Raw genomic sequence first — 72089 nt, 5'->3', positions numbered from 1 at the left:
GTATTTTGTTGGAATGCCTGTTCTGTTCCCCGCTCTGGTGAATCCTGTCACCCTCCTGCAAATCTGACTATACCCCAGTTCTTGTATAAATAAATAAATAAATCTTAAAAAAAAAAAAAAAAAAAAGAATGGAGAGTAACTATTCTTTCTCAAATTAGAGTAGTCCTTTCCTGGAATGATAAATGGTTAGAACTCTAGTCTGTGTTTATGCAGAATCTCCTATCCCACAATAGGTCAAGAAGAGGTAAGGATTTTGGAGCCAGACATATTTTATACTGTTCTATTACAAACAAGCACTAAGGCATTAAGTCATTAGCCTATTATGCTACAGTTCTGCTCATATTTGAAAATGATTGTTTCATGACAACTTATACATATTTGAACTAAAACTAACCAAATTTATTGTTTTCCAAAAATACAATTATTCTAAATCATTGGAACTATTGCATATGTGGGATCTGAATTTCCTGAATATAATACAGGGTCCCTGACTTAGGATGTTTTGACTTGTGACTTCTTGTTTTTATGATGGTGTTAAATGGTAACATCAGTAGAAACTGTACCTCACATTTTGAATATCTTGTTTTTTCCTGGTCAGCATATGCAGTATGATACACTCCGTGGTCCCTGGCAGTGGCCATAAGCCACAGCTCTGAGTCAGTTGTAGGATCTCAGGGGTAAACAGCCAATATGTTACTGCGTACAACATAATGAAGACAAAACAAACTTACCAAACTTTGTCATATTCCTGAAGAACACTATGCTTGCTGAATCATCAACAGGTATGTACTACAGTGTCCTCTACCAACTATTCTCAAGTCTCACCAGAAGACAGAGAAATGGATGACTTGCCACTGTAGTATCCCCATTACCCCACAATTAATTTCAGTCCAATGCTTCAAACATTCTTCAGATTCAATGTGCTTTCAGCTCTGTGTGTTAATGGTGAGATCACATACAACCATTCCATTTTTTCACTTTCAGTACAATATTGCTAAATTACATGAGCAATTCAATAGTTAACTACAATTTTTAGATGATTTTGCCCAAAAACTATAGATTATTATGTGTTCTAACCATGTTTAAGATAGGCCAGACTAAGTAAACTATGCATTTGAGTAGGTTAAGTGCATTAAATGCGTTTTGGATTTACATGCAATATTTTCAACTAATGATGGGATTATCTAGCCATAACCCCATCATAAGCTGAGGACTGCCTGTACTAACAATTTCCATTTCACTTGCGGACACTTGCTCCAATTTATTCTCTAATACCTCTCTCTAAAGTCTTAACTCTAAGTATAAATGCTATGATATAGTTCTGACACTTGGAAGGTGTCAATGAAAGTTTACTAATAGGTTCATGCCAGTTCTTTCTTATCTTGAGACATCTATATCTTTAAATCAAAAGATATGCTCTTTTCATAGAATCACATGACTTGAAGGCTTTCCTGATGGCACAGAGGTTAAAGCCTTGCCCTATCAAGCTATTGCCAGCCACTGCAGCCTGAGTTCTATCCCCAGCCAGGGAGCTGATGCTCCTGTCTTATTCACTGCTCCCCTCAGCAGTGTATTTGAGCAGATCCACCTCTTCTGCTCCCCACTCTGTCTCTGATGAAGCCTCTCACCCCACCCCACCCTGCACCTCTGGCCTACACCCCAGTTCTAGTATGCATAAATAAAAATTAATCTTCAAAAAAAGAATCACATGACTTGGGAGACAGAAATGGTTCCTCATATACATGTGTGTGCGCCGGTTCGATCCCCAGCCACCAGGCGAGGGTCCCACATGGCGAACAGAACTCTCATGCTGCGCCCACTGCTCCCCTCAGCACTGTATTTCAGTAGATCTGCCTATTCAACTCCCCACTCTTGCTCTGGTGAATTCTCTTACCCTCTCGAGCTTCTGACTATATCCAGTGCTTGTATAAATAAATAAATAAATAAATAAATAAATAAATAAATAAATAAATAAATAATAAATCTTTAAACAAAAAGAAAATGATTTTATAATATTAACTGCTCTTAAACTTACCAATTTAGATTAAGATTTTGTACACAAATCCATACATACAATGTATTATTCATGCTGTAGCATTTTAAAATAATGAAATTTTATAACTAGGAAAATAACTATTTTCAGCATTGATTTTTTACATTATATGTGTAAATATTGTGTTAATTATTATCGGTCTTAATTTTTGCTAAATTTTATATCTCTTAATGAAAAGGCAGAATGCAGAAATATTATGAGTAACAATAGCTATTTGAAAGGAATCACTAAAGTGAAAATTACTTTTAATAGCATAGAAGTATATTCTGAAAGATGCATTCTACCTAAAATAGTTTCTTTAATATTTTAGGCATGCTGAAAAAGTAATTAAAAGTTAAAAGTAATAAAAGAAAACACCTTGATGTACGGAGTCATATAAATATGGTTGGAAACAGCCTGCTAGAGATGTGAGGTCAGGGTAAAAATTTTGGGATCAGATTAGCAATGATTTTGATGTTGTATTTTTTTAGCATTTAACCCAATTCTGTATGATTGATTCCTTCATATTACCGGTGTAGTTGAATAGTTATTTGTTTGGTTTTACAGACACGACCAGTGGTAGAATCATTAAGAAAAATGGGACATTAAAACAGCAGCCATAAAGTGAAACAGAGGTACATACACATATCCTAGTAATCTCATGAGTGAGGAATTTGGGGCCATTTTTTATTTCCCAATATTTTTTTTTTCACATTGAGATGTTTTCAAGATTATATAAATTGAAATCACTGATTAGAGATACAGTGAATGATAGGTTTTAGTTCAGCACAAATCGCATGCAGTTTAACAATGCTGTAACTATTGACCTCCAAAACCAAGGGATGATTTATTCCTCCACCTAAAACACTTTTTCTCCTTCTTGACTTGCTTTCTTGTTAATTTTTCCACCATAAATCTGACTAGTAACAAGATTTATTTTTACATTCTTTAATAGATCATTATGTTGTATACTAGTAAACACTTGTACTGTCAAAGTTTGGTGGTGATTATTTTAGGAAGTAATCCACTTGGTTTTAGTATGTTCAGAATATACAGAACAGATGGAAGAAAACTAATGTTACTATTTATAAAACTTCCATTAAGGAGAAATCAAATGAAACAACACAGAGAAATAAACTGCTACTGAATTCATATGGTTACCTATTAACAAGCTGTGACATGTTTATATATATATATATATATATATATATATACACACACATATGCAAAACTAAGCAAAGCAATGTTAATTATAAATGGTCATGTAACAGAAAACATTCAAATACTAATATTTTATATATTCCTAAAATAGAAAACATACAAAAGCATATGAATATGCTGAGAATATGCAATTTATTATTTTGCTAAACTATCTTGGATATAGTTTTTTTCATTTTGTTTAAATATCACAGAGTAGAGTGAGTCTTCTACTCTCCTACTTTTATCTATTCTTTCAACTTTATAATTGAACACATGCTACCCATAATTAAATCTTTCTAATATTAGAATCTAAGTGTTAAGTTACTAACAGAAAGTTCATATAAACAGTTTCTCAAGCTGTGTCTTGAAAATGTGAAGTATCACTTTTAAACATTTTAAGGAGAAAGACAAGGTATATTTTATATATCCTATTACATTCATATTTGACTGTTTTTAAATTGCGGTAACAGTGGTTTACAATATTGTATATGATTTATAATTAGAGGGTCGTCCCCGTTAGGTGAATACATTCTCATTATCACTCATCATCAGAGAAATGCAAATACAATCCTCAATGAGATATCATCTCATATTTGCAAGTATGACCCATATTGAAACAACTAGAAACAACATGTTGGGGAGGAAGTGAAGAAAAGGAAATGCTTGGACAATGTTAATGCAAATGTAGACTAGTCGTACACTATAGAAAACACTAAGGACATTTCTCAAAATATTTAAAAAATGGATCTACCATACAATCCAGAAATTTTACTCCTAGGTACCCCTCCAGACAATGCAAAAACACTAATTTGAAGGAGTATATGTACTCTGATCTTCACTGCAACCCTAGTTTCAATAGCAAAGTCATGGAAACAATATAAGTGCGCAAGGGCAGAATTGTGGATCACAAAAATTTGATATATATAAATATATACAAGCTGGATTACTACACAGCTACAAAAAAAAAAAAAGATGAACTCTTGCCATTTGCTACAATACGGATGGGACTGTAGAGGATAATGCTAAGTGGAGTAAGTTTGAAGGAGCAAGACAAATTCCAGGTGGTTTCACTTATATATGGAATATAGAAAAACAAAGAATAAGGTAAAACCAACCCAATCACAAATTCTATGGTATCTCACTGAAAAACTGAGGTAACAAAAGGGGAGGCTGCTAGGGTAAGTTCAGGGGAGGAGAGAAGCTCAATGGAAGACAGGTAAGGATTACTGGGGCTATAGAGCAGGCATGATGTGAAATAAATACATTTTTATAGTCTTTAACATATAACCCCTAAAACAAATATAATGATTTAAACAAAATTTACCTCATTAACATAACTGGAGGGAGAAAATCCATTAGTTAGCTATTTTGGAGAAAAAGTATAAAAGATACATACCTAATCGAGATTTTTAAAAAATCATATAGAAATAAATATGGAAAGCTACCCAATTTTTAAAGAAATAAGACAAACCCAATACCAAATCCCACTCCCCCAGAAGATACACACAAAGAAAGAAAAACATATCAAACTTTAGATCAGTTTCATTTATGTAGTTGGAATCACAAACCTACTAAATTGAATTCACAGTACATTACTGACTCAAATTGCAACCAAGAAACTTCATTCCAAAAATATAAAGAATAACTTAGAGTTTATATAAATACTATACAATAGTATATTAAAAATACATGTTAAATACATAATAGAACACACTATATCATTTATTTTTAAGGTAATGGAAGAATCACAATGGAGGAATAAATCCCTGACAGTCTCTGTCTTAATTAATCATTTCTTTTTAACGAAGGCAACTTTAGATTACAACACTGTGGAGGTCGCAGGAGTACATATTTTCACTATGCTCACCACCAAATGTCCAGTTACCATCCACCACCAAGCAGTGGGCCCACTTCTACTCATTCCCCTGCTCCTTCCTGTCTGATAAGCCTTCCCCTGCTCCATCCTGTCTGACAGCCACCACTCTGTAATATCTTCTGTCATGCAGCAATGCAAGCCGATCCATTCAACATTCACTGATTATGCCTTAAGCTTTGACTATATCCCTGGCATTCTTCCTGGCATTGGAGAAACAACAGTGAAGAAAATCATTCTATCTTTATGAAAGTAACAAGCTGGGGGAAGAGATACAGATAATAAATATAAACAAACTACATGAGTGATATATAGTATAAAAAATAAAGCAGACACGGAATGATCTGGAATAGGGAAGGCATGTTTTCTTAGAAACTTCTATTCCTCATACAATAACTATATAAATTGACAGCTGAGTTGTGAAGGCACAAGGGAAGAGCATTGAGACTCAAAAGGAATATTTCAGTTGGAATGAATAGTTTTCTTAAAATGGTTCTGAGGTGAGAAAAAGTAAAGTCCAATATGGTTAAAATGAAGTGAGGAGGTGAACAACAAGAGTTACCGATCATGGCTTCAGAAATTTACCTTTATTTCCTAGTTATTGAAACCCTACTTATAGGGTTCAGAGCAGCCTGCCCCAAATATGCCCCCTTGGCATATAGATTATTTTGAACTAATGTTACTTAACAGGAAAGGGAGGGAGGAAGGGAGGGAAGCAAGTGAGGAAGGGACACCATTCACTTGTTTCTCCTTGAATGCAGAAGGTGAATTCTCCATGTGACAAAGTACCATCTTTGTTAGCTCTTCACTAATCTACAAACTTCCTTTTCCTCTTACTTTTTCTTTAATTAAAAAGATATAAAGCTGAATGTTCTGGTCATTTATCTAGGTCCAATATCTATAAGCCCGTCCATGAACGTGAATTTTTTTTTTCTGTTAATCTGTATTGTGTCAATATAAGAAGAGCTAAAGAAGCTAGGAGGGGTAAAAGAAAAAAAGTTATTCTCCCTTACACTACTTTATATACCAAAGCAGTATTTTTAGCTCCAATTTCATATTTTAAATAGCATGGGTAAGATAAACATAACTTTTCTCTAAGCCATTATTGCTAGTCTTTACTATTATTTACTAACATATTCCCATTCATATTATCTAGAACTCTTCACTAATGTTGATTCACTGTCTGAAGAAATACATTAGCATTCCTATCTTGATGGATACTTTTTCAGCATAAGTTCATATGTCAATGCCATCAGAGTAGGGGAAAGAAGTACAGAATGAGAGGAAGAATAAGAAAGGTATTTTATAATTTAGTAAGATATGAATACTGACACATCATTCATTTAAAAAAACAATAGGGCTGATTAAAATCCCACAATGTAGAAACTATTTCCTTTAATAAATCAGAAAACTCTTTATCCTCCCCACATTATGAAAATCAAATATTTATTCATTGTTAATGAGGTAACCTGATGAAATTAGTAATACATTATATCCTATTTCCTGTATAACTGGATTATGTCTTTTGGTAATGAATGGTTTAAATTATAGAATATTTAAAAATAATTTGGCTCTCTTAATGAAAAATACTTGTACTTCTGTTAGCATATAGAGCACACATTTATGTCTGCACTTTAATCACTCCAAATAGTTTAAAGTTCTTCTGAATTTGTTTTATTATTAGTTTGTCATATTTATGAAAATCCAAAGTACCTTTATATCCTAAAAGATAAACCTGAATATTCTTTGTGCAGAAATTTTATTAAAGAATATTACATTCTGATAAGACCATCACTTACAATTGAGTGATTTCTCAGTTCATTTACCCTTATGATCACTTACTGGCTAAGGAGCTGTTAAGAAATAGCAAAGTGATATTAACCTCAAAACATAATGATATGTCAATTCACCAGTCCACATTACAACTTCACTGTGAAACATCTCACATGATACACTACACTTTTCACTAGATTATTATTGTATATATGCATATCTGGTTCACTAAAGCAAATATTTCTGCATTGGGAGATATCTGCCTGCGTATCATTTTAAGGGACAATAACTGAAAATAACTAATTGCAAATAGAGCACTTTACCCAAACTAAATATCATTGTCAACAATTTTCATTGGAGTTTAGAAATAAAATAGATCTGCATATACTAGTCATTAGAGAGGTATAGAATAGGTAATAAGTTCCTGTCACTCAGAAAAGCCTATAAGCAATTTTATAATTTGGTTTTCATCATTCCTATCACTATATTAAAAATAAAGTGTTAGCATGATTTCTGAAAAAGAGCAAAAATTAGTAGAAAGCTACAGTTATTATGGAAATGTGATAGGAAGAGATAAATGGGCCAAATGAACATAATACAAATCAATCATACATATAAATACTTGATGTATAAGAGACATGAAATGGAAGATCAGTGACAGATATTGCATTTTAAGAAAAATGTAATCAGATCCCCTAATTCACACCATGTGAAACAGGATTAATGATTTAAATGTAAAAAGCAGAAAAATTATAATGTTCATCTCAAAAATAATACAGGATATTATCTCCATACATAGGGAGGTGATTAATTTAAAAAACTAAAAATTAAGTAATCAAAATTAAACTCCATTAGGATTACAAACTTTACTCATAAAAGCACACAAAGGAGAACGAAATGATGAACCTTAGAGGGAAGAAACACTAACTCATATACGCAATAAAAAAAAACAAAACAGTTTATAACAAATAAGGAAATCCTAAAAAGCAGTAGCATATTTCTTCTAAATTTTCCTCGAAATTCTGCCTTTTGCAATGACATGAATAAATCTAGAGGACATTACACTTAATAAAATAAGTCAGACAAAGAAAAATACTATTAAGTTTTCCTTTCTATGTAGCATAAAAAGTAACAAATCAAATGAATGAACAAGACAAAACAAAATTAAACTTTTAGACTATAAAACAAAATTGTTACCAGAAGGGAAAGGTTAATATCAAGTAAAAGGCATCAAATGTATATTGTAGGATAGTATTAGACTTGTAATGGTGAACTTTAGGTAGTATACACAGATGCTGATTTATGATGCATATCTGAAACATTTCAGGTTATGGTGCAATGTTACTTTAGTAAAAAATTATTTATTTTTTTAATTAAAAAGAAATTCCCTTTAAACTGCTTCTTTGATCCAGGTGTTATTTGCCAATGAATTCTTTTAATTTCCCAATATTTGGGGATTTTAAAGACATTTACTATTGCTATTATTCTGGGCCTATTAAAAGGGAACAGAATTAGGAATGTGACTATATAACAAACATTACGTTTTGCAAACAATAAAGATTCATGAGGATCTTTACAATTCTCTATATTTCAGAAATTTGCAATTATTCTGTGGCAATAATTTGATGTATACTGTAAGATCATGGTACAAGAATGCTTTAGCTAGCAAGAGTTGTCAAACTCTACATCTCGTCTCAATTTTTGTGTTTGGAAGAAATTATTTTCCACTGGTATTTAACTGTCAATGGTCTGTTGTAATGAGCTAAGAATTCATCCCAACTCTGTAAATTGTGTAATAAACATCCGCAGAAAAAAAGGGAAGGAAATAAAGAAGAAATATAGCACAACTGACTTGGAAAATACATCAGAAAATTTCCATTTCATTTTTGAAAGAATAATTAATTATATGAAAAGGACTGATAACAAAAAAAGTAGATTCTTAAATTTGTCTGATTTCAATAGGAAATGTTATAAAGGAAAAAATAAGAAAAATATCATAAGTAAATATCTAAGCAAAAAAAAAAGGAAGAGACTTACTGTATTTACATTCTCAGAACCAACCCCTTCCCAACTTGCTCTTAAATTCTGTATCCAAGAACACGAAATGCCGGCAGAAAAGTCAACTCCAGATGGAAGGACTACTAATTTTGAGATCATGTGAATATAGGGTTTCCTCAAGTCAAAGATAAAATTAAAATACCTTATTATCTACACACAATATACAATAAAAATAGTGAAAATTGCTAAATAACAGTATCAACTATTTCATGAATCTGTTTAGGCCATTATTCTGAGACAACCCAGGTAGAAGAAATTATGAGCCAGTAGGATAAGCTGTCCCAAGTCCTGCTTAACAGGTGGACCAAATCATGGACTGATTGGTCCAGTCCAAACTATTTGGCCCAACACCCTGAGGATGAGGCACCATGATAGATAAAAGGCATCAGATGCTAACTAATGATCATCTCACAATTTCCCAGAGAGAACGGCTGAGAGCTTGCAGGCATAGTTGGAATGTAACCTGCCTGCACATTCTGGGGCAGAGCCTTACACAGAAAAGCTATGATGCTGCTCTCCTCCTAACTTCCCTCATTAAGTCAGGTTATATCTCCTTTCCTACACTGGACCCCTCACACATGATTCGTTCTAATAAAACCTTGCCAAATACAACTACCCCTAGTGTTCTCTGGTGAATTTTTTCTCCTTAGGGCAAAGATCCCACTCTTTTGGGTAGGGGCCCTGTAACAATTTAAGCCTTGTAAGGAGGTGGTTGCAAATTTAAGGAAGATAAATGCTGCAGGTGTTGAATCAACAGCACAGTCCCATTTGTAATCTGTGGGTTGGCGCTTCTTCTCATCATGTATCATCGTAAAAGGTAGATTTAGCTGGAAACTTGCCTTGACAATCTCAGATCATTACTTGAAAAGAACAGCATAACCAAAGCTTTCTCAGTTCTAGTTGTCTTGTCCCCTTCCAGCTCATCAGCTCTGTCCATTTCTTGACCTTTAAGGCACAACGCCAGCTCCATCTGTTTACTCAGGCATTTCTGAGACTGAGTAAATTTGTTTAAGGATGAGTTTAAGTTGTTGATGATAATTATTACTGCATAGGATTCACTTCTGTCTGTATTCTGAATATGTGAGTTAATAAATTTAAAGGATGGAAAATAGATATGTGTTTTTTTAAAGGCAACATACTTTACATTAATTAATTTGACATATGGTATCAGAGTCCAGCCAAAGTACCAGGGTTTCACTGAATAGTACGTTTTCTCTCTAGTGCCAGGGAAGGAAATGAGAAAATCTGTCATTGAGTATCTTACCAACTTTAAAAAAAAAGTGTTATTGTATTTTTGAAAAAAAGTATAATTTGTGTTCTATAATTTTGTAGTTTTAAAAATATAGCAAAATGCTTTCACATAATTCAGTCATTTTGCCTATAAAATAAGTATATATTATAAAATAATATACCCATTAATTAGTACTAACACTAAATCAATGATGACCAACTCTAATTTCAGAGTTAATTTTAAAGTGCATGAATGTGCATACACGCACACACGTACATACTCTAGTCTCATTTACAAAATTAAAATAGTTTTAAAATTATATTAAATGTTTTAGTAAAGATAAAATAGTAAGATTAGATGAGAAAATGCTAAGTGAAAGGACATATTGACATTGCTCTTAAAGAAGAACTGACAGGGGCCTCCCCGGTGGCGCAGCAGTTGAGCGTTGGGTTGTGAAGCTGCCTGCGGCCTCTGCGGCGCCGGTTCGATCCCCGGCTGCTCCCCGGCCACCAGAGGAGGGTCCCACATGGCGCGCAGACCTCTCCTGCCGCCCGCTGCTTCCCTCAGCAGTGTACTTCGGTCCTTCTGCCTGCTCTGCTCCCCGCTCTGGCTCTGGTGAATTCTCTCACCCTCCCGCGCTTCTGACTGTACCCAGTGCATGTATAAACAAAACACACAAATAAATAAATAAATAAAACATGCCTCTATTAAAAAAAAAAAAATTAAAAAAAAAAATTTAAAAAAAAAAAAAGAAGAACTGACAGTTAGATGTCAAATTGCTAGTGTCTGTGTTAGTGTTAGCTGCAGCCAGGAACAGTTTCCCTCTACAGAAATAAATGTTAATGCCCTGTAACAGTATAAAAGAAGTAAACATAATACTGAAGACATTCAGAATAGGAGATGATTAGCTAAGGGGTACAATCATTTTCTACAGTTTTGAGAATATTTTTAGGTTAAAAAAAGGAGAGAAAGCCAATCAGGTTGGTTCAGAGAAAGTTCTTGCAATTATATGTTCCGATATGATCTCATTGTTTTATAACATTTTCTGTTCTATCACAGTTCTAACTAACAGTGAGCTATGTTTTGTTTCCTTTCATTTTTTACAATTGTAAAATGCCAAGTAAATGAAATTCTGTCCTAAAATATTAAAAATATTTCTACTATTTGGAATAGAGAGAAACAACAAGAATCAGACAAAACCAAACCAAGAACAAACCCTAGAAATCTGACTAAAACTGAGGTTACCAGAGAGGTGAGGGGAATTGAGAGTATGGGGGGATGAGAGGACTTTAGGGTAAGTAAATTATCAGATTTTTCCGCCCTCCTGCATTAGGATTGATGATGGATCCTTGTGATCCTAAATGCATGCCTGATGGCGGCACCTGGAGTAGGGTGTGGGCATGTGTAGCTGGATTCACCCAGGCTAAGACTGGGCTTATAAGGGCGGCTTCACCAGGATGCCAAGAGAGCAAAAGGAGTGAAAGAGAGCAGAACAGCAGAGCGAAAGGAGCAGAGACGAAAAGGCCACAAGACAACGTCAGAGCGCCCAGATAGAGTGAAGACTCGCCTCCGCACCCCGCCCCCTGCCTGTTGTATAACTGATAAATTCCAATAAAAGCCTGCAAAAGCCACTGAGGGCTCCTAGGACTCACTCCACCTTTACCCCGTGGGCTCTGATCATAGAGAACCTGCTCTGTCCCTGCCGCTACAGGGACCCAAGGGACTATGGTGAAGGGCTAGGGGTGACTTGGTGGTGAGTGTGGTGTTGTAACATACGTCAAAACAGATATGATCCTATACCTCTGAATCAAGTACAGTGTTGTCAAACAATGTTATCTCAATTAAGAAGAAAAAGAAGGAAACTGAAGTATACTTAGCAGGTTCTCTAGAGTGCACGTGCTAGTGCTGAAAGTGCTTTGCAGCTTTCAGTAGTTTCCTGATTGGGTTTCTTACTCACTAACCTAGACTCACACTCAGAGTCACCTTTGGCTTTCCTCTCGAGATTTTTACAATGAAACATTCCTGCTGAATTTTTGGCATAAAATCAAATAAAACCAAAAATCCCTCTCTACCTCATGGTTCACTATCTTCTAAGAGCTCTGTCAGCTTACTCTGCCTTGAACTCAAGGTTGACGCTGCCCATTTCTCATCTAGCCTATAAACTTTAAACTTTTGCAAATTCAGTCCAAGGTAGAGTATTGTCAAAAGAGAAAAAAAAAATCATATGAATTAATCCTTATGCTAAATTGGAATTTTCCATAGAATTATCTCCACGGCCCTCACAAAACAATCATAGCAACAATCAATGATTTTAGGTTAAACTACTTTTAAAATAACTGAACTAGAACTAATGTTTGCTTAGGAGCGTTATCCTGTGTTTTCTTATGGAATAAAATGATTAAAATCAATGAACTTTTGTAAATGTTTAGCTGGCTCTGGTTCAGTTCTGTTAGACTTTTTAGTAAAAAAAAAAAAAGTACGCTGATTTAAAAACACATAAAAAAAGAGTGAACAAAAACATCAATAAACAATTTACTCACTCACGTATGTCTCCACTTGTTAGGAGAAACAAAAATCGAATTCCCGCCCACAGCTGTCCCAGTTAGCACCAAGGCCTCTCACCTGAATGGCGTCGCAGGTGAGCTTCCAGAAGAGCCTTCTGTTGCAGGTTTTGCTGCAGCCACATAATCACCACTGCGAATGGTTGCTCTTTTCCCGGATCACGACCTTCTCCCCCTCTTTGACTGGGCTCCTCTGGCCTGCAGGAACAGGGTGGCACTGGGTAGTGCGGCCTGTGAGTACACCTGGTCACTCAGGAACGATGTGGAGTTGGGCCCCTGGTGGGGACTTCAGCGTTAAGGAAGCGCAGGGCTGAGACAGTCCCTGCTACTCAGCAGTTGCCAGCACCCAGGTCGGAGTAGTCCAGGTGATGTGCTGCCGCGGCTGGGAAAGTCATGTGCTGGGGGCCTGTAGAATCAGGACTGGACCACTGAGCAGGTTTTCTGATCCCATGTAGACCGGGTAAAGGAGGAGTCAGAGTCCTCAGTGGTTTTTTGCAGGTCTTTTATTGGGGTTCACCAGGCATATGGCAGGCAGGGGTGCTGCAGGCCTCCCAGCCCCCAGCAAGTCTTCCCTCTATCTGGGCTCTCTGGCATTCGTTCCGCTTCTGCTTCTCGGCTTTTCCTAGGCTGCTGCTGCTGCTGCTGCTGCTGCTGGCGTCCCCGTGACGCCGCCCTTAAAAGCCCAGTCTTAGCCCAGGTGTATCCCATCTACCTAGGCCCACACCCTATTCCAGGTGCCCACCATCAAGCATGCATTCAGGACCTTACCCTCCTTACCCTACAGGGCCTGTGGCCAATGCTGAGAGGGGTGCAGTGCCCAAGTGGGCCTCTATAGTGTCAAACTCCGCTGCCTTAGGAGAACGCCTTCTGCCTGGTCTGGCTGCACATGCGCAGCGGCCCGCCCCTGTAGGGCGCCACCACCACCGGGTGGTCACCGCTGGTATTGCAGCTGCTAACTCAGGCGGCGGTACCCATTGCCAGGCAGCTCAGCTACTTCCTTACTAACTTGCCCAGGAGCCCGCCACCTGGCGGCTGCGGCTGCTGTGGCACCATGTGCCCTGGGTCCAAATAGGGTTCGGGGCTCTCAACTATGAAGCTGCATGGAGGGACTCACACTGTGGAGGCCAGCCCGGTTGAAGGGCGCTGTGGGAGGGGCACGCAATTCCAGGGTTAGAGGAGACCACCGCCTGGCTGCCCTGGTAGCCCCCGGCTGTGATCAGAGGACTGAAGCTGCAAGTGAATGGCACACTGGTAGGACCCCTGCTCCAAGGGGAAGATGAGGCTCAGATTGATGCCAACAAAAGACACAGTGGCGGCCACAGACTCTTGATGGGGCAGTGAGTTAAAGAGCGTAATGCTCAGGTCCACGAGATCATTGAACTCTGTCTCCCAGCAGAGCACCAGGTTGCCGCAAACTGCACCAATGTTATCACCCTCCAAGTCTGTCAGTCATCACCACCAGGTCGTGGAGACAGAGGAGAAGCACTCCGGGTATTGCGTCTTCTGGCCCCAGAAGTAGGACCTGTCCAGATGGGGCCACCTCTCCTTACACTTGAAGAGCACTTTTAAATCCCAAGCCCACACTGCCAAAGATAATTAAATATTGTTTTATTTTTCACAGTTTTCCTGGAGACTGGAGGAACTCGACAAGAAAGTGCTACAACGGGGCCTCCCTGGTGACGCAAGGGGTTAAGCACCACAATATGAGGCAATCCACAGCCTCTGCAGCATGAGTTCTATCCCCTACGGCCAGGGAGAAACCCACATGGTGCAGCAGACCTCTCCTGACCCACCCGCTGCTCCCCTCAGCAGTGTACTTCGGTCAATCTGCCTGTTCTGTTCCCCACTCTGTCTCTGGTGAATCCTCTCACATCCCCGCATATCTGGCTTGTACCCCAGCTATTGTATGCATAAATAAATAAATCTTTAATAAAAAAAAAGAAAGTGCTACAATGGTCAATTTCCCAACTTGTCGACTTCTGAACAGATCATCAGGAGCCATGAAGAAATTAAAAACACAAATCAAAGAATAGATGTCTGTGACTGTCTATCTTTCCGGTTCCAAATTCAACGTGAATATTCCTGTACTTATAAAACGCTAAGGGGTTGACTGGAAGTTGTGTCTATCAGGTTATAAATTATCCATGATTTGAGTGGGAGGGAAGACTAGAACACCCTTGAATTGGATTTTGATGCAATATCAGTATAAGGATTACCTTATATTCTTGTTGTTTTCTGAAAGCCATTATCATATTAGAGGGAAAAGAAGAAATTCAAATATGGAAAATATGTTTTAATGCCTAAACAATGGTGCTCAGTGAGTGTTAATTATAAAGGTACCAAGGAGCAACAAAGAGTTCTCAAACTACTGCATACTTTTAAGGAAAATTTATTTTGTGTTCCAATCTACATTTATGACCTAAGTCAGGTAAAATTACCTGGCTAACTTCTTTAACAACAGTTTATTCCTAAGAATGCGTTGAGCAGAACAAGTGGATTTTTGCTCTAAGTATTTTTACTTGAATAAATATGTAAAATAAATTTAAGCAAACTTCAATTTTGTATAGTTGCACAATACAAAGTAGAAAAAAGAACATTTTATTTATATTTTGCATACTCAAGGTTAGAATTTGATTTTAAATAAACCTGTAGTTTTTTATCTGAAAAAAGCAATCTAAAAAATGCTTTATCTTTTTTTACATTTGTTTTTGTATTTTTTTCTTGTGATAACCATACCATACTCACCACCAATGCACCCATATAGTCTTGTCTAAATATCTGTGGTCCAAATGATTATACAATGACAGCAAATTCTAAAGTAGGTTATTTCTCCGGTTCAATTTCCGGCCGGCCAGGGAGATACCCATGTGGCACAGCAGACCTCTCCTGTCTTGCCCACTGCTCCCCTCAGCAATGTTTTCGGTCCGTGTGCCTGTTCTGCTCCCTGCTCTGTCTCTGGTGAATTCCCTCACCCTCCTGCACCTCTGGCCTGTACCTTTTCTTATAAAAATAAATAAAAAATCTTTTTAAAAAATTAGGAAAAAAAGTAAATATTGGGTGGTTTCACTTATATGTGGATTACAGAGAAACTGAACAAAAGGTCAGGAAAAAGACAGAACTTGTAAACTGACTATCTGTCTGAGGCATAAAACATTTTTTGGGAGGGAGAGGGATCAAAATAGGGGAGGAAAGAGCACAAAGGTTATGGTTCGCAGGGACTATGGTGGTAGAAGAACTACACCTGAGAGGAGAATTCAAATACTATACAAAAATGAACAACAATGGAAGAAAATAAATAAATTTAATTACATAAGAAAAAAAAAAAAAGGATTGTCTGCTTTTCCCTTCTACCCCACTACAGTTAAACATGGCTGGAGGAAACAGAACACTCTCAACAAATATGATTTAGTCTTTAAGAAATATATTTCACACATTCTTAAACACTTCTGCCAACTTAGCACTCAAAAATATTCACATCCTCCACTGAGAAAACTAAGCAATAAGTCTTTTTCAAATGTCCTCCTTATATTTACCTGCCTACTGACATCATATCCTACCTTCCTTTCTGTTACCATAAATATCCATGATTATATCCATGCTCCTATCTCCATTTGTTTACAGAAGAGAATCTTAGAAATATTTTAATTTCTCTTCTACATTAGTATGTTCAATCTCTATTACTTCATAACTGTCAAAATAATAGGGTAACCGTACTTAAGTAAGTTTTTGATTGAACTAAGAAGGTTCTCTGTGATTATTCCTTGCTGAGAAATAAACAAACAAAAACATTCAAATGAGAGTGAGATAATAAGACACTTAGAAATGTTCCATTAGGAAAAAAAATCTCAAAGAAGTGAGCAGGGTCAGTGGAAGTGACTACCTATAATTCCCATAGTTCTACTATATTTTCAGTGCTAATCCATTTTTTTTTTATTACTCATGTCACTAAAGCAAATGAACATCTACAACTAGGGCCCTGACCGTCTAGGTATTCTAATCGCTGTACTATTCTATATGCATCTATGACTCAATATAAAATACCTTTTACCTTCATTTTACTATTTCATTAAATTCTCTCAACTTAGCCACAAAAGAAATACATTTGCCTGAAAACAGAAAGGATTAAGTAAAACAATAGACAATGCACATTTTTCAAGGATTTACTGCAATATTTTTCCTTCTCCTTTACAATTCATTGTGATTTCACTGCATATTTTAATATTTTCTTCCATAATATAGTTTCCATGCAGAGTTACTCTGCCCACAAAGGAATACTCTGCAACCACTCTCCTTTCTGTGAGCTAACAATTAATTTTGCTGAAACTTGGGTTAAATATGCAATAGTCATCTAGGTAACATTTAGCTACCAGGTGTAAATTCTCCAAGTGGAAATTAATCCTGAGGAACCTGGCAAATGCTGGTGCACTTGGCAAGGACAATAAGCACAGGATTATCATTTTGCCCATACATATTTTATTGTTCCTTTTGTGAGTTAAAAGATAGACATGGTCTTACGGTTTAATATTTACTAGTGTCCTCCAGCTAACTCTGGCACTGAGAGACAAAAACTGCATGCCAAATTATGACTCTTCTCAGGCTGGCCCTAAGCAATATAATAAAAGAAAAATGATTCAGCTTTTGGTTCCCTTCCTCAACTCCTACCCTCTCTTCTTGTACCTAAAGCCTCCACAGTTATCAAAATCTGGCCTCAAGAAATTATCAATTGTCACTCATTTTTATTCTAGCTTAAATTTGTTATTGTGTTTCAGCTCCTAAGAATACTGGTGTTTTAAGTTTTATTTCCAATTGTGAAATGAAATAATTTTCTTAAAATTATATTAAACAATAGCTACTTATTTTAAAAATAGCATAGAGATTGCTTTTTGTGGCTTACTTATTTCTTTATGTGGAGACCTTAAGGAAATTATTCTCATCTTGAAACAGATTCAACTAGATTTCATCTCAATAAATTCTTAACTTGTGTCAAAGTATTCATCCTTTTAAGAAGTTTATGTTTTCCTTTATAGTATATACATTATCTTATTTTGAGCTCTTTTGTGTGAAAACATCTTAACTGGTCAACTAGCATGTATCTGCTGGGGAATAAGGGACTTGTTTTTACATTTTTGGTGCTAAATTTCTAGAGCAGAAATTAGATAGTTAATGAGTTGAATAGCCATTGCCACATCCTAAGTTTCCTCCTACTCTTTTTATTGGAGGAGGAAGAAAAGGAGGAGAAAGGGAAGGGGAGGAGAGAGTGGAAGGAAGAGGAAGAGCAAATATATCTTCTTCAAATACATTTTTTCTGGCCTTTTCTCAGCTCTCTGGGCACAAATATCGCAGCTATGTTAAGCCAGTTGATATAATCACACAGATTTTTATTTCTGATAATCAAACTGAATAATTCCTTTTGAAGTCTTTCATGTCACTCACATTGAGTTTTGATTTGTAGTACCTGATATTTACTAAATTTATCTAGTAATATTTTCATTGGGATATTCAGTTCAAAAATCTCTACTTGCATACATACATGCATACATATATATACATACACATGCTCCCATTTTTGCTAAAATTTCACATCTCTTCATTTATAACATGCTACTTTCAAATATCTGGATAAGCTGTTGTTGATTTATGATTTTGAATTCTTTAACTGGATTTAAAAAACACTGTTATTCCTATAAATAAATAAATAGTTGTATATATTATTTCTTTATCATTTTTAAGTTCTCTTCTAATTCTAACATGGGGATCTTCAAATGCCCTATTTATATTATTTTATTTTTACTGTAGGTTACTTTCTCTGATTCTTTGCTTGTATCTATTTTTGTTCATTGTATGCTGATAATAGTGGAGTGTACTTCGGAGGGAAGCTGGATTATTTTGTATTCTTTTAAAGAGTATTTCATTTTTGTCTGGAACTCAGTTAAACTATTGGAGGACTCTACTGATCATGTCAGGTTTGGTTTTATGTTTTCTTAGGGAGATCTATTTAGGATCTGTCCTCAGTCTTAGGACTGAGCACATACACTGAGGCAGAAGTTGGCATCTACAACCTACAGGCCAAATTCTGTTTAATACCTGATTTGTTATATTTTTAAAATAGCTCTTAAGTGTCCTTACTTATTTACTTAATGTACTGTCTGTAACTTTTTTTTTTTTTTACACAAAAAATTGCAAAGTTGAGTATTTGCTATAGCGATATGTGGCCTAAAATGGAATCCTGAAATGTTTACTACCTAGTAGTTTACACAAAAGTTTTGTCAACCAAGCTTTAGTACATAGTCGCTACTCCTAAAGCACATACTTTCTACTTTCTCATATAAACACCAATATTTCAGTGTAGTCTCTTATCTGAATGGGTTGGAAGTCCAGAAATCCAGAGCTATGCAACTCTTGTATGTTTATTCAGCACTCAGCCCTGTAACAAGTTATAAATTAAGCTTGATAGTATTTCATTCAGTTTATAAACAGCCAAGCCTTCAGCCAAAAATGTAAGAGGAACATCATACAGACATTAGGCACTGATTTCTTTGCAGTACTCTCATTTCTGGTATAATCTTTGATAAATTCCAATGAGTTCAACACCCTCAAATTTCCATTTCTGTGTGCTCAAGTCAGCAAGATAGCTGGTCTTCTATCCCTTCTATCTAGTCAGAAAATGTGTCCAGGTGAAAGTCCAAGCTCACATATTTCCTTTCTCTTAAGAATCTATGACCTGTACTACCTATTTCACAGTACCAGAAAATGTCATATTTTATATTTTTTCCAGCTTTATAGTTGTTCACAATGAGAGGGTAAGGGTATCTTGAAGTGGAGCCAGTGATAATAATTCAATATTGCTTTATAAAGTGAAAGTAAAATAAAATTCTTTTTCAGTTAATTTGTGAGATTTTGGGTATGTTGTAAAAAACTACTGTCCAGTTATCATGTTTGAACTTGTTAAGACTATCAATGAAAAGAGTCAAATTTTCAAAATAATCTATAATACTGAAATTCAAAAGCAAAAGTAATTGAAGAAGTAATGAAAATATAGAGATATAACAAAATATTCCTTTGCCTTAATTATGTCCAAATTTACTCAGTTGTATTTTAAAATAAATATACAACAAAACATGGTAGTTCAGTCATAGCTCTTCTAAAACTTGTGATTTGATTGGTATATGTAGATAGTATGCATGCATAAATTAATTTAATATGTTGAATTTGATATTTCTAATAAGAAATGTTAATGGCCACTTTATGATAAATGTCAATTTTAACAACTAACAATTACAAAAAAAAAGCTTTGTTAATTTGCTGAAGAATTGGTAACACGGCAAATTATTGTTAATGGAAACAGCTGCACAAATTAACTCCACATTAAAATTTCAAAATGGTTGTGCTTTTTTATTAGGAAGACCACATTTTCAACAACTGAATGAACTTACTCTTCATTTTGAGATTGCTATATTAAACCAACATTTTACAATATCCATGCATCTTAATTAGACATATATCTATAATTATCTTATTGACCTATCTTACTGTTGTGCATTATAATGTACAACATGGTAAAGTACTAAATATTAATGATATCTATATCTTAAGAATTACTCAGAGTCCTTCAATCTCCCAGAATTATTATTTTATAAGAGGTTCCAATGTGTCTATAAAACTGAGACTACCAGAATGGGAGGGGGAGAGTAGTGAGGGAAGATGGGAGGGATTGGATTGATGGATCCATAATTGATGGATTATGGTGGAGGACTATGAGCACCTTGGTGGTGGGTGAACTGGGTCCTATATTTCTGAAACATATAGACTGTTGTACAGCAATGTTACCTTAATAAAAACTTTCATTTGAAGAAAGTAGAGTCTCTCTCTCTCTCTCTCTCACGCTCTCTCTCTCTTCCCTCCCTCCATCCTTTCTGGGTGACTTTGCAAATAAACCTTTTGGTTTTCCCCTTCAACAAATAAAATAAAATAAAAAATAAACAAAGTAAGAGAGGTTTTTTTTTTTAAAAGAGATTCCAGGCATACAAGTACCAATCTAATACTTGAATAATTTATATATTTACTTTTAAACATAAATTTGACAGAAATTACAGTTCCTATCGTAGATCGTTAGTATTACATAAACAATTCGGGTAAGAGCTGAGGAAAGTTATATTTTATTTTTTAATTTAATTTTTGTTGTTGTTGACATAATTCTTTGGTTAGGAATAATGGAGTTAAACTCTAGACAAAAATCAATTATTAATTATTTTGGTAATGAAGGTACATAAGTATCAATAGCATATATAACTGCCTGCTTACCATGTCACAGTCTACATTTTACTGGTTATATTTTAAAGTATTACATTAATATCTACTTTCTCCTCTCTGATGCCTTCCAACATAGAAATAAGTTGTAAGTATTTTGTGTTGACACACCAAGAAGAATCTTTCTATTTAATTCCATTTAAGTAATTTGGAGGTAATTTTTAGTACTCATTACAGACAAATTTACAAAGGTGAGTCAGGCTTGAGTCAAATTTTTGTTTTTTGGCTTTCTACACAAACATATAGATAAAGCAGTTACCAAAGTTCAATAGATAAACACTAGCTTGCAAAATACCCTGGTCAAATTTTGTATTCTAGTGCAATATACAAAAAATAATGCTTACATAAGCAAAAACAACAAGTCAGACACTTAAGAATGACATTGCTGGCTTCAGAATCTCAATCATGGGATGTTAATGCTTTCTAACAAAGCAAAAATATTCAAATATAGCATCAAAGATATTTTTTTATCCCTCAAATTTAGTCCCTTTATCCCTCAAATTTAGTGAATCATATATTCAATATAATGTTCTGTCTGTGGTCATATAAAATATTATGCCATATAAAATGTTATAATTTCATTATATAAAAATAGAGTTAGTTGGGCAAAAATTTTCTAATCATTATCTCTTACTGAAAAATTTCAAATGCAATTGTAAATGTAAGTTATACATTTGATAATTACATTTAGAACTGATAAAGTAAAAGCTACTGTAGGTCTGTGTTTTGTTTTGTTTTGCTTTAATTCTAGTTGAGTATAGTTTTTTTTTTTTTTTAAGATTTATTTATTTATTTATACAAGCACTGGGTACAGTAAGAAGCACAGGAGGGTGAAAGAATTCACCAGAGCCAGAGCAGAGAACAGAACAGGCAGACTGACGAAGTACACTGCTGAGGGGAGCAGCGGGTGGCAGGAGAGGTCTGCGCACCATGTGGGACCCTTGCAGGGGCCGGGGATGGAGCTGGTGCTGCAGAGGCTGCTGGCAGTTTTGCATCCCGGCACTCAACCGCTGCGGGGAGGCCCATAGATCTGTGTTTTGAAAGAGAGAAAATTGTCTAGGTTTCAATTACTTGATATGTGTAAATGATACTCATGTCTGAACTATACAGGTCACTCAGAGAGGAAAAAAAACTGTACTTCCAAAATACTAGCAATGATATAAACCAATGAGATTTCAATAGAATTTTTGAAAGTGAAAATAAAACCCCATAGGGATTGCTACTCACTAAAATTCTAATTATAATAAAACTTGGCAGAGCACAGTATAAATAGCATAATTGAGCTCTCTACATATCATGCTTTTTACAAAATAAATCTTTCAAAGTATGCTGGAGTGTTCCACTTATAGGGAAAATTGTTTATATATAATTTTAAGTATTTGAAATATATAAATGCAATTTTATTAGGACAAAATGTTATTCATATGTAAAACACATTTAAATTGTAAAGGTTTGACAAGAAATTCTTTCAAAGTTAACTATGTTGGAGAACTATGGGTATCCTGATATTGAGTGTGTTATGGGTAACACACATCTAGAGAGGTGTGAACCTATACCTCTAAAACATATATAATGTTTTAAACCAATTAACTCAATTTAAAAAATAAAATAAAATGAATAAATAAAATGACTAAAGCAATATAAATAAATCTACCAAAAAAGTAATTTAAATAATTAAAATGTCAATTTACAATCAGGTAACATAGTTCCATGAACTGAAGTGCATCTACGGGAGGTATGCATGGACTGATCAATACTGAATTCTGTTGCCATTACTGACTCTATGGGTATCCTGACTACATGGGTATCAACTATGGGTATAGTTAATAAATATGGGCCTATACCATGGCCTATACTATACCATGGACCTCCAGTGTGACGCACACTGCCAAGAGCTGCCTCATTAGGGACCTACAAGTGAGTTCTATACCTGCAGCCATAGTCACCTATTCCTCATGTTCCAGACAAAATTTCAACACTAAGCTGATAATATGGAACAGGTAATAGACTAAGGATTATAAACCAACATTACCTCAATTAAAATAATTATAAAATAAATAAAAAGTATATATATATATATATATATATATATATATATATATATATGGTTTCAAAACAAACAGTTTCAAAATCAAACAAATAAAGAACAACTCAGCATTTTCTAGAAAATGACCCCAGAGATCAGGCCATTCAATACAAAAGTAGAAGTGTACAACATTACTCAACCAATCAAGTACTTAGCAAATTAAAGTGACACCTATTTCATTAGGAAAACTGTAATTTCTGACTCAAAATAAGATGAATGAGACTGTGACTAGACCATCATTTTCTTTCTGTACACCTGCACCTAGTAATTACATCTGTGATTTGTATAACATTTTTTCTCTTTGTTCAGAGAAGGTGCATTTTATATTACATCCCACCTGCATTCAACACAGAATAAGTCTCTATAATAATTATATAGTTGTATTTAAAAGACAAATAAAGCATGTAATTATTCCTTGAAAAAATAATTCACAGTAACAGTTGAATTTGGGCTTGAATTCTAACAATACATCAAATAGAAATAGAAGACAAATAATTCAACTTGTAGAATGCAATTGGTTCAGGGAAAGGGAAGAAAGATTCGTAGAAAACAAAGCACTTTATGTGAGACAATTACTGGTTGATACTATGATGACTGAGCATGAATGTTTCCAACAATTAAATGACCTTTACATATAGTAAAATCAATCATAAAATTTATATTTCATTTAGGATTTGACCAGAAAAAGAAAACATTAGACACTGTTAAAATGGCATGGAGGAAACAAGTAATTTATTTTATTTTTAACAAAGAGGAAATCTGTTATGTAATGTAAAAGGATTTACCAAGTTCATCCTACCAATTGTTTACATTGTTTTCATAATGAAGACTAATTCCCAGTCTCCTGATTCTCAATCGAAAATACTCTCAAATAATAAAACTCAACTTTAAGAATTGATTTTGATTTAAATTATAAATACAGAAATTGCTGTGTTCATGGGAGATGGATGGAATTCTTTGACAGAATCATTTAATCAGGATATTGATGCCCCTGCTATCCAGCTACAATTTCTTCTACTTCCACCCAAATCCACAGACCTAAGTATTCCCACTACAGTTTCCCCAGCACCACACAGGCAAAAGCCAAATCTCTGCCCATTAAAATTATCTAGGAATCAGAAAGGTAGCTCTTAATATTACAGCTTTATTGCATGTTTATGAATAAATAGGATTTGTTGTAAACTTGCTTCACTGTCCCAAATATTTTATTCATGTCTTGATAACATATGAAATTAGATGCTTTTAATATTTTTTGCTACATTGGAATTTTAAGAGATGATATTTTATTATTTTTTAGAGCTGCAACAAGAATTATTGTTTCAAAAAAAGAGTAATACTCCACTGACTCTTAGAATCCTCACCAATGCTAACTCACACAGTTTCCTTAGATAGAAGCAATGCATGCATCAGTGTTATCCTGAAGTCTGCCTTCACATTCCTCTGGGAGGACTTAGCATTTCATCTTGTATTGTGATTATTTATTTTCACATCTCTTCCCTACTGGTTTTAGAACTCCTTGAGGGAAGAGCCTGTGTTTTATTAATTTATATATATCCACAGCACCGCCCTTATGTCATCCACCTGAGAAGTAGGCCTTGTCAAATTAATGAATGAATTGCCAGTAAAATATCTGTGCTTCAAAACACAGAGAACACAAGATAAATCAATCTGTCAAAGAGATAATTCTAGGATAGTATTATCTTTTCATATAACACATAAGTTAAACATGATAAATCATGTTACAAATTATTTTTGGAATATTAATTCAAGGTTCATTTATTCATTAATTCCTGATTATTTTTTATGAGGGTGAAATTAAACACAACCACTAAAATAGCCAAAAAATATGGCCATATTAATGGTTCCAGCAATATAATCTATATACCATAAATAGATAAATATAAAATATTCTTAACATTTAATCTAAAGTAAGAAGAAAGAGTAAAACTTACACAAATTATGAATAATTAGGAATCCTTCATATTGTGGCATTACTGAAAAATATTTTTGGGAGAGTAAGTTAGTATTTGAATAACAATTTAACAAAACAATAAACATTTTATATAATTTTATTCCTCCATAATATATCCAGAAATAAATCATAATAAATAGTATCAAAAACTTATTTTTATTTGTAGGAATTTTAATAACAATGAAATGGAAAGTAACCTGTAGATGCAGCAATCAAAACGTCTTTCTAAATTATGGTACACCATATAAAATGCAACTGTTGTCAATCATTACTCTACTATAATTTATTTTTTTAAATTCCATAGCATTCAGCAGTATTTCAAGAGAATTACACCAATGCACCTCCATGAGATTCTCTTTATTCAGGTCTTATTGCCTTGAAACAAAAAAATAATATTTTAAATCCAAAGCCGAGATTATACCCACTCTCAAGTTCAGATAGGCTGTAAAGGATTGGGAAAGAGGCTATCATTCCAGGATTTATAAACATTAGGACCTATCTCACTAATAATATAGTATGACCAGCTTGTCCAAGTTTCCTGAGACATTACTAATTTAACAATGAAGTTCCATGATTCCTTACTCCAAGAAACTGATAATTTTTGACAATCTAGAATACCTGAATCTAAGAGCAACTATAATAAACAAATAACCCTGTTTGATTCAGAACTAATATCATACACTGTTGATACTAAGGGGAGTTTGAAATAAGTTTATTACTTTATTATTCAACTGCATAATTATTATGGATACTCACCATTATTCAAGTTCAGTGTTAGTGTGCTAATGTACTAGATGGGAGTATTTATTATAGCGCCTACTAGTGACAACTATAACAGTAGATTCTATGCACTTTAAAATTCACTATATTTCCAAAGCCTTCCGGGATCATGCAGCTGAAAATAAATGTTACAAAATCGTGTTTGTTATACCAGACTAAACACAGACTGCATACTCTGCTATTTTATTGCCCAGTTTACCATTCTGACACAGCTGATGGGAAAAAAAAAAGCAGTGCTTAATGATGCATCACTGTGCATTACAGTGACTTAAATATAAAGATGAACTTTATTGCATCAATGGTATCTGATATTTTAATAATGACAATGTTACTAGTGTCTATCATTTGACAATGCTATTTCTTTCTCTTTTTTAAAAGAAATCAAATACAATGATCTTTTCACCAAATAAGAAAGATACTATAGCTAAGCCAACTGACTAATATGCAGATATTCCTCTTATTATTGAAATAATACTGGTTTATAACAATATATGTGTTTCAGGTATGCAGCTTTATAGATCAGCATTTATATATACTGCAGTATGTCCACCATCAGAATTCTATTTATCATCCATCACCATTAAGTGGACCCCCTTCCCTTCTGGTAATTATTTTTGTTGTTGTTCTTAATAATTTTATTTTGTTTTATTCCTGAATTTTGTTTCCTTATCTCTCACATATGAGTGAAATTGTATGGTGTTTGTCTTTCTCTGCCTGGTTAGTTCACCAAGCATAATGTCTTCCAGTCATGTAAATGATAGCATTTTATCTATTTGTATATATTGTATATTTGTATGTATTCTATTGTGTATATACATATATGCAACATATGTGTATATACTATACATACATACATACACACTCATATATGTACATACCAGACCTTCTCTAACCACTCCTTTGTACTTAAGTTTTTTCCCACTCTTGGTTATAATGTGAAGAATGTTATGATAAGCATTGGAGTGCATATGTCACTTTGAATTAGTGTTTTCATTTTCTAAAGGTAAATATCCAGATGTGAGATATCTGAATCATATAGTATTTTAATTCTTTTTTTTTAAAGGCACTGATATGGAGATATTTCTGCTCCACAGTAATATGTTAAGAGTGAGTTAGACAAACCCAAGTATAATAACTTCAAGTGCAATCCAAATATATTTTAATATTAATTATCTTCTAATAATAGCTTGCATCAAGGAAATTGCTTTTCTTTTATGAGGTGTTATTCAATCACAGGTGAGAAAAAAGATCGGACAGGCCATGAACCAGTATCTTAGGCCATACTCCCCTGGTGATTCTCTTGTCAAAAGAAATTTTCACTGCTTAACAAAGAAAAAACACTGGCCATGAGCTCATATATTGCTATTATGACTATTGTCACCTTACAATACTATAAAAAACATAATCAACATCTGGACTTTGACTAATTCTCTATGATATATCCAAGTAAGTACACACGTTAGAGTGGAATCCTTAACAACAAAAGTCTTGGAAATAATACAGAGAGTGATAAAATAAGCTTTTCATTTGGGTCACCCATCTCTTCATGTTGTTAGAATTCAAACTACCAGGGACCAATATCACATTGATTAAGGTATTCAGTAATGAGAATTTTCTAGTATTAGTTCTCCTCGAGTTTTTGGACTAGAAAGTGTCCTAGGATAATGCTACTAAAATATTATTATCTTTCAGGTAGCAACTATCAAACTACTCACTGATTCTGAAGGAAAATATTATCTCATCAAAGGAAAAGTTAAAATTCTTATGACATTTTTATTCTGCAATCAGCACTTTCCTACTAGATGCCTGTAGATTGGGACAAGCTTCCCAATCTTTCATTACGAAGAAACCAGGGTTACTAATAAAGGGCAAAGCTTATCTTCATGAACTACAATGATAACTACAAACATGGCAACCTAATAAAGAAGCAAATTCACTTGAAAAAGAACCTATCACCATGTGGGCTGGTCCAAGACAATAATATTACCACCTTGGATAAGGCAAATTACTCTTTGGCAACTTCTTTGGTCACTGAGCATGAGTGCAGTTTCTCATGCAGTTTACTTCACCAGAGAACATTCCAAACCTGAAATGACTAAATGATAAATTTACATGTCCTCATGGGATTCCTGCTAATGAATTTATGTAGTGAGAGCATTGGGAAATTAGGGCAAAATGTCTGAGTACCTGTGTCCCAGTTGAAAACATAGAACCATCTTTATTTTATTAAAGTTTGGTCCTCCCAACATTAAAGTTCATGGATTTATCAACCTACTCCACTCAAAGTAGGAGAAAAGTTGAATAATCTTTGTCTACCAACCACAAGGAATGAAAAACTCTAAGGCTCTAAGTACAGTAATTTTCATCCAAAATCTAGATCATTTTAATTCTCTAACATTAGAGCTGCCAACTTAGTATAACTTCAATAGCCTAACTCTGAAACACTCCACTGATCCATCTAAATGTTCTCACTCAAATGTCTCTTTCAATATTAATGGACCTTGACTTTTTCTTCATATTGTGAACAAATTATCCAGTAACTTTGTTAGTGATAAATCCAAAGAAATAAAATTTTCTTCTGTACAGTAAGTTTGAAATCTTGATTTTTTTTTAAAACATGGCTTCAGCATCCTCCCAGCAACAAGATGTGCATTTAATTGTCACTTTCTTTCACTTGATTTAAAATCTTTTCTATAAATGTTACAGTTCCCCCAACCCAGCCTATTGAAAGTCTTTTGTCATCTGCATAACTCTAAAACTATTACATTGAAACTTAAGTATTTTTTTTTGTGGTAAGTAATAGTCAAAAATTATATTTAGTTCTTTCTTGCTTCAATGGCAATGTGCATCAAAATCAGCTGGTAACTTGGTAAAATGTTTGGTGACTCTTCATCCCACATCCCAAAGATTTAAAATGTCAAATGGTAGATTCTGAACATTTTTATTTTTATCAAGATGTCCAGATGCTTCTGAAGCACATAATCAACATAAATTTCAGGAATTACCTTGACTATGTTAACAAATCCATAGTGTATGGTACAGATTTCTTTGGATTATAACTTATTTTATGGTATATTTATGGATATTATAAATAGCTATATGAATTTGAGTTATCATAAATTTTATTAATACAGTATTTAAGAATGAAGCAATTCCATAATCTTAACAAAGTGGAAATAATATAGAAGCCACTGAGTTCATCTTCTCAACTGAAAGTTCTACTTAAAAAAATTCTTTCTGAAGATTTATAAGAAATTTATGGATATTTTCCTTCAAGGATGCTGATACTTGATACAAAAAACCATTCTAAACAATTCAACAAAATTGCCAACCATGCATTAATCAACACTTTTTGAAACTATTGTTTTTATGTGCTTCTGTTTAAAAAATAACTCTGCTGCCATTAAATCCATGATTTGCATTAAATCAACAAAAAGACATTGTATCCAACTCTGTAAGTGTCAGTCAGCATCAGGGAACTGTTTTAGGAGGCAGAGAAAATTCAGACTAAATTTCTATCCTCAGAGAGACTTGTTTCTAGTAGGAGAGAAAATAGTTCTAAGTGTATTTGTGTGTATATTTTTCATTGAAAGATACAAACAAACCACTAAGAAACAGAATAGACCAAAAGAAATAAAAAAATCATTTAAAATAGAATAAGTGAGGAAGAAACTTGAAGGAAGAGGGTGTTATATTTAAGCTGTAAGTTTAAAATTAAGAAGGAAATGTGGTAAGGTCATGTATAGAGAAAAAGCATGAGCAAAATCACAGAGCTAAAACACTCCACAGCGCTGTGGATTTCCATGATAATGCATTGTTTCATTGTAAGCTAAGAAATTAAATCTATATCTTTACAGAATTCAAGTTTTGCCATCATCTTGAAAAATACCTTTCATCCATGAAATTATGTATATTTTATATTGCTTATGTATATATTATATTATTTTATTTTTTTAGGGATGTAATTATTTATGCATACAACAACTGGGATACAGGCCAGAGGTGCAGAGAGTGGGTGAGAGGATTCACCAGAGACAGAGTGGGGAACAGAACAGGCATATCAACCAAAACACACTGCCGAGGGGAGCAGCGGGCAAGACAGAAGAGGTCTGCCATGTGGGTAGCTCCCAGGCTGGGGATTGAACTCATGCTGCAGTGGCTGCAGACAGCTTCATAGGTTGCATCTTAATCCCTTGCCCCACCAGGGAGGCCCTATATATTATTTTAATTAAAGTTTATTACAAGATAAAGTGCATGTATTGTATAAAGACATCTTCAAATAAAATGTTTTTCCATAAGGTCTTTCTTATTTTCTCCAAACAATTTTACATTATACTTTCAATTTAATTAGCCCTCATACTCCACAGTATGGAATTAAAATAGTTTTTTAGAATTTTTTTTAACAATTCTAAAATATCAGTGGAAAATATTTTAGGATCAATTTTACACATTCCCATTAAAACTAATTTTTCTGATGGTCAAGAAATATACTGATTTTTGTCTGGGCCCCATTATATATATCTAGTACACTTCAATATTTATTTATGACACAAAATTTCTCTTAAATATTTTCAGACTACAAAGCTCAATATAACACCATTTTGTAATTCAGAGAGGTTTTTTTTTTTAATTTTTCTCATTTTTGTTAAAACCTTCCAGTCTATTTAAAACACAGAAAACAAAACTGTTGAAGTAAAATAGCTTTGTTTATTACTTATATAAAGCTGAATAATACTAATAATAACAATTATGTAGCTCCAAGAAATTTATGTAATAGATCTTTTCCTATACCTTATCATGGGCTTTTAATCTAATCTTGCCATATTATTAATTATTCCACAAAGTTTCTATATTAAAGACTATTCTTTCTACTCTCCTTCCTCTTAACCTATTAATAGAACCCTGTCATGTTTTCTGGTATTGGTAGAGACGATTTAATTTCAGAGAAGAAAAAGCAACTTATTTCATAGGTTGGGCTGCAGTCCATGAGAAATAAAAGCAAAGCTAGCTAGAAAAATTTAGTAATGACTTTTCTTTCTTACAATGCTTTGTGAGGGAGAAATAGCATGATGTATCTCATACATTTCCAAGGAAGGTTAAAAATGTAAATTAACCAAGCAACCTGGCACACAGTAAGAATTAAATGCACTTTAAAAGTAAAAGCTAAATGGCCTCCCCTGATGGCACAGGCGATTGAGCGCAGCACTGTGAAGCTGTCTGCAGCCTCTGCAGCACCGGTTCAATCCCGGCCGAGGGTCCCACATCGCGGGGCAGACCTCTCCTGTCTCGCCCGCTGCTCCCCTCAGCAGTGTATTTAGTCAGTCTGCCTGTTCTGTTCCCTGCTCTGTTTCTGGTGAATCCTCTCACCTTTCCATGCATCTGGCCTGTACCCCGGTTCTTGTATAGATAAATAAATAAATCTTAAAAAAAAAAGTAAAAGCTAAAACAATAGATTAAAGTTAAGTAAGACAAGGCTCAGAGTCCTGACAACATTTAGCTATTAAACCTAATCCTGTAAATTCCTCTAAACATTTCAAGAACAGAAAATCTAAGTTGCAATCAGACTGCTAGAAGACTAAAGCTTTGCTGTTGGGTGTGGTGTGGTGACATACATCTGAAGATGTGTGTTCCCATACTGCTGAATCATATATAGCATTGTGCACAACGTTACTGCAATCAATCAATCACATCCTTCACACAAGCATTATTTGATTACATTATTTGATTACTGTTTCACAAACAACTAAAAGTGAATTAAAATAGCAGAGAGCAGGTGGCGTAAGGGTTGGGACGCAACCTATGAAGCTATCCGCAGCCACCACAGCACGAGTTCGATTCCCGGCCAGGGAGCTACCCACATGGTGCAGCAGACCACTCCTGACTCGCCCGTTGCTCCCTTCAGCAGTGTACTTCGGTCAATCTGCCTGTTTGTACCCCGCTCTGTCTCTGGTGAATCCTCTCACCCCCGGCGCCTCTGGCCTGTACCCCATTTCTTGTATGCATAAATAAATAAATCTTTAAAAATAAAATAAAGTAAAATAGCAGAGGCCTTTCAGTTTTACAACTATCCTACCTGTCCTGTTAATACCTTTTGATATTTTTCCTGCCATTGGCTGCTAAAAAGTTGCTGAATCTTGAAAAGATGTCAGATTCCTAGTTCCCTTTCACACACCAATCATACAGCAAACATAAAAGAAGTAAGAGAGGTTGAAAGATCCTTAAAAATGATAATTTTCAGAAACCTTTCACAAGGTAGATTTGATCTGCACGATTAATAACTTCAAACAAAGCCAAAAGATATTTCTTTGGAGTAAAGTGACAACTCACACACAACTCTAACAAAAGCTGACAATTTATATAAGAAAGAAGATAATATACAAAATATAGAATATAAAATAGCACTAATTTTGATAAAATAAAATATATATGGAAAGAACAAAGAAATGAATATATGTATGTGTGTGTATATATATACACACTTCAGTATACATACACTAACACAGAGAAAATAATATAGTAATAAATTTGAAAGCTTAGATAAAGTAAATATATTCTTTTGGAAAAATATAAAATACCAATCTTGGCAAAATAGAAGTAAATAAATAAGACAGTTAATGAAATGCTAAATAGGGAATTTCACTCTCCCACCCCTATTTTCACACGCACTTCCCACACACATCTTTAATGCCTTTCCAACATTACTTTACATAAATACCAAATTAAAAAGAACTAGATTATACACAATTTACTAAAAAAGAAAACACAGAAGACTTGCCTTACTCATTAACTGATAAATTCCAAAATTAGTATTGAGATACAATAAAAGAAAGGTCATTTCTTTTGTGATCAGAATTTCCACAATTCCAAATGATTATACAACCTAACTCCTCCATCTTTGTATTTTTAAAATGCTTCATGCCCATATAAGTTTTATCTGCAAAATGAAAAATTGATTTTAGTGCAAAACTTTTGTTAAAGTGTTTTACCATTAATAAATTAATATATAAATTGTAAATTAAGGTCAAAAAGCCCTTTGATAATATTAAGCATCACAAAATATTTTATAAGGTTCAGAATTAATCATGAGAATTCCCTTTATCTAACATAGGTCCTACCAACACCATACAGAAAACAATATAGATAAATGTACATGTAGTCCCTTTAAAAATCAGAAAGATACTAGGATGCCCTCTTCCATTCAACATTCACTAAATGTGCTACAATTGTTCAACACAATCTTACAGGAAAAAAAAAAAAAGAGTAACTGAGGTATTATTCTGAAGAAAAAAATCTGCACAGAAATGTTAATTATCAACAGCAACTTGTCACAAAGAAGAGAATTCAACAAGGTTATCAAATATAGGTTCAACTAACAAAAATCAAGTGTTACCATAAATCAGCAACAACACCTAGAATATATAATAGAAAGCAAAATACTATACAATGTCAGCATACACTTTGGGGCATTAAGTATGAGTCTCTCAAAGGCTATAAAAAATCACTAGGATAAATGCTAGGTTAATAGATTGTACTAAGTACTATTGTAAGGAAGCCAATTTTCCCCAACCTATTTTAATCATCTATTGCAAGTTCGATTACATTTGTTTAAAAAAAAAGTAATTTATTCTAACACATGTATTGGTCAGCTGAATTTACATGCATTGGAAATTTGAACATTTTCTTTCCTCTTAAAAATCACTCAGAGGCATTAGTATGAGAAAAATAAACACTCAAACATATTTTTGATAAAACCATAATAATGATAAGGACCTCCATAAGCAATGATGTTTATTCAGATATTCATACAAGGAAGTAGAGACAAATTTTACATTCTAGGTGCTAAATCCAACACCAGATCACAAAATATGCTTTCTAAGGGTTAAAAAAAAAAAAAGCAAAACAAAATGAAGACAAAACAGATTGAGATGTAAGAAAGCATAAAATGAGTTTGATGTTGACAGAAACCGTTGCAACCAAGTAAATTTTAGAAAAAAATAAAGGCAATAAAATTGCACTAAACGTATACAATCAAACCACTTTTGCATGGAGCAGTGAGTGTTTGTGGTTTACTGAGAAAGAGGATTTTTGCATTGTGAAAATTAGTCAATCCCAAAATGTTGAAACCATGTCTCCCTAAACACCTGGACTGGAAAAAACTCATTCAATGAGAAATTCAAAAGAAAAGAACTAGCACAGTATCTGTAAAAACATACAGAAAAAAAATGTTTGCAAAATTAATTACCTGAGCAAGGAAAAAAAAATCAGAAATATGTTCAAACAATTTTCTGAGGTATGTATGCAATAAGAGATAATAAAATTCCAACACACATGTAAAAGGGCACAATGTGATGAACTTTCCATATCCCCCTTTATTAACAAAGGATTTATTGCCCCCAGCTACTGGGATTGCTGCCAGAAAATATCCCTCAGTCATCAGGTCCTTTAGAGATTGCCTAGTTGAAAAATAATTTATTTTCTCAAATTAATGCTTAGTCTGGAAGAAGCCTACATCCAATGACTAATAAGATAAGAATATAAAAACACTTCTCCTTTGTTCCAAACAAGATAGCTCTGAAACACCCTCTCTGTTTCACAGATCCTCTTTAGAAATCTTTTGAGCTCTTCATTTTGACAGTTTAAGAATATTTCCCTTCATGTCCAAACCTGCTTCCTCTATTTTCCTTCCATAAGAGTGAATAAACATGCTCTAAAAAAAGTATTTCTCATTAATCATTACCGACTCCTAGGAGATTGAAATTTTGGCAACTCTTATCAGAAGGGAAGTGGCTCAAGAAAACAAAAGGTAATCTTGGATTTTGTGCCTGAATCGTCTTCCTTCCCCCGTGGGCAATGATGTCCCCATTACCTGTAGTGGATATACCACTTATGTCTTCTGGCTTAGACAGTGGAACCATTTTTCAAATGTTTACCTACATAAACTGGAATGTCAGCCTCTTTGAGAGGAATGGACTGGCTGGAGGACAATTATAACGTGGACCATGAAATTTCTAACAAGGCTATGCCACCTGCAGTGGAGAGTCATACACTTTTGAAAACTAGTCCCTGACTTGTTACTGAATGTTGGCAAAGACAGAGTTCCTGACATGGAATACCAACAGACAATGTGGGAAGTACTACTCTTCATTAACTGGGTTTTCTCAGCTTCACTGAGTCATAAAGTTGGACAGGTCTGATAACGATCCCTCGTATAGTGAAAGTGTACATGTGGGATCAAACACGAACGTTACTGAGAAATACAAACTGCTTGCGCATGTAACCTAGACACCCATGACATTCATCAATATTGCACAAGGGAACCTCTTTCAGTACAGCTTTATTGCCCCTTGAGGACATCTCCGATGACTAGATAACAAAGAGAGAGAGAATTTCAGCTTGGTTCATGAGTAAGTCACCACAGTAGGCTGTGCTAAAATCTCATTCAGAAGGGGCCTTCAGTGACAGTAGTGAAGAATATCTTCCTAGTGAACTGGATTATCCACATTTTTTTGGTACACTGGGTTATCCACTTTATCGGGGAGGAGAAATGACTGAGGCTTAATTTATGTATTGATATATTAAGGTTTATTCATTGGCTAGCTAATTAATGATCTGGAAGGATGAATGAAAAATCTGGGACAAGGGGGAATGGAATTGAGGAATACGATAGACAGATGGAAGAGAAATCAAAATGTGCAGAGTTTGGGTTGCATGGTAGCACCTACCAGAATGTACCTTATGCAGAGCACACACAAAATAACCAGGTAGACAAAATTTATCACACATTTGACTACAACCACCCCAACCGTGATTACAACCATGATTACAACCACCCCAACCATGATTACCAGCCCTACCATGATTATAATTACATGAAGGAAGTAGCTATGATGGCAGGGAAGAGGCTATACAGGGGTCACTTACCTGGTCTTTGAACTTCTACTAAAAATCAATATGGATTCTCAATATTGCACCATTCCTTGAAGAACTGTCTGGCCAATTAGGAAAACACTGACTGTACTGGTGTCCTGAAAAGTAAAACAAACCATTTTATCAGAAAATAAATATAAAATCTGCTATGGCATTTCTTTTTGTGTTTATAAGGCTCAGTTTATGCTACTATGTTACAGGATACTGCATGATATGATTTTACAGGATACTGCATGATATGATTTTAAATCAATAGGTCTACTTGTGTCAAAGAAAGAAAAGAGCAGGAATATCCCCATTAACATGAGATTTACTTTTCATATCACATATCATATCGTACAATCAAAAAGTTGCCAACCAGGTAAAGTAATGGCATGGACTGTTGAGTGCATAGCTGCAATGTCAGATATAGGTGAAATTTTAAATGAATAGAGAGCCGCCTTCTCACATTTAAATAAAAGACCTTGGGATATAAATAAATTGCATGTGTCGGGTAACAAATGTATGTAAACATGAACAACTTACTATTATCTTCACAAACATATTATATCTGCTTTCTATATAATGCCTGAGATCTATACATGAAGTGAACACCAGATTACCTGGAAGCTTGTCGCTCCCTAGCAAATGGTAAATAATGTTTTAAATTAAAATTAAATGTTAGAAAAAAAGAAAAGCAATCTAGAGTAAGGATCCAGCCTTGGGGATGTCTACATTCAGTAGTTTTGTGCTACTATGTTATAGAATTTTATACTTATTTGATTATCAGCTAAAAAGAAATACTATTCAGTAGTTTGATACTTCCAGGATATCAAGAAATCTCTGAAAGTGATGACAGATATGCAGCAGAAAAGCAAATATTTGAATCCACATAATGCTCAATTTTAATATCACATTATGAGATTAGTTATTTGATCCTGATTCTTGCTTCAATGTGACAACTGGAAAAAGCCAAAGGATCTGCAACACCAAGTATTTAAATAACACATTTTTTTTTGAAAAGGGAAGTTTTATGCCTTTTATTGTTATTTCTTTCTATAAATGATAGCTTTCATATAGCAGCAATATTCATTGCTTCTTTAGTTAATGGACATGACAAAAGTGAGTAGAAATTCTATCAAAAGAAGGTTTATCCTATTAGTGTGCAGACTAAGGGATATACCCTGGGATTGCCAAACTTCCCTACTAAGAAGGGGCCAGACAAATCTAGAAGAAAGAAGCAAAACTGAAGCATAAATCAAGGTAATAACTGCCAGTGTCATCCTCTCCAGGGGGTTCTCATCCATGTCTCCTCCAAGTGCCCCTACCTGTCTCAACCCCATATGTCTCCTTCCATGTCCCCCAAGTCCCTAGTGCAAGTCCAAAGGCAAGAAGTAAATGGCCCTCTTCTTCACATGACTTTCTGCTCCACAAGCCTCCTCCAAGTCTCTTCCCCAAGTGCTCTTCAGCTTACCCTCACCACTTCCCTCCACACTTCGTTAGGTGGGGCAGGAAACCTGGAACCTCCCCTTTTTATGGGGATCACAGTTACAATCCTTCATGATAAAACATATTCAATTAAGCTTCTAATACAAGATATTCATTAAATGGTCTATAAACCTGGAGCAATTGTGAGAAAAACTTATGTTAACAAAACCTATTAGTGGTCCTCAAACATTAACATGCACCAGAATCACCTAGAGATTGTCTTGAAAACAGAGATTCCTGGGTCTAATGGTCAGAATTTCCTATGATCTCTGTGGTTGAGCCTGAGGATTTGCTTCCTAGAAAGTTCCAAAGTGATGTTGATATTGCTGGTCCCAGGACCACCCTTCAAGAATTACTATGTTAATTAGATATGATTATACAAAAAAGTAATGCAAAGATCTTCACATCCTAAGCAAGACTTAGAATTTAACATGTTTAAAAGAGATACATTTTCATGAAATTGGCTACACTGAATCTAAGTTTTCATATTCAGTTTTTCAGATAAAGTAATTATAGTTGAGAAAGTAATGGGTTAGTTGTTCTAATTTTCATCATTTTTTGTGAATAAGATTTGGCGATTCCTGAAACAGTTTAAAGAATTTTATTTTCTTAGACCTATATATGACCTAGTATATCCTGTTACACTTTTCCTAATGATGTACATACTATTAAATTACATTTCATAAAAGGTCCCCGTATGCTGGTCTCCCTCATGTGCTTACTCCCTTTAAAAATTTCAAAATAAAAAATGTTTATGATGTCCCATTAATTATCAGTATTGATGACCTCTAAAACAAGATGCTTATTAAATGTTTTAATAAATCTGAAGCAATTATGAAAGAAAAAAACTTATGTTAGCAAAACCTATCTGTGGTCCTCATGTATAATGTTATATAATATTTTTCAGTTCCCCATATGCCAAAATAAACCACATCTCTATTCATCATCCACCCAGTCTTCTATTTGTATTCCTTCCAGATTGTATACATTTGCCATCATATAAAGTTGGCATGCCAATTATCATCTTACTGCCTTTAAGTTCCAAAAGCATTTTACTTTTGCCTTTCAAACTCATTTTTCCTTTGCCAGCTAGCATAATATTTAAGCATGGTCAGTAGATGGCGCTAGAGGGACATTGGCGGAGAAAGGGCCTTTTCACGATTCTGGAGTTCTGGTTTTTGTTTTCTTCTACCCTGTAACAGCTGCATTTGAGGCAGCCAGTGGCCTTCACCCCAAATATTCAAGCAGCACCACCCTTATGAGCAGCTTCCCATTAAGTTTGGCAGGTGCCTCACAGGACACTCAAGCCAGCCAGCATTGACTTGTGGTACCTCAGCAAATTTCCCTATCATGCTGCCCCATCTACAATGCAGCCTGTTTAACAGATGGGGGAAAGGGATCTTCAAAATGTGCACCTTACATGGGTGTGTGTACCTTACTCCTTAGCCCTTAGTGTTTGCTGCCTATGTTCCTTTAGTCTCTGTTTCTTTGTAGTTATCCCTTCTTGCTATTTAATAATTCTCCATATTATAATTTTTATTACATAAACTATACAGTTCCTATTTCCAATTGAATCTTTTTATTTATTTATTTAAAGATTTATTTATTTATTTATTTATTTATTTATTTATACAAGCACTGGGTACAGTCAGAAGCGCGGGAGGGTGAGAGAATTCACCAGAGCCAGAGGGGGGAGCAGAGCAGGCGGAAGGACCGAAGTACACTGCTGAGGGGAGCAGCGGGCGGCAGGAGAGGTCTGCGCGCCATGTGGGACCCTCCTCCAGTGGCCGGGGAGCAGTAGGGGCTCGAACAGGCACTGCAGAGGCTGCGGGCAGCTTCGCAGCCCAGCGCTCAACCGCTGCGCCACTGGGGAGCGCCTGAGTCTTGATTAATGTAGTTGGTTTCCAGATTTTTTTTTTAAAGATTTATTTATTTATTTAGACAAGCACGGGTACAGTCAGAAGCAGGGGAGGGTGAGAGAATTCACCAAAGCCAGAGCAGGGAGCAGAGCAGGCAGACTGAGGAAATACATTGCTGAGGGGAGCAGCGGGCGTGGCAGGAGAGGTCTGCGTGCCCTGTGGAACCCTCGCCAAGCGGCCAGGGATTGAACCGGTGCTGCAGAGGCTGCGGGCAGCTTTGCAACCCAGCGCTCAACCGCTGCGCCACCGGGGAGGCCCCTGATTTCCAGAATTTTTGCTTAACAAAATATTGTGTATATTGTGTGACTTTTCTATGTCAGTATATAATATAGGACATGATTTTGAATAAACATATTAAATTTGATATAGGCATATAAATATTCTACGACAATGAATGCATGTCAACCTTATTAAGTAAGTATATCAAAAATTTTAAACTGGGTACTTGATCCACAAATCTTCAGAATCTATGATGATTTGAGTTAAATGCATGGCCTTTTAATCTAGGTAATATCTGTGTAATTTTAGCTAAATATTTCAAACGTTCAACTCTTTTATTTTGATTTTAAGGACATCCTATAAAATGTTTAAGAAAATATTATGATATAAGCTTATAATCATTCAAATGTCAAAAGCCATTGTAAATGGTACCTTCTTAAAAGTGATAATTTGATGACCTCAGTTGTGTAACAGATTTATTACATAGCTTGGGATCCATAGGGTGAAAATCTAGCTCTCATTTTTTAATCTTCCCTATAAAGGGCTATTTATGTCCTCTTTATAGATTCCTTTTCTCCTGTCTCTGGTTTAAATGTCTATATCCTTTCCAGTCTTTTAAAGTCATGTAAACACTCATATATCAATATTTAATAGAATCAAGAATAATGCCAAAATGCCCAACTTTTTTTTCTAATTTAAGGAATTTCTCTCCCCACAGCTAGGATGCTTGCATGGGAAATAGTAGTAAGAAAACTAGCTGGTCTCTTCTCTCTTCTCATTTATTTAATTCCTCACTCACTGATGCCAACTGTTGTTCTAGACATTTCCAGTATATAGGTGAAACAGATGTGCGGTTAAGAGGGGTCATTTGAGGCAAGGGGTCCTTTCTTTTGTTTATATCAGATGGTTGTATTCCACTTGGTGGATCACCTTTGGAGATTCTTTAGCTATTTCCCTGAAAATGTCTGAATGTATTTGCTTTTGGGACAAGTAATATTTCTTGGTCCTCTACTCTAGCCACTTAAAATTCTTAATCTCTTGGCTTCCAGTCAACCTCTATTCCATTAGGAAATGTTTATCCATCTTCTTGGGTGATACTCTTTTAAGTTGAGCTATTAATGATCTCTGTCTCCTCACTGTAGGGATTCATCCCTGGAGATATGAATGCTGCCAAATGAATAAAAAGGCAACTGACAAGCACTTCTTTTTGCTCTACCTGCAGGTAGAGGTAAATCTACCACAATTTCTGACCGTTTACCCTTTCATATTTGAATCAAACATGAACTCTTTGCTCCTAAAACATCAGGGTACACATACCAAATTTTATTACTATTTCCATTGAAGTTCTTCAAAGTAAGCTATCATTTTCTTGTTCCTTGGGGGAGAATAATCTAGTATATTAATAGTTGTCTCCAAAGAACACCTCTAACCTTTTTATAGATACTGGCCATGACAACTTGTTAATCCTAGTAGAACCAATTTTGTTCAGCTATGTTAGATGTTCTTAATGGATAAGATAGGTCCCTGTTGGGGTGTAGGGGAAAACCCCCTACCCTACTGGGGTTCTTATGAGGCTGGATGCACTAATAAATTAATATCAGATTAATAGGAGAAAAGACCCAAATTAAATAACAAATGGATGGACAATTTATGTGGTTATGAATTCTAAAGAATAATGGAACAGACCCAGACACTTATCTTGTGTTTAGGGACCGGGGGCCTCAAAAGCACAGGGTAGGAGAGTTCTGCAAGACACATAAATAGCAGTTAGCTCACCTTTAATATGAAATTAAAGAATCTTAAAGAGAACATATTCACTGATAAACCTACTACTGATGAAACCCCTGGAACTACATTCTTCTACATCATAAAAGAGCAGCAAATTAGGATGTGATCCTCTCTTTTATTTGGCGAGGGATGAAGGGCTTAGGCAAGAACAGAAGCATCTCCTCAGTCTCAAGGTATTTCATTGCTCTTAGTTCAAAACACCATGCATGCTAGAGGAGGGTGATCGAAGAGACCAGTACTGAAAATCTTGGGGTGGTCTAATTTCAGTATCTTCATCCCCATCTTATTTTATAATATAGAAATTCCTGTAATGTATTACTTTATTCTGACTTTTTGAGATTATGTCAAAATTGAAAAAGTAGAATTACATTTAAGGAACCATTAAATCTACATAATCAAAATGACCCGATGAGCCTGTGACTATGCCGCTGAAACTGAAAAATTCTGTATAAGACAAAAGTAAGAGTTATTCAAACTTCCTCCTACTATACATGCACCCCAATATAGAAACTTATTGTCACACAACTTCATAAGACAGAGCTGAATTATTTAAGTATATCACCTATATTCTCTCTGGGAAGAGCTGTGATTTTTAAGAGCCAAGATTCTCTCATTAGAGTCCCCAACAGTAAAAATATATTGCTTGATAGCCATTGCCTAATGGGTAAAATTTACCACTATATAGATGAGCCAAATTCTTGAATATAAATCACTCACATAGCACTTTCTTCAACTTTTAGGGATAAATTTCCTGACAACTAATGCTACCAGACTTTAACAGCCTTCTACTTGTTTATAATTATCCAAATTAATGTATGGGTATTATTAACAGTTTTATTCTGTACCTTTTTGTTTAATAAAAATATAAAATTATAATATAGCAAACAATGGTGAACTACACACCTTTATTGCTTTGAATACACATGAGGCAGTTTTTACTAGAATTTATAATGTTTCTGAGAGTTAAATTCATTAATATTAGTGACTTAAAATAAAATATAGTTTATTTTATATAACTAAATATATGAATTTTACTGAATTTTAAATAATATTTATCAATGTTTTGTATTTGCATGTACTGGTATCTAGTATTGCACAGTCTGCAAAAGACAACTGACATAAAAATACATCAAGAGCAAGTAGGATCATTAAATATTGTAGTAGAGATATACATGAAGAGCTACAAATCATAGGCATTTAGTAAAGCTTCATAAATTGAATTTTGCTGTTGTGTGGATTTGAACAATTTAGCTACAAGCTCCTTGACAACTGGGACAAACTTTCTCCATTTTGTACATATAGCACTTGACATAGGGCAGGAAACAATGAATATTTACATATTTTTTCATTTTAATGATGTTGTACCATTTATGAAGGTTTAATATGCATGTTCTATGAGGGCCTCACAGAGCAAATACAAATCTAGAAAATGATTAGTTTGTAGACTAGCTAATTAGTTTGTAGGTGTGGATATGAGAACCAAAAAAAAAAAATTATTTAAATAGATTTAGTTCTCTAGCTTATCCTGTAAGAGATAATTAGTTGACCTAAAATTATATGACATATATTTTAGGACTACAGGGGCTCCATAAATGACAAAAAGGAGGACATAAAATAAGCAAGGATAGCTTTCTTCTCTATCAATCCTGGAAAACACAATCACTAGAAGGCAGATGAAATTTCTGAAGAGCACATTAAATTGCCAAAAGTGCCATAATATTCATAGAGCTATAGCAGATAGTTTTCAAGATGATACCTTCTGGATTTGAAAGATAAATGAGAAAGCAATTCTGTAGAGACTTGACCATGTACATTTCTGTATTGTGTGCCTATCCATTACAAATGAGCCTGTGAGAAACAGCCCTGTGTGGGGCCTGGAACACCGGGCTCCATAAATAACTGTTAACTGAAGTTTTACAACTTCAAACCCAAACCTTAGTAAACAAAAATGGATTACTTCAGGCTATCTGACTTCTTTAAGTAACCAATCATTGTTTACATTTGCTCCTATCACCAAACTTCGTGAATGAGTTTCAGCTTTAATTACTTACTATTTATTCATGTTTTTATAGTCATAAAATTGCCCTCTTTAGGCTCACCAGTAAAAGTTTCAAACAAAATTTCTTAGTATATTTAGCATTTTATAGTCGTTGTCAAGAGACTTTTTTTGAATCTTGCATCTAGTATTTATCTCTGTGGAGCACCTTACATGACTGATCATTTATATTGAAATACCTGGGTTCTTTTACTTTACCAAAATTTTAGGTTATGCTCTCCTTCTTGTTTTGTTTTGTTTTGTTTTTTTCCTTTTCTTTGATGTCCACTCTTTTACTCCTCCTTTGTTTGGTGCAGCACTTCTTTAAAAGCTGGAATATGTCCTCTTTTTCTCCATGACCTAACTTTTCCATTAATGTCTCATATATTCTAACAACAGAGCTGCATTTACATCCAGACTGAATATTTTTCAAGTGATTCTCTTGATGTTTCTTACTCTTCATGTGTGTATCTTCATCTGTTTTTCACCTTTCAAAGCATATTAAGTTGCTCAGATAGGATAATAATTAAACCCAGGTATAACCTCACCACTGTACCAGCAACGAAAATGTAGCATATAAAAAACTGAACTCACTTTTGATTTCTCTCATCACGCTACATTCGTCTGCCCCGAAGAATTTGCACTGAGGAAAGAAAATATGTAGGGAGGGGATAGATTCCATTCCTTCAGAGAAGGCATGGTTATAGAAACCTTATAGAAGCCTGGGCTTCAGAAATTGTTCTGACTGTGGTCAAAATGGGCTCATATAAAAAGCATCATCATTTTTAGCTGCCTGCCTGTTATATTAAAATTTAGGGTTGATAAGGAACCATAGTTTGAGTTCCCACACTCTCCAAATAAATTACCTGAAAAACCAGCAAGGAGACACTGCTAAATAAAAATGTGATGTGTCCTAAAATGTATTTTGAGCACATTATCAAAATAAAAGTTCTAGATTATGTGATAGAACCTGGGGCTTTTATTGCAAAAAGAACCTAACTCCTTTTTTCTTTGCCATTTTGTTCCATTCTTGTGTAAATATGCAAATAATTAATTTTTTTTTTTTTTGCTTATTTGCTCTACAACTTATTTGCTATTCAAAACAAGGCATATTTGATGAGTTCATTCATAATGATAAGTTGTGTCAAGGTCATTAAATCAATAAAATATAGTTTTATGTGTCAGATATATCCATATAAGGGTATGTTTTGAAATACATAGATAAAGATATATACTACAGATTAACTTTATATACATAAAGTTGAAGCAGAGAACTATTTATAGTAAGGCCTACTGTAATACTTATGGGAAACAACTATATCATAAAAGCAGAATGGAATTCAGATGAGTCTGCATTCCTTTTTGAGATGGCACATTGTCTGAGGACATTTATTATTTAACGTATATTAGTTGTTATACCAAGAGCAATTAATTCCACAGGAAATAGTTTTATCTTTGAAAACAAAGGGTCACAAAATCAAAGTAAACATATGTTTTTAATTTGACATGTATTACCACATTGGCAACTGAGATAATTCCACTTGTGATAAAATGAATCTAGAAAAATATATTTCTAAATATTCTTAATAATTTTGCCTTGCTTAAATAAGGTGTATGAAGGAGTGACTTCAGGTATACTTGGCTTAAAAAATTTTTACTTCAGTTTTGCTTTAAAAATCCATAAGTTAAGGGCCTCCCCTGATGGCACAGTGGTTGAGTGCTGGGCTGCGAGGCTGCCTGCAGCCTCTGCAGTGCTGCTTCATTCCCTGGACGCCAGCGAGGGTCCCACAAAAAACAAAAACAAACAAACAAAAATCCATAAGTTAATATATTTTTGCTATTTTTTGTGTCATCGAAACAAGTTTTCAATGTATTTTTCAAATAAGCTATATCGAAAGTAAAAAAAAGATTCATTAACTTCTCTAATCAAAAAATCATATTACAAAAGTAGTTATATCAAGAAGTTGCTATATTTAAAAAATATTTAACATGATAAAATCTTAACAGTGCATTTATAAGGAGATACACAAACTCTAGTATGGTAAAAACAGTGTGATGGAATTTGCAGTCGCTTATACTTTATCTTGACTTTGCCAGTAACTAGATGCTTAATATAGGAAAGTTTCTTAATCTCCTTGAATCTCACTTTCCTAATCTATAATACAGGAGTTTTAGAGAGACCACAAACATTTGGAATAAATACCAAACATAAAGACATTAAAACATGGAGAATAAAAATAAGAACCTTCCATTCAGACCAATGGGCTTCTAATACAAGTTCTATCACTTAACAACTATAAAAATATGCAAGTTAGCCTCTCCACATTTAATTTGCCTCCTACAAAAAAATAGTAATAATAATAGTATCCAAATACTAGCATTATCCTACATATTAAGACAGTTATTTGCTGAATTAAGAACAAACTTTGGTACACAGTGAGACTCCATATATGAGAACTTCTATTATTATTATTATTGTAGCAATAGTCAGAAATATCATAACTGAACTGCATTAATTTATTTGCTAATTTAGTGATATGGAAATTGAAACCTATTCTATAGAATTCAGTTTCCTCACACGTTTAGTTTTTCAATCTGTTTTTTTTTTAAAGATTATTTATTTGTTTGTTTGTTTATTTATTTATACAAGCACTGGGTACAGTCAGAAGCGCAGGAGGGTGAGGGAATTCATCAGAGCCGCTGGCGGCGGGGGATGGAACTGGCGCTGCAGAGGCTGTGGGCATATTTGCAGCCCAGTGCTCAATCGCTGCACCACCAGGGGAGGCCCCAATCTGGTTTTAATTTGAATGTGAGCCATTCAAAAACACTTTTTAAGGTTTGGTATCCCACAGGTTAAAACCCAAAGTACCAAGTTAAAACAAATCAATCAAAATAGAAGATTCTGGTATTCTGATAGGAAAAAAGTAGGTAACCAATCTATCTTACCAAGACTTGGTTATTTTATTTTGTTTTGTTTTTAAATAGCTTATCAAGACTTAATTCTTTTTTATATGTATGCATGTATTTATGTATGTATTTTCCAGCTTTATTGGTACATAATTAAAAAATATCTTGGTATAAGCTTAAGGTGTACAATATGATGACTTAATCAATTTTAATATTGTGAAATTGCTACTCTGATAGTTATTTAAACAGTTTATCATCTCACATAGTTACTTTTTATTCTCTGTTAAGAATATTTAAAATACACTCTCTTAGCAACTTTCATGTATACAATACCACATTGTTAATGATTACAGTGACCATGCTGTACCTTAGCTCTCCAGAAATTACTCACAAAAGAAAGTCTGTACCCTTTGACTACCTTCACCACCACCCCTTGCCCACAACACTAATCTACTCTCTGTTCTTACGAGGTCAGTATTTTTTAAAGCCACATATATGTGAAATAATTATCTTTCTGTTTCTGATTTAATTTACTAAGCATATTGTCTTCAAATCCATCTGTGTTGTCACAAATGACACAATTTCCTTTTTTTATAATGGCTGAATAATAGTTTAATAGATCAACAGGGAGGGAGGATGGGAGAAGGTGAGGAAGAAATAGAGGGAGAGAGGGAAAGAAAAAATGTAGGTTTGTCTTTCTACATATATTTTCTCATCCATTTATCCATTGCAGGACCCACGTTATTGTTTTTTTCTTTAATGAATATATTTCAGTAAAATTTCCTATGTAACATTAGACATATTTAATATAAATTCACTTAGAATGATAAATATCAGAATAATCAAATTCCTACTACTGAAACTTTCAGAAATCTCTATTTTTTTACATAATACACACATATAATAATAGAACTGGAAAACAAAAATACTGTAATTCTAGCAGAATGGTAAATGCATGCACAAAAATTGACTTTTATTTTTTTTAAAGGGGATCCTCTCATCTATGACATTCTCTTTTTGTTCTTACAGTCTACAAAAGTGATTCTTTCCCTTCCTTGAGGCTCACATGTATGAGAATTCTACGTTTCACAAACTCCCAAACATGAAACAGTTTCTGCTTTTTTTTCCCTCTCTTTTTCTGTCTCTGATCTTGCTATATGTCTGTAGTTTCTCTGTCTTAGTCTAAAGTGTACTTTCTTTTTTTTTTTTTTAAAGATTTATTTGTTTATACAAGCACTGGGCACAGTCAGAAGCGCGGGAGGGTGAGAGAATTCACCAGAGCCAGAGCGGGGAGCAGAGCAGGCAGAAGGACCGAAGTACACTGCTGAGGGGAGCAGCGGGCGGCAGGAGAGGTCTGCGCGCCATATGGGACCCTCCTCTGGTGGCCGGGGAGCAGCCGGGGATCGAACCGGAGCCGCAGAGGCCGCGGGCAGCTTCGCAACCCAGCGCTCAACCGCTGCGCCACCGGGGAGGCCCCTAAAGTGTACTTTCATTTTATTAAGAAATACTTGTAATATATGCATGAAGGTATAGAATCCTTCCAAGTATAGTCACTAAGAGGTACTTTACATTCCACCTTTCTCTCTTTTTTTTCAATTTTATGACCAAGAATACTAAATATTACTTCTTTGAATTGTGTAAAGACTAAGTTGAGGTTCAGATAACTATTAATAGTTCCTTACATAGAACAAAAGCTCTGCAATGCTAAGAGATATCCAAATTAAGAAAAAAGTCATTTTTCCTTTCAAGAACCTGCAACAAATAGGCATTATTAGTCAAATGTTAACTTATAGATTTTTATAAATTAACAAAACATGATTTCGTTATGATGAACAAAAAACATCATTTGTAATATTTAAGGCTTATAAACAATCAAATTTGGTGCTAAATCATGAAACTATTGTATTATCTTTCATGTATTGTAAGGGATATTATACCTTTCTGCATATTTCAATTTATTGTTTATTATTTTATGAACAGCATAGTCTGAATAAAATTGTGTTGCATTCTGAATAGTGAAAAGTTCACACTATAAAAGTGCCAGGAATCTCATCATAAAATTTCTCTTCAGATGTCAGAAATTTAAACTACAATGACTAGCCCTCAATATATTTGCATATATTAATTTATACCATCATAAACATATGTATAAAACACACAAATCTATATGGAAAATTTTACTATGACAGCATTTTCTCTCTGTATTCAATCTGACATTGCTAAGATCAAGTATATGTGTTCTATTTTAAAAGTCTAAGCAATAAAATACAAATAGCCATGATGAGAGTTTGCCAAGTATTAGTAAATATTCAGGGTATCACTCAATAAACATTTCCATTTACCATGTTAATTTTAATCTGACTGGAGATTACAAAGACCATATCTGATCTGTGAATAGAAGCATGGATATTAGTAAATTTCAGGTATGTGCCAATAAAACCTGCTTTCCTGATAGGGCTTACTCTACAGTATTCTCAGAAATACTTTATCTATGTTAAAGATTTTAAATGAAAATGCAGTTGGAATTTCACCTCCAGCTCTTCAAAATATCTTTTAAAGGAAAGTATAGATAACTCTTATTGCTATTTAGACACAGTGTCAAAGTCTTTCCTTTAGGGCCTCCATTAAGATATTCTTTCCTAGCAGTACCAACAAGTTTGCTATAAAATTTCATGTACTATTGTGAGATACTCTAAATTGCTCTTGTACAACCATCCAGGAGAGTATTTACTTTCAGAACTATACTGACGCTTCTGACTTCTACTTTGAGAGCAGGATTATTGAATTAACCAAATGAGACAGTAACTTCATAATCATTTGATCATCTATTTTTCAATATGCAGTCAGTAGACCTCATATATGACAACTGAGTAAATTTACTGATCAGAATGACTTTGCACTAAATCTTTTTTCCTCTAAAATTTTCCCTTTCTAGCATTTTCAGTTCTTATAAAATTAAACCTACAAAAATTTTAGCTTGTGGCAAAATAACATTATATGAAAATGCATCCCATTATGCATAGAAACTGTATTGGGGATCATGAGGGACAAATAAAGGAGTCTTTCTCAACCTGGAACATCCGCTTGTTAATTCTGATTTTGCACATATGCTACTAGTTATCTAAAGTAAATTTAATATTATGTAATACTGAATTTTATGTTTATAGGACTCTTTGTCTTGTTTTTCATTTAGCTATATAAGCTAATATTGATATTTTCTTGTTTAGTTTTAGATACCCAAATCATTTTGATCTACTCAACTCCCAGAAAAAAAAAATAAGCCATAAAAAGTAAGTGTTAATAAAAAAGGTTTATCAGTGCTCAAACTTTTAAGTATTGAAACTATAGGTTTCAGTGCATTCCCACTCTTTAAAGATCTTCAGTGAGCTTTTACTTGACTGTGACGTACAAACCGCACATGAACACTTAGTTCATCCTTGAAGAAACACATTGAGTTTGAAGTTATTTAATGCTACAATATAAATTTCTATTTGAAGGTATTTCCAGTTCCATCCTGATGTGTATAAAAAAAATGGGGCAGAGCTAGCAACATGATTTAATGCCTTGCACCAGAAGCAGCTCTGATTCTAGCAGGAAAACTAGATTTTGAAAAATGATAAAAGAACACTAACGCAGTTTTGTTATTGTGAGCTCCTGTAAATGATTTTTACTAAACAAAATCCAGAAAAATAAGATGAAAATATCCCTACCAATTTTTAACAGTATTTTATACAAAGTATTTGCTTTGACTGGTTCTTGCCAGAGTAGTTTAAACCTGCCACTTTCACAATGCTCCTGACAATTCAGATGGAATGACTATGTGCTGTACAGGTTTCTCAGAGTTCTCTGTTTATTCTAACAAGACTGGGCGCTAGATAATTTCATTGTCATTACAATACATTTTATTATCAACACTTGATATTGGCATTTTACAGGAAGCATTACTAAACTATATAAAATATACACATTTAAGCTACTACAAGTTAATCTATTAAATTAGATTAAAGCATAAGGAGTTCCAGAAAACCAAACATTTGTTTCATGCCACCTTCTCCTAAGGGGAAACATTACAGTTTACAGGTCATTAAATATCAGTAAAACAGCATCCAAGAAAATATCTGAATTCATTTGTACGCAAGAATCTGTTGCAACAATGATCCCCTGAGAAAAAGGACAGCAGTTAGAACACAAATTTGTCCTTCCAGAAATATGCTTTTTGCACAATGGAATGGTTTGTACTGTATTTGCCATCCTCTCTGCTTTCGAAGAACTATATTTATTACCAATAAAACTGACAAATTTTATGTCTGAACTTAAGAAAATTAAAATTAAGTAGAATCTGAAAGGAAACAGCTTGATAAGGTTTTTTAAATGGTTCTTGAAACAATTTCCCTAAATACATTGTGTTCCTATTCTGGTTTCAATGTCAAAATTACTGCACCCATCTAGTACACCCATTCCCCATGGGGGCACTATACTACCAAAATTCCCTTTTTATAGTGTGTGTTCTCAGATTTGTCTAAGGACTAAATCTCTCTTCGCACAGTAGTGCATCTGTAAAAGGATATGAAACAAAATGAATCAAGGTTGAAGCATGCTTTTTCTGGGAAACTGAACCAAAATAGCCATGATTTTTTTGTTTGTTTGTTTTTTTGCCTGTCACTTTTACAAGCCTGATAAAATCAGGTTCTTTGGTGGCAAAAATATTAAATAATTATACTTTGAGCTATATCACATTACTTTACAAAGCACACAAATTTAGGTTGCTCATTAATAATAATACTATGTTTGCTCATTTAATCTAATTCCATTGTTCTCATTTTACAGAGATAAAATTTGGTATATTAATTTTTTTGAGAAATCACCAAATTAGCTTGTTTTAAAAATACTTTGTGTAGTTATGCAAATTTGTCTCATAGATTTTTAAAACATCCTATACTCACTAGCTATTTCCTTTTTGTGACTTCAATTTGCTATTATAAACATTTCCTTCTTGCTACTTAGTTAGTAATTATTTTGTATTTACAGATAAATCTGTATTGCTCAACTTTTCTGGAAGCCAACAAACCCATGCCTAGACACTCAACATGGTGCCGGTTGGCCAACTAGCCTTGGGGCAGTATCTGAGTGCAATTGCATTTCTGGACCTCCTGTGTAAAGGAGGCAGAGAGCTCAGGCAGTGGGCCTTACTGACCCTTGCTTTACACCTGCCACTGCCCAACCTGCCCGTTTCTGAAATCTGTCTCAGTGGTGGGTGTTGTGTGGCAACATACATTCGAAGAGATCTGAACCTACATTTCTAAATCATATACAGTTTTATACCAAAGCAACCTCATTTAAAAACAAACAAAAATAAGCTGTTCGAAACAGTAATAATGCAAATAAAGTATAATGAGTATTTAAGAAAAATCATTTAAAAAGAATTAGTGCCATTACTTTCAATATGTATTTTATATTTGATATTTTTCCCTTTTGCTTTCTTTCTGTTTATTTTGTTGTATATTTGAACTTTTTCATATTGCTGTTTAATTTAGTCAACTTTAGTACTTTATACTTTGGGATATAAATATTTAACGTTTTCTTATCCCTATGATCACAATTTTAATTGAAACTTACAGACATTAAATATTCACTGTTTTCATTATTATTATGCCTTAGATATCCTGCAATTTTGGTTTGATTTTCAGCTTGACCCAATTATTACTTAATAGAGATTTTAATTTCTTGCTGAAATGTTCTTTTCATAAGAAAGACAGTTTAATAGCCATAAAAGCAATTTCAATAATAGATTTTTAAACAAAGTTTTTAATTTTAGAATAGAATTAGATAAACAGAAATGTTTTGAATATAGTACAGAGGATTCCTATATACCTGATACACAGTTTTCCCTTTTATTAACATCTATATGTACCTCTGTTACCTTCAAGTAACTAATATCAATATTTTAATATGAACTAAATCAATACTTTATTTAGGACCTTAGTACAAATTAAACATCCCTTTTTATGTTCTAGGATCCTGTCCAAATAGTAAATAGTATTTAGTAGTCGTATCTCCCTAAATTCCTCTAAGAGTCTTAAGTTTCTCATACTTTTCTTGTTTTGGATTACTTAGACAATTTGAAGAATATTGATCAGGCATTTTGTAGGATGATGCCTTACTGGAATTTGTCTGATATATTTCTCATAATTAGATTATAGATTTGGAGGCAGAAAATCACAAAGATAAAGCATCATTTTTATCACATCTATCAAGAGTCCATACTATCAGCATGATTTATTACTACTGATGCTGAACTTGATTACCTGGTTGAGGTAGGTTTTTTTGTTTTGTTTTGTTTTTTAGTTTTATCCACAGTAATGTTACTTTTTTATCCATCCAACATCCTTTTCATACTAAAGTCTTTGGAAGGAGATGACTGACTATAGGCATCCCATGTTAAGAAACGGGAAGTTATACTCTATCTCCTTAAATGTGCATTCTGCTTGTCTTGCCCTGTGCTAGAAGCTGTGCAAGGACATAATCTTGAAATAGTAATGTGTTGTTGAGACCATCTGGATAGTGTACATAACTGAAAACAGTTAAGGATTCCATATAAATTTTAAGATTTGTTGGGTGGTGTGGAGATACTCTTCGTTTGTCCATTTAAGATAAATTATGTTAAATAAGTTGTCATTATTATTAGAACTGCAATCTGGAGTAACCTGCCTCTTTCTTTGGTCTTTCCTTGCTCCATGCATAAGGCAGCCAGTTTGCAAACCAACAAATTATCACCAGTTTACAGTTTCAGCAGCTTCTGTTTTAAGCAACTATCTATGTTGTGACTTCAGACTGTCCTATCTCAAGTTTGTGGGTGGTGGTTTGCCCTGCAAGTTCAGTTCTCTGGTGAGTTCATGAAGCGGCATGAGATATTTCTACTAAATACTATTTTCATATTCCCTAGTGATATTTCAGAAGTAAACATTTGTAACTTCTTGAAAGAAGATAATATAGAAGCAGGGTAAATTATAAGAAAAAGGAGATGGAAGAAATCATGCTCTCTATCATCAGACAGATATGTGAAAGACAAATACACAAACTGGATCTAGAAAGGAAAAAATAATGCAGGTCATCCAAGAAAATGTAATCCAGAAAATAAGAAAGAAGAAGATAAAGTGTATACAGGGTGTGTGTCCACTGAGCCCAACATACTAAATGCAAATTGTTTATAGTCTCCATTCCTGAGTGTAAACCAAGAAATGCTTAAATGGTCTTAATGAAGAAGATTCTTCACATGGATATATATATACTTATCAATTTTGAAATTAGATTTCTAGTGCTGTCACTCATATAGAGAATATAGATATCAGCTGACTTATTTGTCAATCAAACCATAAATTCTGGAAAACACTTTATAGGATGGTTTCTTATTATTTAGATACATGAAAACAAGAGGAAAATATTCATTACATGCTAGCTGTAATATTTACAAAGAATCCTATACCTGGTATTTTACAAGGTATTTAAAGTTCCTCTTAATCTCTTTATACCCCCCTCAACATAGTATAAAAATGAAAATTCAAGTCAAACAGACTTGAATAGAAAATTAATTACTTTAGATAGCATAGGAAATTTAGCCAATAGTTCATCAATATGCTCCTTCTTTCTATAACAGGACACAAAATGATTCCCCAAGTTCAAAGAAAAGTGAAAATCATTAATGTTCTCTAAATAATTCAGATCCCATGTGCAGAATAGATCATTAATGTGTTACACTAGGAAATGATCTAAATGTAAGAGAGTTCTGATATAAATTAAAGCAGTTATACTTCACTGAATTTGGAGCTGAAAAAAACATGTAAAAATGTGAGCATTAAAAACAGCAATGACAAATGTGCTCAAAAGTCCCTAAATTTTTCAATTATTCATCTTAGATTTTTATTTTGTATGTTTGAGGAAAAATACCAAATATAAAATTCCAAACTATGTAAGTCTTTTATTTTCTTCTTACTAGTTTGATTGTTCACCCATATAATAGTATATGACAGAAAAGTCATTTTTCTAGACATATTTAGCTTGGTTGGACATTCACAGAGCATAATTTTCTATTTTCTATGGGCCAACAAGTAGGAGCCTTACATATCAGAATTCTCTAAGAGCACAAGTCTTCAGCTGAAGTAAAATGTATTTGCCTCCCTTGCTGCTCTATCAAGTTTAATTATGCAAATACTATTGAATGAAACCAGACTCCTAGACTCCCTGTGTAGTCCTGTCTGTAACTATTTCCTCTCTGAAAATATTCTAAGAATCCTGTGGAAATGTTTAGACAAGTGTAATGACATCTAAAAAAGAAAAACAACAACTAGAAATGCTTTCCACCTGAGAGTGTTTATTAACTTGGTTATTTGCCTAGCTTTGTTTCAGGCACCATAAGGTATTTAAATATATTTCTGACTTGAATACTTGGATTTTAAATACTTTAAGTACTGATACAAAAGAAACAAAGTCTCCAAAAATATGTTTCAGATAATAAACTCAAAGAATTCCAGATGGGAAAATAATTAGGAAAACTTCATTGGAAGGAAGGACTCACCATTTGTCAGTCTCTGCATAATCATATGGTCAACACAATGCACTAAACTTGAGATAGACATAAATATATAAATGAACTGTAAAATAACTTGCTTCAAGTATATTCTATAATCGAGATACAATTCATGAACTCTGGGAACATAGAAGAAGAATCAGCATAAAATTTCAGTTGTAACAAAATTTGTAGTGGGTTATATTTAAGTAATATACAACTTAAATATTGTGCTAATATAACAGATCAGTGTGATTTTGAATGGTAGAAAATACAATGAAATGACATGCAAAGAGGTTACAATAACATGGTTTAAGGGGCTAAAATATAACTGGAGAACGCTTTTGGGGAGTGGCTCATTATGATTTTGAAATTTAGGAGTTTACCCATGATAAAGTATAATAGCACAAATTACCATAACATATGTATTTAATAAAATGTAAGTATATTTTAAATTTGAATTTTTAGACAAAAGTGTCATTTATAGTTGTTTCTAGAATGCTGACATATCTTAGAAAGCCAGCTAGCTCTGAAAACAATATAAGGATAAAATGGAAATATTAGTTAATACACACTGTGTTAATCTGTTACTCATACATAAACTTTGCTGGCAATAATTACTTTAGGGTGTTTCAGGTAATCCTAATTCCTTGATATGTTAATAAGTGTTTTGTTGGAAGAAAAAAAACCTGACCAAAAAATCAAGTGCCTTAAAGGGTTATACAACAAAGTAAATAAATAAATCAAGTAAGTTCAGGAAACACTGTGTTACAGAAAAATAAGCAATATTCTTCACTAGAGGATACAGGATAAATTAAAACATATTTTATGCAGAATTGTTAAATTTTATACATTACCAAAATATTTTAGAAGAGCAACTCAAGGCAATAGTGTTCTAAGGAACACAGTTTAGAAATGTAGTATGAATTTCTCTTGCCTAAAACTTTACAAAAGCTCAACTCAAAAGAGATGAATTGATTAAAGAATGATATGGAAAATGAGTATCACATGATGTTTTTGCTGTATCATTTTACCCTACTCCAGCAATGTCATAAGCTATCTTAGTTCCTAAATACTAGAAGCATCTGCAGTCCATATGCATTAACTCTCAAGACCTCAAGATATGCTAAATTCTGCATTATTTAGGGCAAGTTGTGATTAATCTAAAAAACCCAAAAGCTGAAAAATTGGGCGGAGCAACATGGCGGCGAGGAGACGCTGCGAGTAAGATCTCCCATTAAAAAAAGTTAATAGGGAGGAAAAGCGGCAGGTCCCAGTGAGAACTGGGACACGGAAGATAAACGGACGACTCCAGCAAACTGCCCGAAGAAGAAAGTTGCCATAAAAGAGGACGAGAAGGGAGGGAAGCGCAGAACCCTGCTCCCCTCCCCCGCCCACAAAGTCGGCACTCTCCGACCGGCAGAGAGGAGGAAACAACAAACCAAAACGGCCAACAAGAAAAACGGACACAGCAAGCGGGACTGTGAGTGGAAAGGAACTATTGCAGCCACCACACCCCGTGAACGGGAGCTGAGGCGAACCCTGCAGGATCCGCCGCGGAGGTGAGCTCCAGGCGCCAGTAAAGAGAGCCCCGCCCCCCAGGAGGAGACCAGCCCCAGCACACAGCCCCGGCCGCCCGGTAAGCTTGCGCGGAAAGTCCGGATAGCAGCTGCCCAGGTCCCCGCGCCTGCGACCTAGGCTTGCGGGGAGACGGCGGAGGCCCTCCCTGAGTGAGCAGGAACAAGGCGCCCAGGCAGGGGAGCGGGATTCAAAAGGCGCCATTCCCGCGCCACTGATCTGGGCTACAGCCCGCGTCCTGGAACTGAGGGCTTTGGAACTGAGACCCGGGGCACGAAATTAGGGGCGTGGGTTCCCCACGACGGTGGGGCACAAGGCAGACACAGCACCCCAAAGCCGTTGAGGTGTACCCTACCATCCCCGCTCTGCTCCCTGTCCCACGGGGTGGAAAATCAGCTCCCCAAGGGCTCTAGGAGAGATCTCTGGCGCCACCTAGCGACTTGACCCCAGCACAGGCTACTGAAGGAGCTAGTGGCCAGCTGGGGAGTTAGCCCACACCTGGCTCCTTCCGAACAAGTAGTCTGAGCCCACAGGGAGAGCGAGCACCCACAGCCGGGGCAGACCAGGCGCGCAGAAGAGTGTGCCTGAGACCAGACGCGCAGGGAGTGTGTCCCACATCACCATTTTAGAACAGGGACATTTCTTCAGTAAAGACTACCTGCAGAAGGCTTCCTCAGGAGCCAGAGGTGAGCGGGGGAAGTTCGCCCACGCCAGACCCCCTCTGGCCTGCAGTCCAAGCCCAGAGGGGAGCAGGAACCCACCGCCGGGGCAGACCAGGCGCACAGGGGAGTGTGTCCCCACATCGGCATTTTAGAACAGGGACCTTTCTCCATTAAAGGCTGCTTGAAACTGACAGATGACTCCTGGAAGAACCAGAGGGGAACAGAGAAGCACACCCAAGATGCCGGCCAGTCCCAACAACACAGTGTCCCAACGCATACGGCAAATTAGAAAACAGACAGTAGGGAGGAGAAGAACCACACGCAACCTAGCAACTCTCCAGAGAAAAAGCACACCACAAAAAGAAAGCCAGCCCCCAGATTGCAAAGACAATAACTTGGAAGAATTTCTGAGCCTTCCAGAAAGAGAATTTAAAATTGCCGTGATTAAAAAACTGACAGAAGTCATAAAGGAAAACAATGATAAGGGAAAAATAATCAACGATCAGAAGAATGCAATTGAGTCCCTAGAGAGGGAAAACAATGGTCAGAAGAAAGAAATTGAGTCCCTAAAGAGGGAAGTAAAAGAAATGCAGGAGATCAAAGAATTAATGGAAGAACTAAAGAATTCTGGGAAAAGCAATGAAAGCAGAATAGATGAAATGGAAGAACGAATAAGTAATCTTGAAGACACAGAAATAAAAAGAACCAAAACAGAAAAGGAAAGAGAAGTACGAAGGAAAAAGAACGAAGAAAGACTTCGGGAACTATCTGACTCCATGAGGAAAGGAAATATAAGAGTTATAGGAATACCAGAAGGAGAGGAGAGAGATGTAGGAACAGAGAAAATATTCAAAGAGATAATTGAAGAGAACTTCCCAAATGTGAAGAAGGAGCTGAAAATTGATATACAAGAAGCAAGAAGAACACCAAACTTCCACGACGAAAGGAAAAATACAGCAAGACACATAATAGTAAAGCTCCCAAGAATCCAGGACAAGGAAAAAATAATGAAGCTGGCAAGAGGGAAGAAACAGATAACATTCAAAGGAAAACCAATCAGGCTGACATCAGACTTCTCCGAAGAAACACTACGGGCAAGGAGAGAGTGGAGGGACATAGTCAACAGACTCCAAGAAAACAGATGCCAACCAAGAATACTCTATCCCGCAAAGCTCTCCTTCCTCTTTGAAGAAAGAATATGGACCTTCCCAGACAAACAGAAACTCCGGAATTTCATTGCAACTAAACCCCCACTCCAAAAAATACTACAAGGAGTCCTAAAGCCAGAACCTCAGAGGGACGAATAACAATGAAAGAAGGCCAAAAAAAAAAAAAAAGTTATTAAAAGAATAAATAAATAAAATCAAAGGAAAGACAAACACAATGGCAAATACAGATGTTAACATATCAATATTAACTCTAAATGTAAATGGACTAAACTCTTCAATAAAAAGACACAGAGTGGCAGCCTGGATTAAGAAACAAAACCCAACCTTTTGCTGTCTCCAGGAAACACATTTAGCTACAAAAGATAAAAATAGGCTCAAAGTTAAAGGATGGAAAACAATCCTACAAGCAAATGGACCAAAAAAGAAAGCAGGAACAGCTATACTTATATCAGATAAAACAGATTTCAAACTCAAAAAGATAAAAAGAGACCCCAATGGTCACTACATTATGATCAAGGGGACAATACTTCAAGAAGAAATAACACTCATTAACATATACTCACCAAACGAAGGAGCACCAAAATATATCAGACAACTGTTGTCCTCTCTGAAAACAGACATCAGAGAAAACACATACGTAGTGGGAGACTTCAACACACCACTATCAACAATGGATAGATCAACAAGACAAAAAATAAGTAAAGAAACCAAAGCTCTAAATAAGGACCTAGAGCAATTAGGCTTAACAGACATCTATAGAACACTAAACCCCCAAAAAACGGAGTACACATTTTTCTCAAGCGCACACGGATCATTCTCCAGGATCGATCACATACTGGGGCACAAGACAAACATCAACAGATACACCAAGATTGAAATCATATCAACCATCTTTTCTGACCATGAAGGCATCAAACTAGAAATAAACCATAAAAAGAAGGCAAGGAACTTTCCTACCTCATGGAGATTAAAAACCACACTACTGGAAGACCATTGGACTAATGAGGAGATCAAAGAAGAAATTAAAAAATTTTTTTAATTGAACGACAAGGAGGACACTAATATCCTAAATGTATGGGATGCAGCAAAAGCAGTAATAAGAGGAAAATATATAGCAATAGAAGCTCACATCAAGAAACAAGAAAGAACGCAAAGAAACAACCTCATCTCGAAGCTCAAAGATCTAGAAAAAGAACAACAAAAAAACCCCAAAACCAGTAGAAGAAAAGAAATAATAAAAACCAAAGCAGAAATAAATGAAATTGAAACTAAAAAAACAATCCAAAAGATCAATGAAACCAAGAGCTGGTTTTTTGAAAAAATCAATAAAATAGACAAACCCCTAGCCAGGCTCACAAAGGAAAAAAGGGAGAAAGCACAAATAAATAGGATCATCAATGAAAGAGGAGAAATCACAACGGACACAGCAGAAATCAAAAGAATAATCAGTAACTACTATGAACAGTTATATGGAAACAAGTTTAACAATCTAGAGGAGATGGACAAATTCCTACAACTCTACAATCACCCAAAGCTAGATAAAGAAGAAATAGAACACCTAAACAGACCAATTACAATTAGCGAAATTGAAATGGTAATAAAAAACCTCCCCAAAAACAAAAGCCCAGGACCTGATGGATTTACAAATGAATTCTACCAAACATTCAGAGACGAATTAGTGCCTATCCTTCACAAACTCTTCCAAAAAATTGAGAAGGAAGGGACAATACCAAACACATTTTATGAAGCCAACATTACACTAATACCAAAACCGAACAAGGACAACACAAAAAAGGAAAACTACAGGCCAATCTCCCTAATGAACACTGATGCAAAAATCCTCAATAAAATTTTAGCTATCAGAATCCAACAATGTATCCATAAGATAATTCACCACGACCAAGTTGGATTCATTCCAGGGGCACAAGGATGGTTTAACATCCGAAAATCAATCAACGTTATCCAACACATCAACAAAAAGAAATATAAAAACCATATGATAATATCAATAGATGCTGAGAAAGCTTTCGACAAAGTGCAACACCCATTCATGATAAAAGCCCTTGAAATTCTGGGGATACAAGGAACATACCTCAACATCATAAAGGCCATCTATGACAAGCCAACAGCCAGTATCATTCTCAATGGTGAAAAGCTGAAAGCAATTCCATTAAGATCTGGAACAAGACAAGGATGTCCACTCTCACCATTGCTTTTCAATATAATACTGGAAGTCCTAGCCAGGCAATAAGACAAGAGAAAGACATCCAAGGAATCCAAATAGGAAAAGAAAAATTCAAACTATCACTATTTGCAGACGATATGATATTATACATAGAGAACCCCAAAAACTCCACAGAAAAGCTAATTCAACTCATCAATCAGTTCAGTAAAGTGGCAGGATACAAAATCAACACGCAAAAGTCAGTAGCCTTCCTATACACAAACAATAAATCTGAAGAAGAAGAAATCAAAAAGACCATCCCTTTTGTTATTGAAACAAAAAAAATCAAATATTTGGGAATAAATCTAACAAAAGAGGTAAAGGACCTATACAAAGAAAACTATAAAACACTGTTAAAAGAAATAGAAGAAGACACAAAGAAATGGAGAGACATCCCCTGCTCATGGATTGGAAGAATAAACATTATTAAAATGGCCATCCTACCAAAAGCAATATACAGATTCAATGCTATTCCAATCAAAATTTCAATGTCATTCTTCAAAGAAATAGAACAATTATTGATGAAATTCATATGGAATCACAAAAAACCCCGAATAGCCAAAGCTCTCCTGAAAAAAAAAGAAGGGAATGGAGGCATCAGACTCCCAGACTTCAAACTATACTACAAAGCCATAATCATCAAAACTGCATGGTATTGGAACAAGAACAGACATACAGACCAATGGAATCGAATAGAAAATCCAGAAATAAACCCACAGATTTATGGTCAACTAATCTTTGACAAAGGAGCAAAGAATATGCATTGGAGCAAAGAAAGTTTGTTCAATAAATGGTGCTGGGAAAACTGGGTCGCTACATGCAAAAGAATGAAGCTTGACCACCACCTCACACCATACACAAAAATCAACTCAAAATGGATTAAAGAACTAGACATAAGACCTGAAACCATAAAATATATAGAAGGAAATATAGGCGAAACACTACGTGATTTGCACATCAAAGACATCTTTACAGACACATCACCCAAAGCAGTGATAGTGAAGGCAAAGATAAACAGCTGGGACTACATCAAATTAAAGAGCTTTTGCACAGCAAAAGAGACAATAACAAAAACAAAGAGAAACCCCACCAACTGGGAGAACATTTTTGCACCCAACACTAATGATAAAGGACTGATCACAAAAATCTGCAAAGAGCTGATGAGACTCAACAACAACAAAGAAAATAATCCAGTCAAAAAATGGGCAGAAGAGCTTAAAAGAAACTTCTCTGAAGAGGAAATGCAAATGGCCAACAGGCATATGAAAAAATGTTCAACATCACTTGTCATCAGGGAAATGCAAATCAAAACTACCATGAGATACCATCTTACACCAGTGAGAATGGCACATATTAAAAAAACTAGCAACAACAAATGTTGGCGAGGGTGTGGAGAAAAAGGAACTCTTCTGCACTGTTGGTGGGAGTGCAAACTGGTCCAACCACTGTGGAAAGCTGTATGGAGATTTCTGGACCTACTAAACATAGAGCTTCCATATGATCCAGCAATTCCACTCCTAGGTATTTACCCAAAGGACACAGAAACATCAATTCCAAAGAACACCTGCACCCCTATGTTTATAGCAGCACTATTTACAATAGCTAAGCTTTGGAAACAACCCAAATGCCCAAAAATAGATGACTGGATCAAGAAGATGTGGTACATATATACCATGGAATATTACTCAGCATTCAAAAAAGATAAACACATGCAATTTGCAGCAACATGGATGGCGCTGGAAGGGATCATGCTCAGCGAAATAAGCCAAAAAGAAAAAGAAAAATACCGGATGGTCTCACTCATAGCAGGAATCTAGAAAACTTAAATAAGGGACCAGGAAAATGAATAACTACAAGAAAGTGAAAATCAAAATCAACAAAAAACTATGAACCAGAGACACTTTTAGGGGGCGGGGGTGGGAGGGGAGGGATTGGGGTCAGAATGGGGGGGCTGCAATTGTATGGGGAATATAACAATAAAATTTATTAAAAAAAATAAAAAAATAAAATAAAAAAAAAAATAAAAAAAAAATAAAAAACCCAAAAGCTACTGCTATCTAGGAATTTTTTGATAGTGCAATAAATATCAAGCTTTTCAAAAGAGAGAATCCATTATATTTATTTCCACTCAATGAGGGTTTACTGTGTTCCTGCCTTCTTTTTTCATTTATTACAACCTTACTGAGATATAATTGATATTAAATATACCAAACATATTTAATGTGTACAATTTGATGAGTTTGGACATAGGCAAATATTTGCAGTATTATCACCACAATGATGGTAATAGATATACAAATTTTGCTAGTTTCCATTTGTTTTCTTGTGATAAGAACACTTTAATTTTGAAGTGCACAACACTGTTTTTAACTATAGGTATTGTATTATACAGAAGATTTCTTTAACTTAATTTATGCAGCATAACTATAATTTCATGACCATTGAACAACTCTATTTCCTCCAAACACTGTTGTATTTTCTGCCTTATGAGTTTAACATTTTAAATACCTCATTTAAGTAGAATAATATATTATTAACCTTTCTGTAACTAATTTATTCCATTTAGTATAATGTCAATTCCTTCATATTATTGCAAATAATATTCCTTCTTTGTGAAGGTTGAATAGTATTCTGTTGTATGTATATACTACATTTTCATTATGCATTATCTGTTGTAGTAATGTAGTAGTACCGAAATAAAGTAGTTATGTGGTTAAAAAAAATGTAGTAATTAGATGTTTTCTGAGCTCTACATCTAGAGAAGAGGGCCAGTATTAGCAGAACATAATGAGTGTGAGGGAGCTGAAACACTATCCATAGAAATTGAATGACAGGATTTCATATTTTTCATAGTTAAATAATATTTCATTGTATAGACAGACCACATCTCCTTTACCCATTCATCAATCAGTGAGCACTTAGGTTGTTTTCAGTACTTGGCTATTGTAAATAGTATTGGAATAAATATGGAAGGGCACATAGATGTCTACAAATTAATTTCTTTGAATTTTCTGAGCAAATGCCAAGAAGTAAGATAGCTGGACCATATGAAATTTCTATTTTTTAATTTTTGATGCATCTCCATACTTCTTTCCATATAGCTGCACCAATTTACATCACAAACAACAGTTTATAAGGGTACCCCTCTTTACACATCATTTCTAACATTTGCTCTTTCTTGTCTTTCAGATAGTAGCCATTCCAACAAATTAAATCCTGCATTTCAACAACACAGATATACCTAGAGGGAATTATGCTTAGTAAAAAAGCCAGACAAAGAAATACAAACACCATATGATTTTACTTACATGTGGTTTATAAAGAAAAGAAGCAAACGTTTGAACTAAATAAAACTAACATAAACTTTTGGACTATAGGACAAATTAGTGGTTATCAATTAATATTTATTGGATGAATTAATATTGATATATATTTTCACTCTCATGCAACTCTCTACACTCAAAGGTCAGAAGAAAATGAAGGACAAAGAAATCATATAATTTAAGGTTATTTTTATGCTTAAAATTTACAAAAATAATTATAGAATATATTAAGACTAGAAAGAGAAATTAGCGTTCTCTTATTCTGAAAAAGAAACAGGGGCCTCCCCTGGTGGTGCAGCAGTTGAGTGCTGGGCTGCGAAGCTGCCCGCAGCCTCTGCAGCACAGGTTCGATCCCCTGCCACCAGCAAGGGTCCCACATGGCGTGACGGACCTCTCCTGTAGCCCCGCTGCTCCCCTCAGCAGTGTATTTCGTCAGTGTTCTGTTCCCCGCTCTGGCTGAATTCTCTCACCCTTCCACGCGTCTGACTGTACCCAGCACTTGTATAAATAAATAAATAAATCTTTTTTAAAAAAGAAACAATTAAAAAGAGGGATGGTAAATTGTGTCAAAGGGGACAATGATATGATGAAGGAAAGATTTGGACTTATATTGTGGAACGTAAAGTGGTATATTCACATGTTGATTCTCAACAATGAACAATGAATATCTAAAGTTTATATAACATTATAATACAATGTTACTTCAGTATATAAATAGATGATAGATAGATGATAGATAGATAGATAGATAGATAGATAGATAGATAGATACATAGATAGATAGATAGATAGATATTGAATGATATAGACTATGGTCTATATTAAGAGTATTTTTCTCCTGCACTTCTCTCATTGCCCTTACAATTCTGTGCTCCCTTATCTCTCTGTATCCTTGCATATAGCCCTTTAAATGAGGTAAATCTGTTATAACTTATCATATTCAGTGAGCATCACTTATTCAGAGTACTTTGTTACTGAATATGATTTATGTTGCTGTGTACAATAATTTAAACTACCATAATAATATTCAACCAATTGGATGGGTTGATAACCTTAGGATGGGAATGTTTTGAGGATGCTCATTGAGCACATGAGGAAGTGCATATAAATCCAAGATACAGTTAATCATTTTTTCTTCCAGAGGATTCAATGACATAATCAAAGTTGTTAATATTTTACTAAATTATTAAAAAGCCTATGTACTATATTTACTTGGAAATACATAATTGGTATCTGAGTTTGAGACTCAGTGTTCATCTTCACATATTCTAAGGAGGATTTCATTTTCTATTCATATAAGCTACATCTGAGAACAGACAAAAAGAATTTCCATTATGTCGCCGTGGAGAGAGAAACTGTGTTCCTCATAACTCACCCATACTGGGCTTTTCATTCTCTAAAGAATTTTACCTGAATGTTAAATCTGAGAAAGTAGAATGACCTAAAAAGAAGAGAATGTTATAAAAGGCATAAGATTAATTCTTTAGGGATGCACAGATCATAATATGAAGCAATGTGGCATAAATGTCAATGGCAGGAGAAGGAGCAGCAGATTGGGATGGAATAAAGCAATCAGCAGCAGCATGATTCTGAAGGCAAACATTGTGCCCGCAAGGGTAAGAAGCAGCATTTCTGGAGACAGAGACAGGCTCTACTGGCAGAGTTTAAAATAAAAATTTGTGAAATGGCTCACAAGAGTCTTAGAACAGAAGGGGCAGCTGGTCATTGTTTATTTTATTTCTGTTGTATACATGGGGCATATTATTAGCAACCATAACCATCAGTAGAAGGACAAATACTCAATTTGAATATAAATAAAATACCTATCTATAAAAGGTATATTAAATCAGCCCTAACTATTCCAGTTGACATTTCTCCAGGTTTTTACTCTGTCTATACCATATATTTTAATAATGTATTTAATATAATATTACATGATATAATTGCAGTGTAATGTTGTATTGCACTAGATAAGTTCCATAAATCCCAGGGTTCATGTAGAATCTGTATGATCTAAAGAAATTTTCAATTAATATTTATTTGATGAATGAATATTGATATATATTGTTACTCTCATGTCACTCTCTACAATCAAAGATAAGAAGAAAATGAAGAACAAAAATCTTCATATAATTTATGGTTATTTTTATACTTAAAATTTACAAAAATATTTATAGAATATATTAAGACTAGAAAGAGAAATTAGTGTTCTCTTATTCTGAAAAAGAAACAATTGAAAACATTTTGGTGGGCCTCCCCGGTGGCACAGCGGATCAAGTGCCATGCTGTGAAGCTTCCTGCAGTCTCTGCAGTGCAGGTCCGATTCCCAGCCAGCTAGGGAGTAACCCACATGGTGTGGCAGACCTCTCCTGTCTCACCCGCTGCTCCCCTCAGCAGTGTCTTCAGTCCATCTGCCTGTTCTGTTTCCTGCTGTCTCTGGTGAATTCTCTCACCCTCCCGTGCCTCTGACTGTACCCAGTTCTTGTATAAATAAATAAATCTTAAAAAAAAAAAACATTTTGGTGCTGCATTAATGTGGAGATACACTACAGTTTCTGAATACTATGAAAATACTACTAAATCAAAGTCAATGTTTCTGGAAAAAAACAACTGAGGGCTGAAGAAAATACATGGTATGCCAGATGAACATTGTTTTAATCATAGTCAAAGAATTGTTGAAGCAGATTGTTGAAGAGATCCAAGAAACTGGAAGTGGGGAAATGAAGAGATATCAGTTTGCATTAAACAGCCACAATATTGTGAGCACAGGGCAAGAGGTTTTGAGTCTTGTTATGTTAGTTCATAGTGATGCTACTGGCACATTGGAGAAAAATAGAATGTGTAATGGTCTTATGGAATTGGAGAAGAAAACAAAGACTAACAGGACAAGATACTAATTTCCTTTATTTAATTTAAATAACATTCAATTACAACACTGTATAGGATTCAGAGGCAAAGGATCATTTTCTTCAGAAATATGTTGCTACACCCTACCCACAACCACAGCACTCACAGTCCTCCACTATAAATGGACACACAGACAATTTTCACTTTAAGGGAAGTTATGTAATTTAGGAAGTTAAAGTTGTAATATATATATATATATATAAACTAATAGGAATATCACAATTTTGAGCAATTCTATACAATGTTATATATCTATATTTTGTTACACATATATGTATATATTGCTACGTATGTTATACATGTTGTATACTGTTATACACACACATATATTTCAGGGATCATTAGAAATAGTAAAAGGATCTGGAACAAACAAAAAGTTAATAGAAGTTTACCAAAACTTCAAATCTGTTTTGCCTAAGCCCTCACTTAACATAGTTGGCCACTAATTCTTTGCTGAGCAAAGAATTTAATAAACTCTCAAGAATGGAAGATTTTAGAATATTACACAAAACGTCCAGGAATCTAGTAAATATTTCCAGGAAATATACAGACATAACAGAACATATACAGAACAGATATAAGCTTCTTCAAATTACTAATACTGACATGTTCTACAAAATTCAGTACAACGTGCTGAAAAAAGATCAAATGAAAAAAATTGCAAAACAGAATGAAATTCTTAAAAAGAATTAAATGAGTAATGTAGAATTAGAAATTCAAAATTATGAAATTAAGAACTCATTGAATAAAGTGAACAACTGAATACAGTGTAGTAAAAGGTAAAAACTCAAATTATCATATCAGAAAATATCTAAACATTAAAAAAGAATTATTATAATAAAATCATTTTACATATGGATAATTGGAGTTCCAGAATGAAATGAGTTAGAGACCACAAAAAAGGAAGCAATATTTAGAGTAATGAATATAAATATTCCAAAACTCATGAAAAATAGCCACATATACAAAATGATCAACAAAATCCATAAATAACACATATAAATAAAAAGAAATTCCACAATGGACAGAGTTCCTTAATATGAAACTATGTAAACCAGGACAACATTTAAATAATACATTGAAAGTGCTGACAGAAATTAACAACACAATGTCAATATATTTTTATGTACTTATTAACTATATCCTGATTTTTGAAGTGTTTGCTGAATTATTTTGCTCATTTTTCTATTGGGTTCATGTGAATTTTAATTATAGTTTTTAGTTTTAATGATAGCACATTAACAATAACAGGAATTTGTAAGAAAAGGAACAAAGAATAAGAGGAATGACATGAAAAAATTAAGATAAAGAGACTAAACCCCATGTGAATCAAATAAGAAAGTTCTAGGTTTATTAAAAGACATGTCAATTATAGTCAGTGACTCTTGTTTGTGAGTTTGAGGAAAGAACAAAGATTTCAAAGTTTAAAGCTACTATGTGAAAGTTCTGTTAGTTATAGAACACTCCTAAAGACAAAAATATAAAATATTTGGGGCCTTGCTGGTGGCGCAAGGTGTTAAGACACAACCTATGAAGCTATCTGCAGCCACTGCTCCAGGAGTTTGATCCCCAGCCAGGAGCTACACTCATGGAGCAATAGAACTCTCCTGACTCACCTGCTGCTCCCCTCAGCAGTGTACTACAGTAAATCTGCCTGTTCTGTCCCCTACTCTGTCTCTGGTGAATCCTCTCACACCTTGCACCTCTGGCCTGTACCCCAGTTCTTGTATAGATAATAAAATAAATATTAAAAAATAGAGAATATTTGATTTCTCTCTCTGATTATCAATTAGATTTGAGTCATAAAAGGCAATGCATGGAGGCTATTCCTGTGATGCTGGACTTTTTTTTTTTCTTTTTTCTTACATAGTGTCACAATTTTAGACCCTCAGGATCCCTTAAGATCAATTAAATAAGTAAAATTAATCACTTAAATTTGTTTTAAGTCCTTACTTGTGATAAAAAGTCTTCAAACACCTTTTAAAAACATATAATGGCTTTTCTTATTTGAGATTCACTGTGCTGTTGCAATTCCATCTTTCTGAGGGGGAGAATAATATCACTGTTATACCGGACAGAGGCTGCAAATACACAATGAATGGTAACTTCCTAGAAAGCAAGAATTTCAATAGTAAACTTTAACAGCATCATTGAAAAAGAGTAAACTAGACCATTAAATTTGTTTCGTTACTGTAAAATATTTAATTCCAAACAGAAGCAGTTGTCACTGCTCTCCACACAGGGATGCAGTCTTATCTAAATAATCCCCTCTTCCTCACCAGGCAGAATCATGAACTTCACTTTGATTACATGGACTTACTTAAGAGTATTAAATCATCTGGGTAGCTGATATCCCTCTATTAATGCATCTGAGGATCTTTTCCCTGCTGTTAAACACTGGATCTACTTCTGTTAACTACATTCAACTAAAATATCTTTATTTTTGAAGTATCACAAAAATATTTTCCACTTCATCCAGTTCCTCAATCAGCCAATACTGAGCACCAATTATATGGTACAGAGGTCCCTGATTTAATGTTTAAAAGCCTTAAGAAATTAAGTAATAATAGTAATGATATTTATTGTCTTTGTTAACGTTCTCCAATAATAATAATGTAATAATTATGGGATATAATTAGACATAATAATGTCATAACTACTAATATTGGGGAATATTAGCAAAGACAGTAAGTATTACTGATCAGTAATTATAATGACAATGTATAATCTGTGATCCAGATTTACACATTGGAAAATACAGTTTATTTAGGATTTTACTATATGAGTATATATTTGAAATGAAAGTATTTGCCATTTCTAGAATATTTTACCTGTTGTAGCCAATAAGGAATGTTACTTATCTTGGCTTTGCTTCCAAGCAGCATAACCATAGAGACTGGAAGTGGGCAACCCAGATAATACGTCCTCTATTGTAATATTAGGAACTGACATTCATGGAAGCAAAAAAATAAAAAAAAGTGTTTGTGTGTGTATGCAGGAAGTAATGAATACATGGCAGAGCTATGACTGAACCTAAGATCTTCTGAGTTCTAGAGTTATCATCTACTGCAAGACTTTTTCCTAAGAGTGTTATGCATCTTTTACATTAGATGTGCAAAATGCTATTTTTCCCCAAAGAAGTGGTGCCTATGTTAAGCAGGTGCACTATCTCTAATGTGTTCAATGAATTGAACATCTGACTGACTCATTTTTGTTCTGCAGTCTCAGCTGTTGCATGTAAATAACAATTATGCAAAGATTTGAAATGAAAAGAATGTCCTTTCCAATGGGGCCATTTGGTAATTCCCAACTCTATAAAGAAAGCATTTTAGAGACATTCATCTGTGCAGATGTCTAAGGTAGAGGCCATAAACTCTAAAATCATTGGCATTTTATTTGAACAGCAAAGGTCTGTTAAAACTTGTTCAAGGAGGGCGTCATTTTGAACGTTCCCAGTGACAAATACAAATAATCCTATATGAGGTGTTATTTTGCTATTTTTTGAAATTGAAATAAAAGTTATAGGTACTAAATATCAGTCATGAAAGAGAGGAAATATACACCTCAATGTTTTTGAGCTTTGGAATATATTTAATATAATGTATGCAAAGAACTGATAAGTAAGCTTCATATTCCCAATAATTACACATGTATCCATCTCATTATTCTGATTAGTTTAATGTTCCTTAAAAATCAAGTAATATTTGTAATGGAAACATATTAAATATGGTTAAATTAGAAGAGCAAGATTAATATTAACAAACTAAAGTAGATTGCCAGAAACCAATAACAACTTTGAATAAAAGAATAGAAGCAAAGCATTAAATAAAACACTTGCAGAGTACCAAAAGAACAATTTGCTAAACAGGTCTATAGTGGAAGTGAAGATGCAGTTCTCCACGTTTCAGGCTATGCACATCAGCTGAGCAAAACAATACAAAACAAAACAAAACAAAACAAAATATATATATATATATATATATATATACATTTGTTTTGTTCTCTTTTCAGACAACTCATTTTTTATCACTTAGCAGAATCTTATTGTGAATCATGTATATATAGCCTACTTTTCAAAGAGCTTGATTAAGTATATTTAATGTAAGTTACTCAACAAAATCACAAAGCATTGTTTACATTCAATGTAATTTAAGGCTAAGAGAATATGATACATATGCAGGGTAGGGAAGGAGTTGAGTAGGTGGATGTGAGTATAACATATGGTCAGGACAACTTGAGCAAATCAGAGATGGTAAGTCCAAGGACCATTTACTGCAGGTAAGCAAAGGAATAACAGCTGGGGGAAAACTGCAGTTAAGACCAGTTATGTCAGAGATTAGGTAGAAGCAAAGGTGTGGGACTCTGAATTGATTATGGTGGAAAACTGTTGGTGCTTTGTTGGTGAGTACAGTGTGAGAATACACGTTCGTAAATGTGTGAACCTACATACCTGAAACATATACAGCGTAGTGAATCAAACTTACTTCAATAAACATAATTAAAAACAACAACAAAAAGGTACTGATTATTTTCACATGCTCAGGTTCTTAACAAAACAAGCTCTCATATATTTATATGCATATGCTATTTATGCATAATTAGAGCATATATGATACATGTCATATATGTATATTACATAATAAGCATGATATATATGCACAGTTTTAAAAATAGATTTAGAAATATTACCATTGAAAAATATGGTAATGATAAAGACTGTGTCTATTGAAAAAATAAGAATGTATAAATGTTAAATGTTAGGGGAAGGAAAATCACTATAAAAAAGAAATAAAATTATTCTGCTCAAATATTTTCTAATATATTTTAAGACTTAAAGAAGTGGATAATACTTAGTAAAATAATTTACCAAAATTCACTATAGGAGAGACATACAATTTAATCACCCAATTTTCACATATGTAAAACAGAAGTTAAAGCAAGAGTTGTCTTCCAGAAAAGTACCAGATCCAAGTGTTTTCACAGAACTCAATCAAATCCTTAAGGACTAGTTAATCCTAATACTATTTTAATTATTTCAGAAATTAATTTGTAATTTAATTGTCTGTATTTTATGAAGCAAATATAAAACCGATATCAATATAGGCAAAACTGTATAACAAAGTAAAATTGCTAAGAAAATCCATTTAAAAGGTGCAATGCAAAAATTCCAAATGAAATATTAACATCATAATACATAAGCACATTAAAAGAAGAATACACATGAGGAAGAAGGATTTAAATTAGAAAAAGATTGGAAACTATAATTTTACAATTTGCTAAATCATCATGTTGAGTCCAGGTAAAAATAGATTTCATCTTGCTAATATTTGTCTGAACCACCATAAGTTTCAATTTGATAATATCTTTCAAAATTATAAATGCAATGCTTTTCTACTGAGCAGTCCTACTTTGGGGAAATTATCCTGAATATATATCCTACACATGTGAAATAATGTATAAATAAGACTGCTGCATTTTCATAGTAGTAAACACACTGAAAACAAATAAAATGTCTATGAATATAGGAT

General features: G+C 34.4%; 1 pseudogene; it reads right to left on the bottom strand.

The window, feature by feature from the left end:
• Positions 1-13580: 13580 nt before the first annotated feature.
• LOC129145248 (Krueppel-like factor 4) lies at positions 13581-35227 on the bottom strand (annotated as a pseudogene).
• Positions 35228-72089: the final 36862 nt, after the last annotated feature.

The sequence above is a fragment of the Talpa occidentalis genome, unplaced genomic scaffold (assembly GCF_014898055.3).
Source record: "Talpa occidentalis isolate TD23 unplaced genomic scaffold, MPIMG_talOcc4v2.1, whole genome shotgun sequence".
Lineage (NCBI taxonomy): Eukaryota > Metazoa > Chordata > Mammalia > Eulipotyphla > Talpidae > Talpa > Talpa occidentalis.
Note: the sequence above shows the minus strand (reverse complement) of the source record. Positions and strands in the feature narration are given on the sequence as shown.